Source organism: Melozone crissalis, unplaced genomic scaffold (genome assembly GCF_028551555.1).
Source record: "Melozone crissalis strain CALT ecotype California unplaced genomic scaffold, PUWL_Pcris_2 ptg000006l_1, whole genome shotgun sequence".
Classification (NCBI taxonomy): Eukaryota; Metazoa; Chordata; class Aves; order Passeriformes; family Passerellidae; genus Melozone; species Melozone crissalis.
In genome coordinates, this window is record NW_026535784.1 from 15,921,003 (window position 1) to 15,993,091 (window position 72,089).

Sequence of the window (72,089 nt, forward strand, 5' to 3'; positions counted from 1 at the left end):
TTATACTACAAAAAGGCTATAGACATTGCAATCTGGACAATTATAAACCCATCACCCCTAAAAATGCTATTGAATATCATACCCTTACCTTTCTGAGTATGAACGTGCTTGGCATTTTTTGTCTTCTGTGAAAATAATTGAATTTTCCTAGCCACAGATTAGGTAAGAGGTGACAATTCCATTTACTTCAAGTTGTAAATTCGCTTCTCCTATTAAACTCATAGTGACAGCATTAAATTCTCAAAAAGATTATCCAGTTAAGGTTTTCTTAATAGTGGATTTTTTTTTATAGTAAATGAAATGGAATTAAATGAAAAGTAATTGCTGCCCTATTCAACTTCATGTGGTAAGAGGCAACAAAAATGCAAAAAATGAAATAATTGGAACATTTGTAATGCATCTGTATATTAAATAAGAGTCTGTATTGTGACACAAATCAGAGTCAAGATGCTTTTGAAAAAACCCAGGATGTATCAAGAGTTTCTCCAGATATGTCAATGCCTGTGCTGTGTAGCATGACTTGCCATGTGACCAGGATATTCACAAATTTTCCAGATTTCAAAGTCCCAGTCCCTCTTCTTGCCTGTTTGCTCCATGGAAAGCAGACTTCCAGTAAGCACTTAGTACATGTCACACAGGAAGTTATGAGCACCACATATTTACTTTGTGGAACATTTAACAGACACCACTTTTCACCCTAAAGGTAAATTAACTGGTAAGAGCAAGAGAAGAATAAAATTAGTGTAAATCAAGACTAAAATAATCTGTTATATTTTGTGATTTTCTTTTAATTAAACCCCCACTCCAAAAAAAAACCCAGATAAACAAAAAAAACCAAAAACCCCCAAACCAAACCAACAAACCACCCATTAAAAAAATCTCCAAACGAATTCACAGCAACCATAAATATATATCATAGCAGTGTATGTGAAATAAGATATTCACAAACTAACGCAGAGCTGCTCTTGCCTTTCACTGTAAACTCAATGTGGCTCACTTAATTTCCTAGAAAATTTCTTCACTCATGTGAATATTTCCAAACACAAATGTACTCATTTTCCAGGGAAAGTTAAAGGATGTGTAATAAAACCCAGACATATTTCTGAAAGGAAACTGGCTTGTTTATAGACTGAAAATATGCCTTGCATTAGGGAAGTGTGATCACTCTCAAGTTTGTGACTTCCACAAAAACTCCAAACTCCCAAATCTTATTTGTGAAATGGAAAGAATGGGACATTCCATACTGGATGAAACCAGAATCCTGGGTAGCTCAATATCCTGTTTGTCAATATCCAAGAGAGCAGCCTCAAAAGACAGCAGGAGAACTCCCCCAGGGAGCGCATTTCACACAGTCTATCCACTCTCAGTTAATTTCTAAGGGTAGTTCTAACTTCTAAAGTTGAAACTTGAAAATAAGCTCCTAAATTAAGACCTTTTTTTAAGACAGAATTTTTTTACTGCATTTGCAAGACTTATACTGAAGGTGGTTTTTTTATACCTCTGCTACCATAAGGTTGTAAGTCACCTTTGCTTAATTTGTTAGTTGTGAAGTGTGTGAAGACACATACATTATTTTAAGTTTTGCAAGGAAAAGTTGCCACAAATTACTCTGATCATCTCAATATCTGCAACCAATCAAAGCATTTCACTCATTTTTACTGATGGCTCTGAAATACCCAGAGAGGGCAAAAGGATAAAAAAAGAAAATTTTTAAAAGGGCAGAAAAATGTTACCTGGTCAGCAGTTAAGCAATTAAAACAACGACCATGTGGTGGGGTTGCAGCTTTGTGATGCACAAATGTGTGGGGCTGGGGAGCTGTGCTGCAGGGCAGGCACCAAGTGCTGCCTGGCGGGACAGGAGATGGTTTGTCACTGCCACAGCGACTGAGAGCTGAAAAACATCCCTGACTGCCAGTGAAGCATTAAGAGCCACAGCCTACCTGCAAGTGGCCTGAAGCTAATGTGAAATGGCAGCTGAGAGCAGCTCCATACAACTTTCTCAGCCTCCCTAAGTAATTGGTAACCTCTGAACCCCGCTCACATGAGCAGCTGGGGGGAGCTGCTCCCAGATAGGCAGAGAGGTCAAGCCAAAGCCTGATTGTCTGGACCTTCAAACATGTGACCTTCTTCCTCAAAACTTTTTTTCTCACACCTCAAGATCATGGCACTGGCCTCCAGAAGTGCACTTTGATCGGGGCTCAGAGGGCTTTGTTTACCTTATGTATTGAGCCCAATCAAACGTCCTTGAACTGTACAGTATCAACTTTTCCCAGGTCCTTTTCATTTGGGCAAAGAGAAACTAGCCCGTCTTAGCAAACTTCTACTTTACTTAGTGCTGATCTTGGACTTTTGCAAAACTGACAGTATCACTAATCTAATCCTGATGTCTGCAATGAGGTTTAACACTTGAAACATCCAAGTGAAGTTTAACCAGAGCTATTTGCTGAGCTTTTAGGTCCAACATTTTTCTGGGGCATATCCAGCTTTTAAATTGAATATGACAGAATGTCCTGATTAGCTCAGTGTTGTGAAAAGTGGAATCAAAGCCTCATTTCAGGCTGCTACCAGGTACTACAGCATTCCTAATCACACACAGCATTTGATCATGCATGCACTAAAAGTTTTCCAGGCCTTTTGAGACACCAAACCAATTTTTTGTTTTTTTAAAAACAAAAGTGAAAGAGTAGATGTCAATAGCCACTTATTTTAGATCTTTTATTTGGACAAATATGCAAATACTCTAGTTGCAGAAAATATTGGCTATTTGTTCTATGTTTTCACTACCAGCATTTTCTGGAAATACACCTCACTGTCTGATCATGGTCCTATTTTCTAGATAAGCCTTTGTTACTTGTTTTTCCCTGCTAGAAACTCGATTGTTGCCAAACATTCCTGACTCTGGATCGTGTTAAATATCTCATTTCCTCTTAATAAATAAGATGGTGGCTTGGAGGCAATTATTCCTCCAATAATAGAATCACCTATTCATCTACTCTACTATCAGTTTCTTTTACTGCATTTTGATTTTTGTTTTGGTGGAAATAATTTTCAGAGCAGGCTGCTAATAAACTGTAAGAGGGCCTGCTCATAGTGGTATTAAGAATAACTATTCTAACATTCTCTGATATTGAATTTCACACAGCAATCACTGGCAAGCCCTAAAATTGTTGCAAGTTTGACCAGTACAAAAGGACATCCCAGTACTCCAAAAATTTGGTACTCACTTAACCTAGTCAAATTCTTTTACAGTTTAGAAAGCCAGCTGCCTTGCAGTGACCGTCAATTTTATTGTACAAATCAATTTGTCTCCACTGACGGAAAATAATTGCAAAGCAAACAAATTATCCATGCTACATTGAACCCTATTCACTCTGGGGACGCTGAGCTTACAGCTTGAGAAGATTTTCCTCTGCCTGTCTCAGAAGTAGAGCTTGCTATTAAAAAAATCCCAACAAAACATTAAAAAATTGTACTGCTTTTACTCTTAACTGCTGCCAGAGATTTCCAGTATATTAATTTTGCATTTGTCTAGGCATTAAGATGCCATTATGTGGAACTTTTCTGAGTGTATTTAAACCCCAGTATATGATATGGCTTTATATACTAAATTTTCAGTACAAAGAGTACTGTTGTTGAAAGTGGAGGATTTGGAAGTGCTCGAAGGCTTACAAAGTCACTTAGGATCTTATGTAAAAGCACAGTCCAGCAGCTCTCTATATAGGCCAATATCCACAGAGGGATTTAAATCCCTGAATAGACTGCAGGGTTGGAGTGCATTTGCTCAAATTTCACTCTTCAAAACTACCACTCTCTTTTCATCTGCCACTGGCAACATTTACATTCTGTCAGCATGTCTAATGCCCCACGAGTTCTGCTCCTGCCAACCCCCAGAGCCCTTCTCTTCAGGGTGGGGGCCTGGCAGTCCTGCTGGGAGGATGGAGAACACGAGCCTGGGCTCTGCAGGTGCCATTTCCCAGCAAACACCTACCAGGAGCTGGGCTTCCCCAGTCTAGGTGGACAGCCCCTGGAGCAGACTCCAACTTGAGCAATGCCATGTTCCTTATTTCTTCTGGCATAAGAGATATTTAAGTACTTCCATGAAAAGTAGATCAAGCTGAACCCTAGCTCAAGAAGACTCTCACACAAAAGTTTCACTCACTCCTTCATATCTCTGGAATATCCCTTCATATCCCTATGAAGCTTCCCTGGGGACAGGGTGGTGCTCAATGCAGTGGCTTCATTCAGCTCCAGGAGGGGTTTAGGTAAAGCCAACACCAAATCCCAGTAAAACTGGAAAAAGAGGGATTGACCTGTAAGGAAAGGGCTGCTTGTTAGACATAGGGAAAGAGAGGAACTTCATCCAGCTGGGAAAATCATGGAGCTACGGGAAGAAACATCTTGTGCCTTGGTCACTCCCAAAGGAGTTGGAAAAGTCCATGATTGAAACTTCTTTACTTTTGGCAATTGAGGTCATAGAATGTACAGATCATGAATGCCAGGCCATAGTCCATGTCCAGCTTCAGACAACAGAGCCTTTGCAGGCTCTTGACCTAAATTCACTGGATAGAGAGCTCAGTGCCAGGCCTTGCAGAGCCATCAAATATCCACTGCATAAAAAAAATGTAGTAACCTCCCCCCCCCCCCCTTTTTTATATATATACTCATACTTTTTTTTTTCTTCCACCTCTTTGATTTCAAGTGCCAAATGTAAATATCCCCCTAATTTGAAATACTTCCTCATTTTCTGTTCCATCTCTGTGGGCTATTTATTTATATACAATAATCATTGGTATGGCATAAAAAATCGCTAGATACCTACATTGTGTTGTGATGTCAGTAAATTTTGAAAGGACAATAGGATCACCTCGCCTACTTTTAGATAAAAATGAGCTCTGTATAAGCAAGACTTATATTTCTGATTATTCCAGTCTGTACCAAGGATCACCTGGGCAGTAACTTTTTGTCCTAGTAAACCAGCCTTTGAGGTTGCATTTCATTTCAAAGGTAACTATTTCATTTCACCACCTCAGCATTTCAAAAAGAAGAGATGCAGTACTTAAGTTGCACTTTTTCACAAAGATGACATTGAATGCAGTATTTGATGAAATATATCCCATAATGCTTCTCTTTTTAAAGGTGATATTTCTAAGAAATGGGTCATGCAATTCTAAGTGAATATTACAGCCTATTGTACTTTCTATTGTTCTTTATCATTTCTTGGAAGATTTAAGCAAAATGTGTCCACTTGTATTCATGTAAATTTGTCAGAGGAAGGTTGGAAGATATCTCAAATTTTATAAATTCTGGGAATAGGCACTCATTGTTAGAAAGAAAAAAACCATGAATTTACCTCCACTGAGGAATTAGTTATGGTAAAACCCCTACTTCTTTTTGACTCTACAAAACCTACATGAAAGACAAGCTTAGGAAAGATCTAAGTGCACAAAATGAGGCATGGACTGGGTTAGAGCTTCCTCCTTCTTATGTGTCAAAGCCAAAAAACCTTTAGACAAACAGCAGTGAGAAGCCAGACTTCCTCAGTTCCAATGTTCATCAACCACCTCAAGCTACTTACCAGACATGAAAGAAATAAAGAGGCCAAGAAGTCAGTGAAGGGAGTCACAAAATACTTGGTAACACACAGCCTAAACTCTTTAATGACACTTTTAGTAAATGTTCTTTCTGTCAAATGTAGTTTTCTTCATCATCAGATCTGTCTCCATTAATAATGTATAATGGCACTTCAAAATTATTCTTGTAAAGAACTTTCCTAATAGGAGACATCAGCTTTGTTCATTGCTACAGAAGTCTGCAGAACATTTGTGAATGTATGGGGTTCTTTACCTGAATATTTGCAGTTTAAAACATCACTAATATGAGAATTCCCACCAGAGATCCATCCCAAGAGGCTAAAGTCAAATCACAGGGGACACATTTCTATGATCCTGACCTAGGAAGAACATTGTCTAATATAGTCTGTGATGAGAAAATACTTGAAACAGGGACAAATTTCTCATTGACCTCCTTTTCCCCCACTAAGCTCACATTCTTCACCTCCACTTCATAATTTTTCATGGACCCAGAAGAACAAGAAGTATTTTCTCCATATGTTTCTGCTCAAACTCTAGTTCCATTTGTGGAGAGGTTAACTTTCCAAATAAGAAGAGGCAAGAGTATAAACTTCACATTTTTATAAGAAAAAATGGGCAAGAGTATAAGCATTCACATGCTTGCAGGAGTAGAAGGTCTGAAAAAAAACCCAGATATACTTTCTAGAACACACATTTAAGGCAATTTTCAGGAGATTCTTCAGCTCCCAAAAGAAAGTGAAATATTTTTGACTATATCGAAGTGTGTCACTTTATTGTACTTCTGGATGAAATTTTGGAAAGTCTTGGCAAGTAACATCTGGGAAGTAAAAACAATGTGGGAGGGAAAAAAAAGCCAAAAATGTTTGTCTTACTCATGCACTAACATCCCATTAAAAGTTCATAAACAAACTTTACTATAACTTCAAGCTAATTCTAAATATTATAAATGACAAATTATAGATTAAATATACTAGAATAAATCTGGGCTTCTACTGAGCACTTGAGAAGAATTTCTAAGCATCAGATATTTCTCTCTTTTTTCATCTCATTTATCTGCTAAATACTGAAAACATTAATTATGTGGTTATCATAACATGATTATGTAAAAGGAACCAAGATGAGCACTACACTCAATCATGTATAAAATAAACAAACCACAGCCTGGCAGATGGCACATTTGGGACCTGACAGAGCCCTGTGAAGTCGTTTGCTGTTTTGAAACTGAAAGAGCAATGTCTGCATGGTCTTTGTCACCAGTTTAGCACAAACATTTCAAAACTACCTTTTCACTCAAACAGGTACAAGCCTGTTTGTTATGGCCATGCTTCCCAGGCTCTCTACATAAATTTATGAAGCACAGCTTTCAGATCTGCACTGATTTAACATTCAGGTAACTTCTTCACCTTTAATGTGTTTTCTCCCAGTTCCCACCCACTGCTCTGAGGGATAAGGAATTCCATTCCACTCATTTAATATTTCATTGATTGCACTTTAAATCTGCAGCATAGCTGTGCACTGCTACTGGGAGGACAAATGGAAACACTGTATTAAGATAATATTGATTCAGTTAACTAGAATAAAATGAAGAAAAGGTCAAATTGGGGCAAAGCTAGTGCAAGGAAATGCATCCCTGGCAGTTAAAATGTTATGATTCAGCTTCCCACAGCTGCAGAAAGGGCATGGAAAGAGACTCCAGTGTTCACTAAATGTGCCATTACTGTGGAGTCATCAAACTGCCTTGAGTTGGGTTTTGTCCCCTAGGCAGTCATCACAATTAATTGGGCACGCAATTTATCATAGACTAATTAAGTGGCTTCTACTGCATTTTTCACTGCTTGTAAAGTGAAGGAGCTCATTTTGACTTTTTATTTGTAACACTGGCAATGCAGTTTGAAACAAATGATTCATCACTTCTAGATGGATTTTAGATTCCCAGCAACTGAGCACTCTTGTGCCCAGGAGGGAGCAGCACTCCATCCCAGTATTCTGGGCAGATGTGTTTGCATTTCCAAGAGTATTAGGCTGGTTTCTGCAGTAAAAGTCTTTGATACACATGAATTTGTGGGAGTTTGCGTGTGCATATGTACTCATGCAATTATCTCTGCTTGCCACTTGACTTTCGGTTAATTGCAATCAAAATCTGAGAGATGAAGAAAGATCTCAAAAGGAAGAAATCCTGCTAAGGTTCCTACTGAGAAGGTGACTTCACAGTAAGTTTATCCCTGCTGGACATGGGGGATCTTCTTGGGAATTCTACCTTGAGTCACAAACCAATAGGACACCAGGCATCCTTGGTTCCACTGCTCACAGATTTATGTGTGCTCACCACTGCTCCTCTGTGCTGCCACAACTTTCTGCTGCCACCAGGATATTTGCTTTGCTCATACTGATCTGGGAGACCTTTTACATTTTTCATTTACATTTATTTAAAGAAGATAGCAATTCCAAAGGAAACCCCATTTGAACCAGACTTCATATTTAGAGCTATGTCACTTTTAAAGACAGGGCAGATCAGGGGTACCTGTGTAGTCACGGTGGCGTATAGTTCTTTCTGAAAAGTGTTTTTCCATACAAATCTTTTGAGTAGACTCTCTCCTGGCTTACTCCTACTGATGTTCTTAGTTAAGATGAGAGCATTCATATTTGTATGTTTTTGTGGTGTAACACATCCAACAACATTGAGTCAGGGTAGGCATCCCAGTCTTACCACCACTGCCTAAGGAAATAGGAACTGAGCCAATATCTCGGTGCACCATTCCAAGGCCAGTGTTGATGTAGACAGTAAGATACTTGAAAAGCTCCAGGAATGTGTACAATATCTTTTAGTATTCCAGAGTTTATCTGGGTGGAATTGTCTACAGAGAAATAAAATGCATAAAGTGATGAAAGGTGGAGGAATTTTAATTCAAATGATTACAATAAAAAATCTGTTCAGCGTGGTTTTTGTAAATGGCATAAGAAACCAATCTATTCTCCAGCAAGACAAGGCAGCTTAGCTACTTCATTTGATTATTAGGGCATCTTAGCAAATACTCCTGAGTCCACATAATGACTACTCCCGTATGCTCCTAAGGGTTGTGTGGTCTCTTCTCTCAGTCTGCACACTCCAAGGTTAGCTTTACACAGAGAAAATCAAGATTGCAAAAGCATTCCTCAACAGGAGACATTTCCCTTTTGGTCCTCAGTTCCTCATTGTATTTCCCACCCACTTAACCACAACATTCATTTTTATAAACCAAACTGTCAAAAGCATGCCTGCACCACCCTTTTGCATTTTTAACATGCATTAAATAGAAGAAAACTGTCCTATGCTATTCCAGCTTCAAATCTCTGCATTTACATCCCTATTCAAATAAATTATCATCATGGTTAAGGGTGGAGGATGTATTTAATGGCTACTGTGCCAAGTGGTCATGAGTTACCCAAATTACCTTTAAGCCCAAGTGCATGTGGACACTGGAAATTGTCTAGCAAAGCTGCACTGTGTTCTTCAAAGTTTTCGTTCCCCTTCACTTTTTGACATGCCATAAGTTTCTCAATTTTGCAGCAGCAGAAGAGCTGAATGGATATTAGCAGCAGCAGGAGGAAAGCAGAGGAGTCCTTGACCTTTACTCAGGATGCATCTTCATAAAAATGTAAGACTTAGAGCTATCACATAGTTTAGTATAGCCTGAAAGCTTTCTCACAGTCTTGGGGCCAAAATGCCATACCTGCTTCATGTCCACCTTTTGCCAAAATCCAGGAGCCCATCTCTACCCAGGAAAGCATTCAAACTGACATTCACTGACGGGCAAATGGCCACTTCCCACTGGAGAGATTTCTGCATCACAGTTTCTGAAAGCTGTCCCTAGACTCAGCAGTGGGGCTTAGCTTCATTTAGGTAATAAATTACATCATCTTTAGAAAGCCAACATTAAAATATTTGCAAAATATGAAAATCACTCTCTCAAGGTAGAATTGGAGCAAAGTACTTGACAAGAGTTTAACATGACATTAAATAACTCATGAAGGGGTTATTTTAAAGGAGACACTGTTTTTTGTGCATCAGAACCATATGCCTCTACATAAGATCACAAGTCAAGATTTCCACCATTATGCTTAAACTGCATTTCTTGCATAATAGAGAATTTCTGAGACATCCCTGAGCAGACTGGTCTTTCAGAGGAATGAATATGTGGTATTATGCTGCTGTTGTTTCCCATCAATGAACTGGGCAGAATCTGAATAAAAGGAGAGTGGAGAGAGAAGAAGCAGTGTTGACCTGCCTGGCAAAATGTGAGGGTGGCATTACTGTACAGCAACCTTTGGGGAAGGCTCTCCTCTTCCTTTAACCGTATTCAAGCAGTAGTAAGATACACTGGAGATTGGACTGCTGGGTTATGTAGAAAGTTACACTGGTATTCATGATTGTTCCCAAAAACTTAAAGGCTAAAATCTACAGAGCCGATATTTTAGGTCAGATTATTGTCCCTGTATCTAACAGATTCACTTAGCTGTTTTTTTCAGTCTACAATGATCACATTTCTGTGAAGAAAGCAAAGCATCTTCAGGATTCTGTCAAAGAAGAGCTGCAAAACCAGCAACCACTGTATCTCTGCTAAAAGAAAACATAGTTTTGCAAACACTAGCAATGCAATGGAAAGATTGTTTTTTTACAGCTCCTTCCCTGTGTCCTTGGAACATTTCTACCTGTCAAATGCTTTTCCAAACAGTTCTTTAGGACCTTCATGAGACATTTGAAGACATACTTCTGAATTTGTAAAATTTACAGGATTCAGACTAAGTGCCAGTCAAAAATTATCATTGTAAATCACAGAGACTTAGGTCCATTCTCTTATTTCTTTTTTTGATTGAACAGAAACCAGATGGAGCTCTGTTCTCTTACATGTTCCTGCAAGCTTCATACTGGCAACAGGGTTTTGGCAGAAGTTTTATAAATAAACATATATTTCTACATGATAATGTGATAGGAAAAGGACTTGAAATGGTCCTTGGTAGAATTTGCTAGTACCTTTAAAGGATGAAATCCTCAAAATTCACCTCAATGTGAGGTGATTTATCTATTTTGTCAGTGAATTTCTCCAATTAGCTACACTCATGTTTCTGTGTGTGCCAAGTATTGCACCAGAAACGGCCACTATTTTGGAAACTTGGGGCCTGGGTAGAGTTGTTATGAAAGTGTTTGCATCTAAGGTTTGCATTATTATCTGCATTAACTACAAACTGATCTTAGAGCTAATATCTTGGTTGTGTATATTTACATGAAAGTCTAGTGAGTTGATACCTTCCACAGGTCTCTTCACATGTCCAGTCTGATAAATGTATTTAAGACACTTTAGTAGTGGTGAGAAACCTTTGAAAACAGGGAGAATAGCTATGGCATATTTTTTTTTTTTAATTTATTTTAACTTTAGAAATGGAAGTGTTCAAGGCCAGGTTGGTTGGGGTTTTGAGGAACCTGTTCTAGTGGAAGGTGTCTTTGCCCTTGACAGGTGGCTGGAACAAGATGAAGTTTAAGGTCCGGTCCAACTCAAACCATTCTAGGATTCTCTGATACTACGATTTATTTAAAAAATATCAACTTAAGAAATATCAAGTGGCTTACCCAGAAGGGCCTAATCACTAGAAAATAGCCCAGTAAGAGAGAATACACGGTTCCAAAGCACTTTTTATGGAGGAAAGAGCTGAGGATGTATCAGCTATACTTTAAACAGAGGGATATTGAAGGCTCTGCCTTCTCTAGCTGGGTTTTAAATGCAAGTTGACACAGATACTGCAGTCTTTCAGATGAGCAACATGAGTGCTGACTGGACCAAGCCTTTCAGGGGAGGTAGTCAGAGGAAAATTCAATTTGTGAATCCCAGCAGAGAATGAAATAGGAGCCGTACCCCTGAGCGAGCCATGACTGATGATTTTGAGCAAGTTGACAAGTAGACATTTAAGTGAGTGTTATTAACATCAGAAGAAAGGTATCCTGCATTCTTTTGGTGAACAAATTGGAGTAGCTGAGCAGGGGCTCTGAGATTTTAAAACTTGGACTTGTCCAATTCTTTTGACTAAAATTAAATGGTCGCCTGATGAAAAATGGGTTTTCACGAGTCCTCTACACAAATGGGACAAATGTTTGTTAATGATTTCAACTGACTGCAGTGATTTATTTCCTATAGACAGATGGATCTGCATTCAGTTTTCAAAGTTAGTTTCTCTGTTCTACATTCATATTTTAACACTAGTGAAAAAAATAAAAATTTTGTCAAAACAAACTTCTCATTTCTTGATTACCTACAGGAGGGCAGAAGAGTTGCCTTAAGCACTGCATTAGTGACAAAACAATGCAGTTTTTTAAAGGTGTTTTAGCTGCCATGTTTCTCCTTTTGTTTGATTCCTGGTAGTCCTAACTACTAAGCCTTACTGCTGCTTTAACTTGATCAGATTTTGTCTTTTATTTCATTAATAATTCTTTTACTGAAGGCTTTCACCTTGTGAACTGCCTAAGTTTGGTATTTAATAAAAACAGAAGAACTAACTAAATCACTTGCATTAATGCACTAGTGCTAATTTTTGGCGGAAAAATTACATATTCATATTTTTGGCAGCATCAGTGTTTCATTCAGTTTACCTGATAAAAAAATTAATGAAGAAAAATACCTTAGGTTTTGTGACTCTGCTTTTGAAGATGAATTTTGAAGATATTATTTGATTTGAAACAATTTATTAAGTCTTCAGAAATAATAACCAAATTAAATAAAGACAATATTATTTTTTTATTCCTAATGGTTTGAATATCTTTCTGACTGCAATGCAAAATAATAACTGGTATATGGCATAACTTATAATCCATAATTGCTTATAGGCTCACTCTATAAAAATATGCCTCCATGTATGTGGACGTGCATGTGTGTTTGTGTAGATGAATGCACAAGTGTGCATGTATAAATTGAGAGATGTTCCAAATGATCATTCTAAGTTTTGGAATCCTGGTTGGTGACATTTCAAATTTAATAAATATAAAAACACTTTTCCAATATAGACTTCATTTAGAGGATTGTCTGCATGAATGAGAAATAGAGTAAACTGTGTTGAGGGTTAATGAAGACTCATGGCATTTCTTAAAGACCCAGGAGAACTTGCATCATGGGCATGGGCTGCAGAGACACGTGGGGACCTCCCTCAGTGCTACCCTAGCCCTGGTACAGGACATGATGACATCCCAGAACTAAGCCCTGGCAAGAGGTTGTTATATTTCTTGACAGACACTACCACTGGCTTTATTCTACTTCTCAAAAAGAGCTTGTGATGTACCAGCACTACATGGAGGTGGCCACTGGTCTGCTCCAGACCAGAATTTCCTGCATTCCTCTCTGCTGCTCTGACTGTCTCAGCCAAAGGAACAATCTGCAGTTAGTCCAGTAAGAATTTACCTGTGAACACAGTCATATCACCTCAGAAGAGCATTTTTTTCCTCTTTCTCCAGAGAAATAGAGATGTAAGAACTTGGGCTGGTTTGTTTACTTCCTCTGGGTGGCAGCTGTGCCAGTAAATCCTCAGCACCTTCCTGCCCTCAAAAGACCCCCATGTCCCTGATCTCCTGATGACCTGCCCAGACTTCTTATGGTCAATGTGAGCAGGCCTGGGTAACAAGTCTGTGCCAACGTGGTTCTTGTAAGAAAGGCTGATGAGAAGGGATAATAAAACCATAATACAACTATTCATGTCTGATCATCCTCATTAGATGGATTTACTTCATAAAGTTATATCATCAGCTCCCTGCAAAACAATCTCTTATCTTTTTCAGCAGCTTTTGCTGATAGGACTGCCACCAGCTCATTAGGAGATATCTCACACCTGCTTATGAAATCGGCAAAAAAATTTTGTCCTCATCATTATACAGTATCTTTTTATTGAAAACTCTGACGCTTAGAGAAATTCAAACCCTAAGTCTGGTTTGCCTATTGTTGAAGGCAAAGCAGACTTGACTTGGCGAAAATGTTACTGTTAATCAAAAACTGAGTAGCATAGTGAGAAAGAAAACCAAACTAAAAACACCCTCCCCACTCCTTTTTCCAGGCTCTCACACTCTGATGCAAGCAGACCTGCACCCAGGATCAAAAAGATTACTAAAGAGCCACGACAGAAAAACCCTTCTAGTGTCACCTAAGCATGAGGGATGGCTGGAGCCTCCTCATGGAGGTCTGGCTGCCCCACCAAGCAGGTCAATGACAAGCCCTTTGCCTGCACAATTTGAGTCTGCATGATGTCAGAAAAGACAAATGTCAAAGGGAATCTCTCTTCCAAGATGCTGTGAAGACAAAGACAGCAGGGGAAGTATAGTGCAACCTCCCCATCCACTCCTTTTACACTGTGGAAGCTTCAAAAGGTGCATCTTACAGTGAAGGAAAACAGCATGAGAGTACCTCTGACAGGAGCTTGTAAAGAGGAGGATCAGCTTCAGCTCACATTTCCATCCAAGACACTCAAACAGCTCCAGTCCCTGTTATTCCTCCCCTCCCAAAGGCTGAATCTGCAGTGCTTCACTGCTGTGGGGTGAATGCCCATCCATGACAGAGATCTCCCAGCCTGTCTGCAAGCATCACCTCAGAGACACACCGGCCTGTCTCATTTTGATGGATGCTTTTGTAACCACTAAAGACATCTCTGGCTTGTTTTTGAATTGCAGAGCAATACCAGAGTGATGGACACAGAGAAATGGCACTGGCTTGGCAAACTCTGATCGACAGCTGGTTCACAGTACTTCAGAACAGACTGCAATATTGTTTTGGAGTGCTTCCCTTTAGCTGCTAAACCGAGGCATGAAAGGGAGAAAAACTGCATGAACACTGTGAAAAATGATAGCAGGAAGAGCTTCTAATACTCAGTGGTTTTGACACTTACAGTTCTGTTTTCAGCAGTTTGCTTAAGACACCTTTCTCTACTTTCTTGTCTTTAGGAAAACAAAGATGTGGGAGGCCCAAGACTGGAATACAATTTTCTTACAGGAGATGAAGATGTAAACAGCTGCAAATTTTTTGCTTTTGTTTATTATTGCTATTTTTGATCTCAAAAGTTTTTATGAATGGAACAAAGAGACCCAAATCTTCTTTTGTATAATTCATGAACACAGCTTGTGATTTAACTGCTGATATTTTTTTAATGTGTTCTTGGCTTTTTTCTGGCATGTGAGTGAAAGAGAAATTGCACATATGACATAAGCAGAGCTTTCTCTTTGCTCTTTATGCTTGTAATGCTGTTAGCTAGATTTGCAGGCTTTGACTTGGGAAGATTCATTGCTGGCAGAGCAGTGAGGTCTGGACAGTTGGCAGGTCAAAACATTTATTAGTGCGATTGTGCAGAAAAGTTTGGCTCCATGGTAGAGAAGATCCCTCTGAAATAAATATGGAGCCTGGGAAATTAATTATTAAGGAGGATGTTGCAAAAACATACATCAATACTGTTCAATATGTGGTTGGAAGGTAATTGAAAAAAATTATGTAGACTCTGACTTAAAAGGAGAGGGAGTCTGATGAACACACACTATAATTTCTGACAGCACCGTCTGTCTGCTGAACCTGTCAGAGTCCAAAGCAGCACTGGAAAAAGGCCAAGCCCAGTCTCCAAGGCAGGGCTCAAGCATGAAGGAGACTGCCAGAGAGCTTTGGTTATTTCTCACTTCTTTCCTATGTTACTTTCACTTCACTTGTAGGAGGGCATGTTTCATTGAAGCATTTTAATCCCTCTTTCTATTTAAAAAGTATTTAATATTCTCCTAAATTTATGTTCCATTAAACTCTGTATATGAGCCTTTCACAGAGGTGCATGAGGGAGCTGATCACTGTGTTCATTTCCACATATTAGTTACAGAGCTGCCTACAGCTGCTTAAATTTCACCACCACTTAAAAATCCTTTGAACCATATTATAGTCATGGAGTGGGTTATGTCTTTTTTTCTTCTTTTTTTTTTTAACAAAACTGTCTGATACTAAACACACATTGCTTGATTTAAATTAACATTAGAGAAGATTTATGTAATCCAGTTCAGGATACACATACACATCCAAGCCAATATTTTCTCTCACATATATATATAGAACTAAGTCTGTATTAATCTCAAATTAAAATAGAATGGTGATACTAATTTTGATTGCATTGTTACTTGGCTGGCTTTGACCATTTCTTTCTTTCTTTCTCTTAACTCTCCTTCTTTCCTTTTCTTTCTTTTCTTCTTTCTTTCTTTCTTTTTCTTCCTCTTTCTTTTCTTTACTTCTTTTCTTTTCTTTCTGAAAGCACCAACAAATAAGTCCTAAATCTCCTCTATAGTAAAATGGTTTTTTTGGAGCTACTTAGTCATTCTACCAGTCTTTTCCACCTCCAAGGGAACTGAAAACAGAATTCCTCTTATGAAAAAGATTAAATAGCTCCAGAAGACAAAGCACACCTTTTCCCAGGAGCCTCACAGTTACTTCAATGCAGTTTAATACATCCCTTCTATAAAGGCTGTTAAATGTGAACCTGCAGAATGTTCTGATCTTAACTTTTTCTCTGCTGGACACTTCTTTTTATGACTGAGGTGGGGAGAGAGGCTATTCTTGCTCTCTCTCTTTTCACTAATATACCATAAGTGGTATAGTAGTACAGCAAACTACTTTTTTAAACTTAAGGTGTCTTTGCAATCTACTCAGAAATCATATTTCCCAAGTCTTGACTTTCATCTACTTTTTCAACTCTGGACTGCAGGAAAAAAGTGAATTTTTTGCACAGTCATTCTGTTTGGCATTTCAGCAGGCTTGGGTTTACTGTGATCACTTAAAAAAATTTCTAAATAGGTCTGTGAGAATCTAGGAAGTACTCAGAGAAAGCATCTTTCTAAGCATGCAACAAATTATGTGTTTAATGAGTGCAGCTAATACTTAGCAATTTAGCATATTGTTCTGATTTTGTTAGCTTCACCACTGTTTTCACAGGAAGCTGGCTTTGAAAAAAAATGACCAAAAAAAAGAGTAGTAATACCTATTACTGGAAATAAAGTCTGGAGGTGTATCTCCTGCTCAATTTTCTTTGGCATATTTAGGGTTCAGAGTTCCTTTAACTTGGCAAGCCTGGGCAAGGAACACTTACCCATGTGCATGCAGTACATTCACTCCCATATAATTACTTTTTGTTAATGCTCTGAAATTATTTTCTTTCATTTTAACATAGTCTCCAGTCCTGCAGACATCCAAGCACATGAATAACAGACTCCTAACTTCAATCAGATTACAACTGGGAATAAAGTACTTAGCCATGTGCAGCATCTGGTTGCAGAATTAAAATCATTCATCTCTTCGGTCTTCCTAGGAAGCTACAGAATGAGATATGTGCATGTGGACTATGGGGCTCATGCAATGGGGCTGCTTTATCTAAGATGAGCAAAAAAAGTTTTTGGAACTCATAAGGCAATCCACACAGCTAATCCAGCAGCTCCTGCAGAAAGTAAATCAGCTCCAACAATCACACCATTCAAGCACTGTGGCATTTAGAGGAGGAAATACAGTCTGTATAGGGAGTTCATTAACAGTCCAGGCTAAAAGGAGGTGTGAGCCTATGTGTTTCATCAAAATCAAGGACTTTTCTTTAATATCACCTTAAAAAATCCATTGCATCTGATATTTGAGAGAGGACAGCATCTTGCAAGACCACTATTCATTGAACTTTACTCAAGTATCTTGAAAAGAACTTTGATTCCTTTGATGTCTACAAGTTTCATTAACGTATACATAGGCTCAGAACAGTGCATGATGTTAAAAACTTCAGTGTAATATGTCACACTTGAACCTAAATTCCTCATGAATTATCTCAAGTATTTTTCTACGTCTACACACATTTATAGTATGTATTTTCAGCAGTAAAGGAATTTTCCAGTATTTTGCTAAATACATTAAAAGCTTATTTTTAAATTTGTAAAAACATTTAAAAATTTTAAAAAAGAACCTATATTTGAGCTGTTATTAGAAGAGGTAATGAACTTAATATGCTATAAAATAAAGGAAAATAAAGGAGTTTTCTGAGTGGTTCTGAATGTTGTTTTTAGTGTGTTATCATTAATGTATTAAAACATGTACAAAAATGCATTAAAGGATCAGGAATATTTTCCTGCAGGTACTTAGAACCTAATAAATAATGAATGTGATGATTAACTACATGGGCAGAAGTACAGAGCATTACCAAGAAAAACCTGCATAAAATCTGCCCTTTGAATGGATGTGCACCGTTGTTTTTAATACTTAAAAGCCCACTTGAATATACTCAGTTGTGTGTGAAGAGAAAACAAAAGAAGCAAGCGTGCTTGAATTAATATTATATTTTCAAATGAAACATTTAAATATTGCCAAGAGCAGCGCGGGTGTCTGGAAGGGCAGCGGAGCGAGCCGTGCGGAGCGCGGCGCCATCCGTCCCTCAGCGCTGCTTGAGCAGCCACAGAGGTTTGTGCAGGTCCAGGGAGCTGAAGTACGACCACCACCACGGCTTCTCCCTGCCTGCCGCGGACCCTCCGCGAGCCTCGGCCTGCCTGTGCTGGGCGTGAGGGTCAAAAAGTTCCAGCGGGTCCTGAGGGTCGTAGGCGTCCTCCATGGAGCGCCGGAGCAGCTTGCTGGGCCAGGCCTCAGCAGGCCGCAGCACGAAATCCACACGGCCGGCCTGCTTCATCCTGGTGGGGATGGTGACCCTCTTCATCACCCGGCTGTAGCCCGGCGCCTGGGCGCTGATGATGAACGTCCCTGGAGGCAGGAGCCGCCAGTAGTCGCCATCAGCAGCTTGGGAAAGGGACAGGCACAACAAAACCAAGATCAGTTTTTCACCTCACAGCCCCTGTAGCTGCACGCACTACCTCAGATGGTAGCTAAGGGGTGGGCCATGGAAGCAGCTCAGATTTTGGAAACTGTTTGAAGGCAAATACTGGATAACATAAAAGAGACTTTGCCTGTGAAAAGTTGGCCCTTGGCAGTTAATGGAGTAAAATTCACATACAAAATGTCACTACCTGCTGTTTCTGTATCACAGGGAAGAGATGCTTTCCTTCATGCTGCTTTTCTCAAGGGTACAAGGAATAACTCCCATAGAAATCAATTTAAAACTAAGTGAAACTTAAGAAAACTTGGCCCTTGGGAAGTAATGGAGTAAAAATCACATACAAAATGTCCCTACCTGCTGTTTCTGTATCACAGCGAAAAGACACTTTCCTTCATGCTGCTTTTCCCAAGGGAACAATGAATAACTCCCAAAGAAATCAATTTAAAACTAAGTGAAACTTAAGAAAGCAAAATCAGAGTCCAGGCTGCAATATATACACATATATATATTTAGAATGTCTGAGGAGCTAAGAAATCCCTCTTTTAATTAAATTACATTCAATTCCTTTGCAGACATTCTTGCATGTAAGACTATGTATGGACTTGGAGCTGCAGCTGGTATAAATTGCCATTAGTGTAAAACAGGTGTAAATTTCCTCCAGCTGAAGGTTAGACACTGCAGGCAAAAGCAGGGAACTTTAAAACTGAAAAATTTATTCCTCATTTTATATTTCCTTTATTTTGAATGGCAAGTCTCTTAGCTCAGTTAGTGTTGCATTTAATACTAGTTTCTCATGGAATTTCTTAGTTCTTTTTAACACTAAAATCAAAAAATTTTTTAACCATATGACATTTTTAACCCCACCTAACTCAGAGCAAATACCCTCTTTCCTACAGTGTAAACATATTTTTCTTTAATTCTTAATCTTTTAAAGGTCCACTGCCAATGGGAAGCCATTGTCTGGGAAGAAGTTTGAAAAAGACTCTAATTCATGCCAGAGTCTCCCACCAGCCTCAATAATCTTCATCATCTCCACTATTGTATCCCCTCTAGTACTGGTTTTTTTGAAAGCTGGAAAACATCCACTACATTATAAGCCATTCTGGCTTTCCAAATTGATTCAACAACGATCATTAGACCAAAATGTAACCATTCATATCTTCTATTTTGCACTTCTATGGCCTACCCTGTTCTCACTGAAATCAATAATAAAAAGAAAGCATTGATTTCAGTGACAGCCTAAGAGCTCAGAACTTTATGACTGTGAAAAATAACAGTTGTATATGCCCCAATATATGTTTATCAGCTGGTGACAAGTATAAAGTGGACATAATGCAATGTTCTAATAATAATAGTTCCAAAAATTGCACATATTTATGTGTTTCCACATGAACAGGAGAAGTTGTGGACCCTTCAATTTCTGCAATTATTCTAGTTGTGAAAATCAGAGGGGATTCTACTGCACTACCCACAACATGTTCACAATATCTCAACTAACTTATTCCATCAAGGTTCCATATCTCCACATGCTGAGTTACAACCCCTGAGCAGAGCTGTTGCCATATTCTCCTAAATTATCTTGGGTGGACAGCAGACTGTTCCAGGTGGAATTTTTCATATGATGAGCTCCATCATCCCAGAGACAGGACAGACTTAGCAGTCAGCTTAACATGTCTTCTCTCTTGTTATTCCAGAACAGAACCCCCATCTGAGCCTTCAGTTTTCCATTAAGGTGTCATTTCTACCAAACATGGGAAGTTCTCAGTACTTTCAACTTGCCCCAGGAAAAATCTTAAACCAAAAATATTACCTGTGGTGACATCATGCTGAATGCCCCTGACTGAAATACGAGCATTTTTTATTGGGTTGCCAAACTTATCAGACACGATTCCTTTTATCCCCCGATGAACCTGGCAAAGCAAAGCAGAGTTAGATTGGAGTCACTGCAATACCACCTCCTCATCACAAGTAAACCTTTGTAGAGAGGAAGCAATTGTCAAAAAATTCACCCCATTCAGAGGCTCTCAGGAGATAATGCCCCTTCAGATCACATGGCCTATTTAGGGAGGTCCAAGGGGACTGAGGGAAAGGGAAAATGGAACCAGAGCTTTTTTAGGACAGGTATGTGGCTCTGCTTGGAGAGACCCTTCTCTGCACAAATCACTGGCACCTTGTGATGTGACCACAGTATTTAAGGACTGTTCTGAATGTCTGCCCTAGACACAGAACCACAAAGAAATGAAAAGTTAAGGCTTTCAAAACCAATCTGGTGCCCTGAACACAATGTGAAGGCATCACTTCAGGTACTTGTGACTCATCATCACTCTGCTGCCTACACTTCACTGCCTGTCAGAATGTCATGACAGCAATGTGTATGACAGCCATTTCCCCTTCTCTACAAGCACAGAACTGAGCTGCTTGAGCTGTTGAGAAATGTGCTTGGTGACAAATTAAAGAGCAATGTGATTTTTTTCATACAAGGAGGTGCACTAACAGCTATACTGGAAGTTCAATAAAATAAAACAAAACAAAAAATGTTCAAAGTATTGAAACATTAGGCCTCTTAAGGTTCTCTTTTTACAGCGTTCCAAATTTAAAATATTTTATATCTGGAAATGTATATGACCTTTTTTAAGTGAAAAATAATTCCATTTTGATTTTTTCTATAAACAGCTATGACCAACTTGGCTTCTTTACTTCCCCAATTCCTCTTTTCTCTTCTACTCACTTTCCCTTTCTCAGTATCCTTGTCACAAGAGAAGAATAGAAAAAAAGCACAAAGTATCAAAACAATGGGAAAAGCACATTTGCTTTTCTGTTGGAATATAGAGATGTTTAAAAATAATAATTAAAGTATCCAACTTTACAGTAGTTGATAATACAAAGTTTAAAAAAATAAGTCTAGTCTAGTGAGAGCAGTTTTTAATTTAAGGTGAGACTGTGTTGTCACTGCTCTTGTTAAGCAGCTGTTCCATGTACTGAATTAAGCTACTCACTGGAAAGTTTAGGAGCAACTCAATATAAGGATTTGAAAACTATCCCTTATAATGAAGCACTGAAGTTTGCTTTGCAGTACAAACTTGGGGATTTATCATATGGATAGAAAGTAAATATGGTCAGAAGAGTCATCTCGGACTCAAATTCAATTTACAGTGCAGACATACTCAAAGTTGTATGACCTCATCTAGCTTCAATACTAATTTTGCTATTATAACATGACAGGATAAAAATTACAAAACTGAAATTTCTTTCTCAATCTTGCTTTGGTTTGCTTTATTAAATGTACTATTTTTCATTTTTCCCTCAAATTGGTGTCACGTGAGTTTGGCAGGGTGTTTTGATATTGCTTTGGATGGGGAGAAGAGATCAGTGTTTAGGAAAATGAATTCTACTTCTGTGTGTTGAGCCAAGTATATTTGTACACACACCAAATAGCCTGGTATGTATCAGAATAAGAAAAGTTTGAATTGGTTATGGCAGACTTAATCCTTATCGTGGGTAATTCAGTCATCCTTATCTGCAAAGTTGTTTTGCTTACTGTCCTGCATTTACTCAAAAAGCTTTTCCAGCACAGACTTCTACAGTATCTCACACTATAAAATCTTTACATCTTGAAGACTTCAATTGTAATATATATGGATTTAACCCAGCTCCATTTGGATTCACTAAAACTCATTTTCATCAGACAGCTGTAAAACGAAATGAGTTTGGTGGTCTGTACTGCAGACTTTATTGAATGATAATACTTACCACAAGTAGCAAGAGGTTGCTTAGAAAGGCCATAAAAACACTCCTAACAATTTTAAATTACTGCATACTCCATCAAAATAAGGCATGACAGAAAGCTAATCTGCTAATGGCTGAGAGAAAGAGCAACTTCTGTTTCTGTGCTCACTTACTTATTGTCAGTGAGGTATTTGTTTTTGCTGAGCTTAAACTTATTATTAAAAATGACATTTAAGTGGCACACTTTAATGCTCAGAGACACACAGTTCTTCCTTTAGAAGATTTGGCTTTAGGTTTTTAAAAACTACTTTCATAAAAAAATCAAGATCAAACGTGTGTAAATGGCATTTCTAGCAAGATTTTAGCTGAATCTAAATTTCTTGCTGTGGGACAGTAGAGTTTGGGACACAAACATGGAATATGGAAAGGAAAATTTCAGGAAGCTCTCTGGAGAGCAGATCTTCTTGCTTTAGTCTTCAAAAGGAAAGTTGATTCATACTTTTCTGAATGTTAAGGTTTTCTCTAGTGCTAAAATTTTGCACAGTTGATGAATAATGCTCCCCAAAGCATTTGCAGATAATTCCCTTTCTCACTATTTTCAAGGCCTTTACAGTCCTCAGTCTCAAGCCCTTCTGCAGCATAGACAAAATACCACCTGTGTGTCCTGCCAGATAAACTGAGGCACTGGGGACCCTGGAGGAGTGTGGTTTTGATTCAGCATCATCTCGAGAGATAACCAGGAAAACAGCAAAGAAATTAATTTTGACAAAGAATGAAAAAGAAAAACAGAAAGCAAAAAGGTCTGTAAAAGCAGAGCAGTACCATTTCCATGTAATTCAGAAGGGCAGCTTTATTTTCATGCCATATTGTAAACAGTTCTTCCTCCAAAGGAAACTTTTCACATCCTACCTCCACGGTAACTTCAAAGCAATTTGTGTGAAGGTAATTAAAATCTGCCATACCTACAGGTTTAAAAAGAAAGAAGACAGCTTATGAACAGCCATGTAGCTTTTAGCTGGAGCTTTGCTGCTGCACCCAGCTGAATGCTGTCCCAATGGATGTCGGTTATTACACTGTAAAAAGCACTTGCAAATATATAAAAAGTGTTCAACAAATTCAGAATTCTATAGCTTGTTTCAACCATAAAAACTAATGACAATGACACTCCTTTCAGGCAAAAAAGTATAATTTTACATTATTATTCACCTGGCCAAGAAGTAGCAATACAGCAATAAAGATTGGTTAATTACAGTAACTGTATAATTGGCTGTATCAGAGGTGATTGCCAAGGGTCACCAGAACAGAAATGACCTTTTGCCATTATTATGTTCAAAACTCTTTTGGTACAAAAGACATTGGATATAATTTTGGGAAGAAAGTAAGCCAAAGAGATCTAAACCTAATTCTCACACATGCCCTAAAGCATTCCAAATGTCTAGTTTCAACATAATTATTTGGGGATCCAGCTGGGTCCTATTGGAAAACACAAGTGAAGCGCAGCTGAAAATTTATGAACACTGATATTTTATCCATGCCAGTATTGAAGGAATTCTAAAGAAAACAAAATACTATTATTGGGGAAATCAAATTAACAGCGGAAGCACAAATGATTTGGACGTTTGTCTCTGTTGTAGTTTTCCCTGAAAAAATTTATTTAAACAGATGAGGAAGCAGCACATGCATTGCCTACAAGATGGATTCAGACTCAGGAAGCTAAGGAATGAGAGCATAGCATTAAGAATTTATTTCTACATGTCAGATTTAAAAATAAAAATATTATAATATATGGTATGACAAATGTGACCCTTGCATAACTTGTTAATTTTCCTCAAGTCCCATTGGGGTTGAACGCATCCCATGTTAACGGCATAAAAACATTACCAACATAGACTTACTACTTAAATCCCCTAAAAATTATGTTTTACATGGGCAGGACCTTAGCCAAACTGAAATTAATAAAATCATTTTGTTCAAACCCTGGTGTCTTATAAAGGTCACATAGAGGTTTTACCTCACTTGATATGATGGTAAAGTGGTTTTACCTCCAGTGAAGCTGTACCACTCAGCACCATTTATAATACCTCCACGTTTCACAAAATTCCCACCACAGCGAAGCTCAGACCGGTCTGAGATGACGGGGTGTGCATCTGCATAGGCTTTAGCCAGCATCTTGAACACCTGTTACAGACATGATTGGAATATGTTTGCTTTTACAAACTGAACACTTTGCCATTGCTATTGTTAACTATTGCTGTTGTCAGTCCAGACAACAAGCCACCCTGTGTCCTCGAGACTGAAGGAGGGGATGAACTGCTCTATAAGGAAGTTTTGCTTGTTGCTAAGAAATTTTGATTTGTCTTCTTCTCTGGAGTTTCTTCTCTTCACTCCAATATATTTACCCAGGGACAACATATTAAATAACAATGGATTTTTTGATACTTGGTTTCAATCTGCCACCTGGGTCAGGAGTAAAGGACATTTTTGGTTGTACTTCAGGTCCCAGGTTTTAAAATTTAAATTCAAGCTTCTTTTATGTTTTGTTTTAGTTTTTGCTATTTTTTACCCTTCGGCCCAATTAAATCTTCACACTGAATGCTGCTGTTTAAAATAGTCAGTGTCAATTTGCTTTGCATTTATCACTCACACAGGAAAACCTGTCAGTTTAATCTCAGAGAGCTCCTTCTGTGTGGGGCAGAAACCATTCCAAAAAGTGAAGGATAGGATGTGATGATGCAGGATGTCACCACTGACTTCCAAAGAGTGTTGACACTGATGAAGAGCAGAGCAGTCACCACGCAGAAAGGAACAGTGGCAGAACATGTAGTGAAGACAGAAGAAAGAGCAGTTATCTGAAGAAACCATTTATTTGAATCATGTTCCTGCCCTTCTTCTCCAATGGTTATTCCAACTTTGTATAAAAACCCTCCTTCTCCTTTTTGTCTATTTGGACCTTATCTTGCTAAGGCAAGACTCAGATTTCGACACTGAAATTACAGCAGTTATCAGGTGCTACTTGATACTACTTTTCATCATCATGAGTTTCATTCCATATTGCTTAAGACAGTGTGTGCAAGAAGTTTGGTGTCTAAAATCTAGTTTTAGAAGTGATCTTAAAGCTTTATCCTAGTGTTGTCATCAAGGATAAAGACCCAAAAGATTAGGCACACAACATTGATTGATATTTGTGATTGTTTCTAATAATCACATGGCTGAGCCAATTATGAGATCAGGTAGGTGAGCAAGGAAAGGTGGAAAGACAGTTTAATGTAAGCGTAAAGACACATTGCTGACATACTTCTGATGACCAGAAACAAAAATTCAGACTTAATATAAAATGCTTTTGCAACTCCCTTAAGTTTCTATGTGTCTCAATATTGCTCAGGCCAGCAAATTGTGTCCTTCAAAGTTTTGCTGAAAAGAAATAGAAATTAATTAAATATGTTAAGAAGAAATTTCACTGACAATAGTTCATTGCCAGGCACAATATCTTCAATTTCTACAGGAATTTGGGTTCCATTTCTGAACGTTCCATGGAAGATATTTGATATGAAGTTTAGAAGGTGACTATGTGAGTTAGGAGTATGATTCTCACCTTTTACAAAGACATCTGCAGATGTCCTATTTCCAGTGACCAAGCCTCCTCTTGTTTCACACTAAGAGGCATAAGGCTTTTGCCTGGCCAATAGTTCAAGTAAAAGAAAGCCAGTGGTAGTGAGAAGAGGAAGAAAAAAGTTCCTGGACAACAATACATTTGTTATCACTTAGAAGCTAATGTAGTAGTAAGTCATGGACCTCAAGGAAACTTAGATTTTTAGGTATAATATAGAGTAACAAAAAGGGGAAAACCAGAGGAATCCTTGTGACTTTGGCAGTGTGAGGCTTCACTCAGCAAAGTGAGGTCAGTGCTGTTACCTCAGCCAGCACTTTTACCCCACTGACCATCACAGGTTGGGTTTTTCAGAGGGAGGGGAGTGTTTCAGTTCACCAAAGGGAGTGAACTTGACTTGGTGTTGACCTTTCTGCTCTGGTGAGCAGAGTCATCAATTCAGTTTCTTGTTAAAAAAAAAAAGTATTAAAACATCCATCTCCACAAATCCCAAAATATGGGAAAGTTTTGAGGTGGGCTGAACCAGATGCAAGAATGTGAGTGTAAGGACATGGTCCAGTTTTGAGACTCCTTGCTCTCAGTCAGTACAGTCCCAGGTTGTGGTGCAGGCCAAAAAAAGACTTGAAATCTGCAGCGTCGTGGAACAGAGGAGAGGATCCTTGTGCTTCCATGCATGCACCATGATGGACATGCGGAGGTGGAAGCACAGATGCATTTTCAAATGGGGAAACGTGCTTTGAATATATTTCTCAAAATTTGATTTTTTAATATCTGGCTATCATCTGCTCTGCAGCATTTCACCCTGGTCTGCAAGTTTCCCCTTGCAGAGAAAATGTAGGAAGTCAGCATTCAGAACAATGGTTTTGGCCAATGTATGGCAGATAACCAAACTGCTGTATTTTGGGATGCAGGTTCCCTGACAGCAGCAGCTGTAGAACATTTTAATGCATTTAAATGCAGGCCACTTCATTGGTACAGGTTTTATATATTTCTGGGAAAAATTTCAAGTGATACTAACAGGGCTGTTAAGGTTTCTTGTGCTGTCATTTGAAAAATCAGTTTTTCACTGAAGACATCCCCAGCCCTCCCCTGCATGTTCTAAGCTTCCAGATTTGCAGCCAAATTCCCAGATTTTGCAGTCACTGACTATGCAGCAGTCACCTGTATAGGGTTCCGTGTCCCTGTGCTGCAAGCCAGGAGAGCCATTAGGGTTTGTCCAGCTGTGCACTTACACTGGGATAAAGACCTTTGTCTGTGTGGCTGTATACTTCCACTCGAAATACACGTGCTGTCCCTGAGTGGAAATGATGGAAGTACTGCTGTACTTCCATTCCAGGGGTGAACTGCTTGATGAAGCACACATGGCAATATTCCTTCACCACCTATGCATAGGATAGCCCTAGCCCAGGCAGTGGGATGTAAAAGCACAATTTTATTATTTCCCCCAGTCCTCAGCAAGAGGTTCTGCAGCTTGCATTAGCACCCAACAGATATTTCTTACACAGGCTTGTTGCTGTGCAGTGCCTGGTTAATTTTACTGCTAAATCATTTTCATACATACATAGTCACTAGGCATTGTGCAGCTCAGAAGAAATGGATTGATACAGAAAATGTTTAACAGTCATACATCTTTAAATATTTAATATGTGTTAGTGAGAACTGCCATTTCAGAAGAAGTCAGCCTAGAGATATGCTCAAAGATAAAGGATGCTTCAAGTCAAAGATCAACTTCTGACTATTTTCAACTGTTCTTTGTTTATATAAAGAACCACTTTTCTTAAGAGGCCACAGACATTTTTAGCTCAGCTAGCAGGCTGAAAAGCTAGCTGTTCTCCTGGTGGGCATGTCAGCAATGAATACTAGATTGAGGAAGCCGAAGGGAAATAGGAAAGATGGCAAAAAATTTCACAGAAGATTTACAGTGAGTCCCAAATGAGGAACTTTTCAGGGACAAGAGGGAGAACCAATCCCATTCATCTGACCTGGAATAAATGTTACAAGGCTGCCACCATATGGCAACAAGTCTTTTTTCCTTTCACTCCTTATGGATTCCAAAGGAAAATAACACTCCTGGTCAGGCTTGTTCCTTTTCTTCTGGAAACCACTGGTAAAAATATCACAGCCTTTAAAAATTAAAGGCTCCCTTTAAAAATTAAAATGTGGATTTTCCTAATCTGTGCTTTATGAAACCTTATCTGACCTCACAAAAGATAGGTAAATCTTTCCAGACCAAGCTGATAGAGAGTTAACAATCCTATTTTTTAAAGTACATTAAGTAAGTGTATAAATTAGAGTCATGCAATATTTTGAGTTGGAAGGAATCCACAAGGATCATCAAGTCCAAGTCTTAAGTGAAAGGCCTCTGTGGGGATTGAGCACTTGACCTTGGCATTATTAGAATCAGCTCTATCCAAATGAGCTGATATCATGTTGAATACATATATATACATACATATATATATATATCTGGATTATGTCTATAAATATGTTATTTATACATATTTAATACATAAAGGCATACATATACCCACATATGTACATGATATAAATGAATTAAAGTTTGTTACTTATTAAAATAAAATATTTCCGTAGTTCCACAAATGGAACCAACATCCTAACCCCGCAAAAGCAACATTACCTTCTCATCAGGTGTAGGGGAGAACATTTTTTCCTCCATAGGATGCCTTGAATAGTCATAAGGATAGGTCACAACTAGCTCACCCCCATGCAGGCTGGCAGACAGCACAAATGGGATAGACCTCAACCACTTCATGACTGCTTTTGTCTCAGGGGCCACCTGAAATCCAGGAGAAAAAAAAAAAAAAGCTATGACTAGCCATGTAATTCCAAAGGGATTTGATCTTGTGCAGGATTAAGCCCAATGGAGAAGAGAATGTGTCAAAAGGAGAATGTTGAAGCTCTTTGGCTCTTCCAGCCCAAAAGTTACTGGGGGAAGAAAATCAGTTTTCTCCAGGGAATGGATGATACACATTGTTCACTGTGGAAAAAATGGAACAAAAAAGGAAAGAGAGCATTTGACAGAGGAAGAAACTTTTCATTACAGTGACATTTTCAGATTATGATACTTTAGGCTGGAAAATTTGTGGCATTTCATCATTACTTACCTAATTCCCTATCTAATTTCATTTCTGAATCAACAGGATTAACTTTGAATGGATCATCTGGAATAGGGGGATAAATTTGCAATTCTCAACCCTTGTTGAAAATGCATTTGCTATCCTTAGGTGCAGGATAATCCGTAAATAAATGAAAACTGATACGTATAAAGCACAGCAATGCCTGCAATTAGCTTGCAGTGAACTGTGGCAGATAAGTCACCAAATCTAGATGTTTTTGACAGTCCCCCCTCAGTAACAGCGGCCAAAGGAGAGGGCAGCAGACTCTAAGAGATGTTCAGGCACCCGGCATGCAGGAGGCTCCTTCACTCCGTTTCTGAGGAGTGATGAGCGGGACCTGCTCCGGTGTTGGTTCATTCTTAGGGATAACAGTGGCATCTGGTGGCCGGTCCCTGCAAGCCCAGACTCACGCCAGTGCCCCCGGAGAGCTGAGGTTCCTTTCCTGGCAGCTGGGGGAAGTTACCTGGGGAAAACCTGAGGAGGACAGAGGCTGCTTATCTGGACCTTGCACCACTGCAGGTATGCAGGTTTCATAAAAATGAGAAATACCTGTTATAATGAAGTTAATCCAGCATCTATTTAGGGCTGCTTTAGGGATTGTTTGTCACCCTTTGCTTTGACACAGCACTGAGAAAACCAGGCAGCCAGGGCTCCAGAGCACTGGTGACTAACAGCATGCAGGGAAAAAACATCCAGAACAAACAAGAAAAAAACTACACAATCAACTCAATAAAGCCCCTAAAGATCTATATACTTGCGTTTCAACAATAGTAATTCCTGTTTTCTTTGGATCAGTCCCTAATCTACTATTAAAAAAAACCTTTGGGGATCCACAAACCCAGGGGTAGAGCACAGAAAAACACTGTGAAGATGCACAATACATGTATTATAGCTCCATCAATGAGGCAGAAAACCAAGGAAAAAGCCACATCTAAACATAGTTTTACCTGGAATGATTTAAGAAGATATTTCCCTGTCTGCTCCTGACCATGCAGGAGACTACCTCCCTATAGATGGCATCGTTTTTAAATTAGTCTTTCTAGTGTTTGGGTTTCCTTAAAATGCCCTTCTGCAGCTGAGATAAATGCTACTCTGTAACTTTCAACTTCCGCATTTTAAAGAGGCGACTTAAAAAATGGGATGTAACAGGTAAAGTCTGATCAACTGAGGAACACAGAATGCACTTTGCACACCAGAAGCCTAATCAAAGTTTTTTACATAATAGGGAAGATTAAACACAGACTTTCCAGGAAGGGCATGACATGGAAAAAATTATTAAAAAATGCAGATAAAGGGCATTCCAAAAGGAAAGGACGTTTAGCAGTCTCACACAATCCAGAAGTGGGAGAAGAAAGTAGACCCCAGGCTTCCTAAGAAGAAATATGGCACTGTCCAAAGAATGCTATCTGCACCAAAGGCTTTGTTTTTCTGGCCTTTGTACAGTGCCCTGGGATGAGCTGATCATGACCTTTATCCCAGCAGTGCTTTGGACTGAACCAGCCACTTCCACCGGCACCCTGGAAGCTCATCCTCTGAGCCCCTCTCTTCTGAAGAGAAGACCCCTGAGGGCTTGTAAGGGACTGTAAGTGTCACTGCCTGCCCCGTGGATTGGACACTTTGGGAGTTTCTCAGGGTGGTTGAGCACCTGGAACAAGCTCACACCTTCCAAGTCCATAGCACCAGCCCTTCTGAGGAGGTTGCTGCCCCAAAATCTCATCAGCTCCCGGCCCTGCTGCAGCTGCCCCAGCTCCTGCTGCCCGGCCAGAGAGGCCCTGCCTGACACAGCATCAGCCCTGCTTTCAAACATCAGCCTTGGGCCTTGATATGATTTTTAAGTTGCTTCTGCAATTCAGTGAACAAGGGTAAAATACACAGTTTTATTTGAGAGTTCCTGGTTTCAGTCCTTCATCCTGATCAGACAACTGGCTAAGCAGATACTTGCATAAGCCCCATGACAGTGCTGTCTCACAGAGCCAGTGTCCTACTGAAGTCAATGTTGTGAAAAAACAGGAGTTTCAATGTCACTATTTTTACCCTAATACCATTTCAGTAAATGAGCATATTTGGTTCAGCTCCACTGGATGATAGCAGGTGTTATCTATGCCACTCTGGCCTTTGACTTCTCCTTTAATGCGGGTTTTGTGGAGTCAATTTTTTTTTTTTTTCACGAGGGCTTTTGCTTTTAAGTTAGATGAGATCAATTTTAAAGTATCCATCTCACAAGAACAATTCAGAGCACAACTAGAAAACAGGGAAATTATTTCTGCATGAGGACAGAGAGGGCTACTACCCTTTCTAAACCTGAATCTCATTTCTTCAATTATACTGCAATTAGTCACTGTCTCCATGGCTTTCAAAGATTTTTTTTCTCCCTTTAAAAAGCAGCCAGACTAATTTTCTTAAAGAGTATGCCAGCCTCCACGGGCATAGACTTCCGAATTCTGTTTGAACCAAGACAATTGAGCTATATTTGAGATGTAGCCTGAGGTTTGTCTGAGCCCTCAGACCACTTATTACAATAATTCATAAAAGAGGGGAACAAAACACTCTGAATGAAGCCAGGCTTTTGGGGAGCAGGAGCTCTGGCTGAGAGCTCACTTTCTGCTTCCTGATCTTTGTACAATGCCCTGCAGCACTCAGGTAATTACTTTAATAAGGCAGGTAACAAACACTGTTAAGTAAATGAAAGGGGAGAGGCTGATGTTGAAACATTCAACCTAATGCTCCTGCATACACAAAGCACCACTGTAAGAGCCATGGGCTCATCTGCCTGACAGAACTGAAGGTCATTGAGGGACAGCTGATTTGGCAGTCCTGTGATACCATCAGCACAGGAGACACAGGGCTGGGAGAGCACTTACTGCCAGGTTTGTGAACCATAGGAAATTGCAGTTGGCAAGGAGATTTTGTGGTGCCACTAAGGCCACAGGCCTGGTTCCCTCAGGTGCTCTGTAAGGCATATGGATTTGGAGATGTTTGAGGGTTTTTTATGTGAGGACCAGCTTTGGGGCCAGGAGAGCACCTAGCAGTTCCCTGAGTTTCAGTGCTCTGAGGATGGATGGCCATCTTATTTCTTCTTTAAAACAAGAAAAGGTTTGCAGGAGAAGTGCTGTATTTGTAGCCCCAGGTCCACACCCACTGAGGTACAGCTCAGGTGGGATGGGGTGGTTGTGTGCCAAGGTTCTCTGCCCCTTGTCTGTGACAGATAACCCAGGGAGATGCTGCAGCTGGGGCAGAGCTGTGGTAGTAACTGTGAGAGCAATGTTGGGCTGCCTCCACCCTTCCCTCTGTAAGCTGCTGTGATGTTACACAGTGTTTATGGAAGATAAATACATGGTTGTAAAGATGGCTTCTGCAAGTGGCTGCCTGCCACTACCATCTCTCTCACAGGTCAGCAGAAGAACCAGGGCAGAAGCAGGACTTGGAGAGAGAGGAGGTTAGAGCCAGGAAATCCAGAGTTACAGGGACAAGCTCACAGTTTGCACCAGGCACTGGCAAAAAAATGGGGGTCAAAGATACATTTGTCCTTCCTCAGTGTTGCCTGGGTCCTCAACCCTGCATCTCTGGACACACAGAGAGAGGGAGCACATGGCTGAAGGAAGATCTCCATCCTTTCCTTCCCATGTTGGAACAGGGGAAGGGTCTCAGGAGCCCTTCCTCTCAGGTGGAAGGAGTACCATAGATAATGAGGGATGAACTGACCACAGCCCCTATTTCCAGTTCCTCTGCACCACAGTGGGGAAGCAGGTATGGAATTTAGCTGCAAAATTAAGCCTGGGAAGAAAGCAGAGGTGGGGGAAAAGTGTTTTTAAGATTTCTCATTAGTCTACTCTGATTCGATTCATAATAAATAAAATAGATATAAATAATTTTCCTCAAGTTCAATCTTTTTTGCATCTGATGTTAATTAGTGAGCAATTTCTCCCTGTCTTTATCTTGACCCATGAGCTTTTAGTTATATTTTCTGTCCCCTGTCCAGCTGAGGAGGAGAGTGATAGAGTGGCTTTGGTGGGCACCTGGCATCCCACTAGGGAAACTCAGCACAGAGGTGAATCAGAATCTCTCTGACTTTTCCCCTAATATCCTCTCTTTTTCTCTACCTGTTATTTCCATTTGGCCTTAGGCTCTGCTCCACAGCTCTCAACCTTTCTTTGCCATCTGAGGCTCTGATCTCCACTTGCATTTACATAGCTTGCTGTTATCTGTTATTATTCAGTCAAAAGTTGAAAACAACTAAGCTTGTGACCTTATAACCATGCATAAATTCAGTGCCACAATCTGGGATCTATGATTACATGCAAAAATAGAATAAACTACTTGAGCTTAATTATGGCAGAAATTAGTGGTCTAATACACTGTGCATTACTGAGCCTCTTACAGCCTTGGATCTGTATCTGCACATTATCCTGAGGAAATGAGGTGCTTTTATCTAGATTTTACTACTGTGAAATGGGGTACCAGAACACTGGGGTAGCATCAGGGATGCCTTTGGGATTCAGACCTGGCTTTACATAAGACCACCTGCAGCAGAGTAGGAACCTGGAGCATGATCTCTCAAATCTTCTGCTGACACCAGATGAAACAATCCTGTTCCCCACCTGTCTGAGGCTTTGTGGCAACAATAAATATTGAATCAGAATACAATTAGTTTAAAAGTAGGAGAAAAGCAGAGCTCCCAATATGTGAACTACTGATTTGGCTTCCTGTGATTCCTCCTTCAAGGGCAGCTAAGGTCCAGTTAGAGTTGTGCTGGGGGCTGCTGGTCTGCCAGCAACTCAGGTAGGGCTGAGCTTTGCATTCCTGACATCACACAGAGCTTAGTGATGATGAGTGTGAGGCCCTGTAGTGCTGCCTCCATCCTGCTCTGACCTCTGCAGCAGCAACTTTCCCTCCCAGCACCTCTGCAGCTCGACTGGCTGTTTCCACTGCTCCATATGGTTACAGTCATTTATAAACATCCACTCTTAATGGAAGATGACACCATACAGCTTTGCATGCAGCCTTTGTACGTTTTCCATGGCAGAAACTCCTATTGCATCAGACCTGTGCAGGACTTGGTGCAATGACAACCAAATCCACAAAAGGCTTTAACAGGCATCACAGTTTAAAGCACTAATGATGAATTATTACGCACTTGTGACCCCCTCATAACAGTCATTATTCTTAATCTAAACCGGCAAAGTTCAAATTGTCCACAAATTTTCCAAACTATTTGTGACACCTGCCTCTTTGGCCAGACCTACACCATGATTTTCATGCCAATTCTGAGCCTGTCCACTTCAGTCCTACTTATAAAATCTAATTACAAGTAAATAACTTGAGAACAAGCAATCTCAGTCTCTTAACTCCTGAGCTGCTCTGCAGTAGAAATGATTTATAAAATGTGTAATTCATACCTTACCCCACCAGTAGGACTGTGGAATGGGGATGTGGTCCAGACGGGCCCCACGAATCCCAGCTCTTCTGTAAGCCTCAGATGTCAAATCTGGGAAATTTCTGTTCAGGTCCAAGTTCTGAGCTGTTTGTCGTCCGATGACCCATCCATTGTAACCAGCCCCCTATTTTGTCGCACAGAAGCCAATTTCAGAATAGCTCCCTGTCTCAAAATAACACTTAGTGGAAATTGATTAATCAAAGGGAAGTTTTAAAAGAAGTAAACTGAAAATGTCTGTACTGTTAAAAAACCCACGCTTATTAATTAATCACATTTTGTCCCCATGAATATTAATGCACTAACTAGCACTCAGGAAGTGTTTCACTCACCAGTGATGTGACTCATGAGAGGAACACAGGAGCCTCTTGCTCAGAGCAGCATGCAGAGTGGGTTAGAGGAGAAAAAGAAAATACAGCTGATGCCCCAAGACAGGATGAGGCAGAGTGCAATAACCCCAGACTCATACAATGGACAGAGCTCACCACATGAGCAAAAATAGAGAAAAAAGGTCTAATTTCATGCTAGTGGTGGTAGAGAAAAGAGAGAGGGGGAAATAAGAATGTCAGGTAACAAATAATAGAATCTTAGTTTTCACAGGTCTCCATCAGACATGAGCTGATCTCTGAAAACTGCCATCCATTATGAAACTTTGACAATACAGAAAATATTCACATTTCATTATGCCTACAGATTTAAAAGAGGGAGAACATGAGCATGTTATTAGACTGGATTGCCTTATAAAACAATGTAAGTCATTATAGTGAGTCAGGCATTTTGTTCTAGAACTGATAGCAGAGAGTGCTAAGTGTGTGAAAAAGTAACACAGTCATTCCTACATCATCACATGCAGGCAGCAAAACTGACAAATATGGCTCTGATTTCCTCCTAGTTTTGTTCACATCATCTTTGAAAAGCAATGCACCACCAAACCTACCTGGGATTCTGGCAGTCAATTATTAGTGTTCCCACCTTTACATGACATCCCCTCTCCGTTTGTTCTTTCCCATGAAGAATTATAGAAACACAAAGGCCTGAACATCTCCTTATAATAAAACTTTTACCTCTTCTGCAGCCAGTTCATACCCATCAGGATTGAGTGAGGGCAGGAGATGAATTCTGGTGTTGTTGATCAAGGCCTGGACGCGAGGGTTCCCGAGAAGATATTCTGAGCACAGATACTGAGCGAGGTATATCAGCAGCTCCTTCCCCACAACTTCATTTCCGTGCATGTTGCCAATGTACTTAAATTCTGGCTTGACTGTGGAATGTCAAATAATGAGATGCATTAATTTCATTATACATGAGTGGCTTCCAAAATCAGACTGATCCAAGTTGCTTACTCATGAGTCAAAGTTTTATTTACACTAAATACACGCACACGTTCCTGCAAATAGCACAGCAGTTCTAGGTGAACTTCTCTCCATTAAACACCAGTTCAGCAACAGTTTAAATAGTGTAAAATAAAGTTAACTCCAAACTATTAGGATTCCATACCATAAGAGGTGATCGTTGCTCTGAGCTTTTGCTACAGTCATCATTAATTGTGAGCAAAGGATGCTGAAAACAAAAACATCAAGCCATGGCTGCAGAGGAACAAAACACAACCCTGGCACTCTGAGCTACCTTGGGGGGCTTCAATGCCTTATTTTGTCACAGATCCTAGAAACCACTTGCAGATATGTAATATATTACCCTTTATTTAGGAAAGAAGTTGGGTTATGCATAAAAAGGGGGCTTTCAGGCTAAATAGCCCTGGAATAAGCCTATTAGAAACACATAACTTTGCAATTCTCTGTAGTTATTATCTCAGTTTCCATCCTTCCTTACAGACTAATGGAAAGTAGAAAATAAGTGCACTTTGGAGACACCTTTTCCTGCCTATCCCTTCATCTTTGCCTTTGATCCTGGCCAGCCTTGAGCACTAGACACTGGAGGGAGCCTGGCACAGAGCTATTATGCCACTTGCTCAGGCTGGTAAAATCTGCAGCTCTAGACCTATTTCTACCTCCTTTTATGGTGTCCGAGCAGCATGAAGCAATAGATTTAGAGAAAAATGCTAGGAAATGTGTTAAACTACCATCTTTTATCATGCCATATCACAGTTCTCATTTAAAAGCCTGATTCATAGGCTTTGTGTTTTCCTGGCAAATGGAGTAAACGCTCAAAAAGACACCTGCAACTTATTATCTTTGAAAAAGAGACAAAGGGTGATAGGCCAGGAGAATGTAACGTAGATCTTTGCTCTGTTAATGACATCTGCTGGGACCTGATTAAGTTTAAAGGCACCTCAAAATACCTCTAGACCACACAGGGCAGCACAGCTGAGAGTAAACAAAGTGACCAGTCTCTGCTGTCCTCTCTGAGTCCCCTCTGTGGGCAGCACAGCACATAGAGGACACAGTAGCCTGACCTGAGACCATAATCTCAATAAAGTATTAGGTCAGATGTAGTTCAGTTCTGCCACACTGCTGAGGCTGTGCCGATGCTGGAGTTCTTCTCATGAGAAGCAATCTGAGGCTCTCAGCAATGGCCATAGCAATCCACCAAATCTAGACAAGTATAATTTTTGACCTGGGAGCCAGTAATTGGAAAACAGTACCGAATTCTGCCCTAGAAAGTTATCTGCTTTGTGAAGAATTTAAAACACTTAAAAGTCTGGCCCTTGCTCTCTTAGTAATGAAACTACAAAACAGAGATTTGTAGTGTTTCCCTCTGCAGAAAATTTGTGAGGAGTCATGTCCTAATGTACATATTAGCACCTATAAATGGTATAATAAAATCTGTTCAGGAGCTATGATAACGTAAATTCCTGTTATCACCAACTGACAGGTATAGTACTGACTGAATCTCTGTTCAGGAGGATTGTTTTCTGTGCTGACTCATCCCTTTTCAATGTCAATGTCCTTCTCTACCTGAGACCTTCTCAGAAGACTTGTGTATTTTAGGATGTGAAGGACAGTGAGGAAGTGGTAGATGATAGGGAGGGCAAGTCAGTAACAGAGTATCTCAAATTTGTGCATTGGGCACAAATAAATAACAGTGATATCACTGCAGCCAAATACACAGTGATACAAGGAACAGCATTACCAAGCATGGTCATGCACAGAGCTCAAAACAGTAAGAAATTGCTGCTGGGTATTCCTTGTAATTGCTACAAGGAATCATCATCAGTGCAACTCAGGAACCCAAGGGAGGAGAAATGTTTTGGAGTCAAGGCCTTTTAGAGTTTAGGAGATGTCCCAGTAACAGGGCCTGTTTTCACTTGAACAATCTGCTCTCCCTGCAGCAGCACTGATCAAACTCACGCAGTTCATGGTGTCCAGGCTTGGTTGAAAACTCAATCACAAAAAGATCCTTCCCCTCAAAGCTGCGGCCGATGCTGTAAGTGGTGGCAATGTGGGAGCACCTCGAGGCAGTCTTCTTCAGAGTGCTCACCATTTGGGAATAGGAGTGGTGTTTGAACTGAATAAAAGTTGCTGGCAAGTCTGAAGGCAAATCTTCCTCAGCATCTACTTCTCCTGCAATGAAAAATCATAACAGTGTTTAAAACCATAATGCTCAGAGGATTGTATGAAACCCTGAACTTTTTTTCAAATTATCTTTATAAGTAAAAGAATTATAGAAAATAAAGCTGCAATCAAAACCTTAAATGTATGTAGTACATCCTACACTTTATTGTGACTTTTTTTTTTTTTTTTGATCCTACTAATGCATATGCATACTAACAAATATTTGTTCAATCTCCAGTTAAATTTGACCTTTGGTATGCTAGCTCATTTCAGTAACAAATTGTGCAGATTTTTCCCTTTAAATTTGGTGAATCTTTATTTTTTATGATTCATCTGTCTTCAGCTATCTGTACCTTCATCCAAACAAAAATCTGAGACAATCATTAATGAGAATATTTTAATGAGCTGTTAAGCTTGACAGGTAGTCATAGATTTATAAGTGCACTAAAGTTTCAGTTTTTAAATAAAATAGTTCAAATATATAGACAGCTATCACACAGGACAGGGATTATCTAAATGCATGCAAATCTTGCTCTGAGCTGCCTGTCTTGATGCTCTTTTTAAATGAGGGGGAGAAATAGATACTTCTTCAGCACAGTTTAATTAAGTCTTTTAAAGAGGTTGAACAAAATTAATGACACAAAATTACAGGTCTCTACAAAGCACACTGAGATGACAAATGAAGAGGTTGTGTGCCATGGATAAGTCAAGCTGAGTGAGACGTGACCCTCCCCATGCAGACAAGGTGTGCCAGCAGAGCTTCCTTCCTTCCTTCCTTCCTTCCTTCCTTCCTTCCTTCCTTCCTTCCTTCCTTCCTTCCTTCCTGCCTTCCTTCCTTCCTTCCTGCCTTCCTTCCTGCCTTCCTGCCTTCCTGCCTTCCTGCCTTCCTGCCTTCCCTCCCTCCCTCCCTCCTCACCTCTCAGCTTGGCCAGCGGGTCGAAGCACCCCTCTTCCTCCCCAGCGAAGAAGCGGTCACAGTCTAAGAAGTAGGGCCAGGCCATGTCTATTGCATCAAAGGCAGGGAGGCAATTCTTCTTGAGGTTCTCACAGACATGCCTGCAAGGCTTTATGACATTGTCCTTTTCACACTGTGGGGCCAGCACTGAGCAGCCCAGGAGCCTCAGGTCGGGGTTGCATTCCCCCTGGAGCAGGTTGTGCAGCACGCTGATGAGCAGGTACTCAGAGCTGTACTCAATCACTTCTCGAGACTTCTGATCCAGAAAGTTGGGATACACCATTTGAGTGTAGGCAACATCAGTACAAGAACTCAGGGCAATATCCACGCATTTTGCTGTGAAAAGGAGATGAACTCAGGAAAAATAATTTTCTTCACTCATATTCTGAGTAGACAAAGAGAACGTAACAAATACTATGTCAAACAAACTTATTTCTTTAGCTGTCAAGTAGGCTGGGAATAGTTTGCAAACTGAATTGCATGTTTGAAACCACATATAGAAAGATGATGGGAAGCATGCTTGCTTCTGGAGATATAAATTGAGTTTAGGGATTTGACCAGAGAATTACTAAGAGAAAGGTAGGAATTTGCTGATTTAATTTTTTCAGTTTTTGCTGAGAAAAACTCAGATTCCTGAATAAAAGTGTATTTGTGATATCACTCTCTCACCTGTCCTTGAATAATCATATGGATTCCCTGAGTAGATGTGAGATCCTATAGGTTTTCCTCTTTAGTGGGGAATGCTAAGTTACCTCTTTCCCCTGCTTGGCCCACAAAATTTGTAGAATTTAATACCTCTGAAACTGCAGACCCTCCACGAAGTTTGATTGAAATTGCCCAGACATGAAAAGTTCTTCTGGCGCTTAACTCACAGGCAAGCAAACCCATAATATGATTACATGTATATTCTCATAAACCCAATACATTTTAATGAATCAGGTTAGGAGGTCTTAGGAAAGATAAGTGTTGATAACACTCTCAATCCACTTAGAAGTGGAAAAGAGTAATAGAAAGACATCTCTTCATAAAATTACTGGCTGTTAAAGTAATGGGCCTACATTTGAGTGTCCTTCTCTTGGTAATGATTCTGGCTGGTAAGAAACACTGTTATCACAGCAGCAAAATACTGCACTGCATGAAAAAGCACATTTCTCTTGTGAGAAAGCCCACTGTAGCACCAAAATGAGTACACTTGTCAGGAAATTATGAAGGAATACTTATGGTTTTGAGGTTCTCCAAGAACAGCAAGGAAAGACACTTCATACCTTTCTGTACAGTTTGACATTGACCTGTAAATAAAGAGAAAAAGAAAAATCATTACAGGGTGGGTACACATGGTTCCTCCTTTGTGTTAGGAGTTGTCTGATCTGGTATCTGCTGCAGCTCAGACTGAGCCATACCAGGAACAAGCATATATTCCCAGCAGGCACATATCACAGAATCACAGAATAGGCTCAGCTGAGAAACCCCATTGCCCCTCATCCACACACAGTTAGGTGCCTAGGAAATTTCACTTATCAAAACCTAGGTGTTTTTTAATCTGGTTAGTCTAAAAGTCCATATGAGTCCTGTACATATCAAGGTGTTTTATCAATCTCCTCTAAAAGATATTTTTGTCCCTTATAATGTTGTGGATACCTTTCATGTTAAAGCAATCCAGCCTTTGGTAGATATGAGGGGACTTTATTCCTTCCTCATCCTACTTAATTGTATCTCTAGCAGTTGGGTTTTATCACAATAATATCTTAAAGCTAATTATTTCCCTGCCCAACTACTCTCACAGGAAAGCTTTTCCAAAAGATCACTCTTCTAACGGCCAGAAATTGCGTTTTAATTTCCTGCTTAAAAGTATTTGTGGCCAGTTTATATCCATTGTTGTTGTGCCAGCATTGTCCTTTAGCTTAAGTAGCTCTCATTCCCTGGTGCATTCCTTCACACTGTGTTAGAAAAGAGCCAACAGATCTCCTCTGCTTTTTGTTTATTAGGTCAAATAAATGATGCTCTCTTGATTTTGAAGGAGCATGGTGTGGTGACCATCAATTGGTCATCAATTGCTTCTTTTGCTCCTGTAGCCAACAATTCTGTCCTGTCCTTCTCCAATACTGGCAGCTAAAGAAACATATTTGTGCCAAGATATTGGAGCTGGTTTCACCAGTGCCTCACAGGAGCTAAATCTCTCTGTGCCAGCCTGAACACCCCCAGGTTCACCTTTCTTGTGGCGTACTGCGGATCTCTTCTATTGCTATTTCTTCTTGCTCTCACTGGGGGGACAGGCATCCCAGCTTCTTGCTCAGTAAATTGAGCATTTATCCTCACAAGACCAAATTCATTATGTTTTCCTTTTTTCCTGCTGAAGAGTTTAAACTTCTACTCCTGGCATATTTGTTTAAATGTAATCATCTGCATATGTGTTGCTAATGAGTTGATCATTCTTTAGCCAAAATAAAGTCATTGTAATGAGAACAAAATTAACCCTGGGATTTTATATTGGAGGGAGACATTTAATTGGAAATCAGTCTGGTTCTATATTATGGATTGTAATTGAGCCATATTACCTCATAAAATAAATGAGGCATCAGAACTAGCAGAAGTAGCCCATCCTCAACACTAACAAGTTCTGGTAAGCAGAAAGCTAGAAAAAATTATATCCATACAAACTCCTTTCCAGGCTCAGTACATTATGATAATTGCATTAAATAATACCTGGTTCATCAACAGTGATGAATCCATTATAGGGTTTCATTGTTTCCCCTAGCTAGGCACAATCCCCTCTGTGAGTTAGTTATTAAGGTCAAGGCATTTCTAAAAAAGCTTCATCTCAGCCAGATACTGTATACAGTGCTACATCTGGGGATAATCAAGGAATAGCATTTTGTACAATGCCAGTTGGGAGAGAGAAAGAAATGATCTCTTGTTAGTAAGAGCTCCAGCAATTAATCCTGCTGATAAAATTGGATGTTACTGCCCATTGAATCTGGACAGTCTTATATACTAACATCATCACGTTCACATTTGAGAGACCTTGGACATAAGTCTAGAGTCAGCCAAACATTCCTTACAGAAGGGAAAATATAGTGGGGGGAGGACTGGCTTGAGTTTAGCCGCGTCCCAACGAGGAGAGTAGGAGAGTGACACTATCTCCATTTATCACCAGAGTTATTAGCAATGAATCCCCTTTGTTATCTTGAGGGGTGGATGAGAAATATTTGACACCTTTTTTTTTTCCTCTCCTGAGCAGAAATTAATGTATTGTAGCTATTATTTTAGACTAGAGGGTTGAATGTGCTGGGCACAGTTCTTTGTGAGGTATTTGGGGAGTGTGAATGGTCTTTCTACAACTGCTCACATTTCCCCAAAGAGGCATTTCCCCCTCTGCTGGCTCCAAGACCAACCTACAAATGTCCTGTTAGTTTCTGTCTCTGACCTGCAATGATCAAATAATGAACCTGAGGCACACACAGTCTCCCCAAACACTTTTGCTGTGCAGGACTGCTATTAGCCAACAGTCAGTTTGAGATGTGGCACAGCCCTGTTCTCAATGGCATCTCAGAATTCTGCTTATTCAGCTGGAGCAAAACGGAGTTCTGGCAACACACTGGAGCAAGCAGAGGAAACCAAAGGGAAAATGCAGCAGGCAGGGTCTGGATGTGGTGCTGCCTCTCCCTGCCCCAGCTCCCTGAGCAGCAGCAGACTTGCTGCCTTTAGCTGATGCCTCTTTCTGCCCAGCTGGCCAGGAGAGGCATCAGGAAGCAATGGACAGCTGATGGAAGAGATGTGAAATTCCACTGATATGATGTCCAGGGGTTCACCTGAGGACGGGCTCCTTTTGTGAGCAGGAGGAGATGGAAAGACAGCTCTGGTCTCAGACTGTGCTACATGTCATCCACGCTTTGATATTTTTACCATATCTATATAGGGAGAGGAAATCTATTAAGCAACACGGCCAGTGCTCATTAACAAATATGCTGACTGAAGAAGATAAATCTATTTTTTAGATGAGGCACCAAATCCATATAAATCTTTTCCATTGCAACTGAAATCATTCATCTCAGTATGTAATAAGCAGAGGTAATTATGCAACAGCCCTGCTTAGTGGGTAAAGCTTTTCCACTCCCTGTGATCCAGGATGCCCCTCACAAACCCAAAGCTACCAAGACTCACTCACTGATTAGCAAAAGCAGCTCCTTACTGCTGGGTCCTAAACCTGGATCTGTCACCCTGTTCTTCTAAGTTCTTCTAAGTTCTTCTAAGCCTTCTGATGTTTACATTCATGTAACGAACTTTCTCACGTGCTTTTCTCTAAATAATTATTGTTTTGCATTCTTTTCTGTAGAAGGGGAAATTTGATGGACTGATGGTTTGTCCAGTGTCATTGGAGAGGTGGCACTGCCATCCTCCAAGCCACTGTCACTTTTGAAAATCTATAAATGCTGGAGTCAGAAATTAAACATCCTTCTTTTTACTTTGGAGGTTCCAGTGTCCCATAGTTTTGTTTGTAGTCCTGTAGTAGTAATGGATCTAAAGCTAAATCTAGATCTAAGCTAAAATTAGATTTAAGCCTCACACTGTTGCAGCACACTGTGGCATTTTCTCTCTGTCTCTCCTTATTAAAGACATCCATGTGACTTCTTCTGGCCACTTCTCCCCATCATGCAAGCTGCTGTATGACCCATGTATCAGCCACAGCTCTGTTGTAAACACCCAGGACTGAAACAGCTTGAGATTTCAGGTCATCAGGAGTCAGTATACATAAATCAAGAGAGAAAAGGTCTGGTTTATACCAAACCTTGCTTTATAGCCAGCCTTAAATATGTGTGCTGATGTGGTGTTTGGACTTTCCCAGTGTTTCCTAACACTAATGCTTACATATGTTTTGGAGGGTGCAGCTCTGCAGGGGCCAAGGATAATTCTGCAGGATGTGTGCTTACATAAATAAGTGTGGATACACGTAGCTGGGCCAGAGCCTGCCTGCCTGGAGAGCCAGCAGCAGGAAGCTCTCCAAGGCCAGCTCCCAGGCTGCAGCTGTACAGTCTGTTCCTGCAACCTTGCACCCACTGGCCTGGGTCTCTGCACAGAGAAATCACCAGAAAATCCCCATCCCTGCCCATGACAGCTCGTTTTCTCTAAGCTCTGGCAATGCCAGAAGAGTTCAGCCACTCCCTGCCTCATTTTCATAAGAGAAATGACAGGGGCTGATATACAAAGACTTTCTCAGGTCTCCCAATTCACTTGGCAGACTTCAATTGCTGCTTCTTCTGTGCTTGAAAGAATCTAAAATTTTTCAATTTTTGTGTAAAGGCTTCCCTGGGCTCAAAGGAAGACACTGTCACCTCCTCTCAAAGTCCCATCCACCGACAGGTTGGTACAGAGGGACCTTTTTCTTCCTGACCCAGAACAGCCTTTTCAATTTTTTATGTTTATTTTTGTACTCTAACTATTCCACTAGAGCTACAAAAGTCCTTTCAGTAGCACAGCTTCTATTTAAGATTATGGATAAAATAACTTATTGAAGAGGAGAAAAGCCATTTCAAGCTTTCTGAGCTCTCTATAAAATACGCTTCTGGTTTTAATTTGCAAAGGCAAGCTTGAAAATCTACAATGTAGCACATACATATTTTACTGCCAAGCTTACATTTTTTCCCCTTGATGATTCAGCACCAAAGGAAGCAAGCTGCTGTGATTAACCCTAACCCAGGCAACAGAGCTCAACAACTACTTCTAGTACCATGGGCTGGCCAGTTGCCTTTTCAAGAGCAAAGCCAACAGGAGACTTGTGCAATTGATGATCTGGATTAAGCCCAAGGGTAAATTTTAAATCTGAAATATCTAAGTCATTCAGTGAGGCAGATTGGTAGGGGGGTGTGTTGGTCAGTGCAGATCAAAATAGATGAGATAATTTATATTGTAAAGACCAGCATACACCCTCACAGCTTTCTGGGCTTCTTACAAATCTTTTTTAAACTAGAAGAACATATGTATTCATTTTAGTCTGTTTATAGTGAAAGCCTCCACTTTCCACTTCCAAACAAAGCAGTTCAGTTCCTTATCACATTACTATTACTCTCCTGGCTGTTTCACATGGTTCATCAAGTCAGTCTTTCAGTGATATTCTGCCTTTTTCACTAAAGAGACAAAACTTAGTACCAGTAGCAAGATACAAGCACTGGAAAAGCACCCTCACATGGCAAAGCATAACCTCCCAGAGCAGCTCCTAGCTACAGCAAAAAGACAAGAGCAGGACAAGATCCATTATATAACACTTAAATGGATCAGAATCATCAGGAAAAGGGTGTGGAAGGAGTGGAGATGTAAGGGGACTAGGGGCAGAGTAACGAGAGAGCTGAGCAGCTCAGGCAGGGGGAGAATGATTGAGCAGAAAGCCCTGAAGAGAAGGCAGCCACACACCCAAGGCACACATGCAGAGGCAGAAGTGGGGAAGGTTCCCAGCCACAGAGAAGAAATTCCAGGAAAGCTAGAGGAGAGAGGAGTGCTTGTAAAAAGCAGCCACGTGGTTAACTCCATTTTCTGGATACATCAAATGTTTTGTGAGAAGAGGACTGAATAGATGTTATTAACCCTCCAGCAATTTCAGTAACTGCCTGGGGGAGGGATGTGTTTGAAACAGACAGAAGCAGTGCCCAGGAGCTCTGTGCAGCCCCCCTTTAACCCTGCTCCCTCACTTGAAGAAGCCTGAAAGCACCTGAAAGAGATTAATGCCTCCTCTGCCTTTATTTTGCAGAGCAAGATCACAGCAGGAAGATCCAAGCCAGTGTTCATTGCCTATCACCCTTCTTTCTAACCCACCTGCTGCCTGGCATTCGGTTAAACATCCATTTTTATTGAAATACTGAAGGTGTGCCCACAGCAATGACACTGCAATCAGCTCTTTCAGGATTGTTTCTCTCTCAGGACTGCTCTGAAGCCAGTGAGAAGGTGCTGCAGCTTTTCCATGGGTGATGTAAGGTCACAGCCTGCAGACCACAGGTCAAAATCTGTGCAGATGCACACCAAGGCCTGTCACATGGCAAGGGCACAAAGCCTTAGTGGGCACCTGTAATCCTCCCTTGTTTCTGGTTCAGATGCAATTTAAACATGTCTGCAGTTGTAGGTGGTGCCTAAAAGAACTGATGAAGAGTATTTCTATCTGTCTGTCCCCACCACTGCCTTGGTGCCTCTAGTGACTCTGGTGTCACTCAGCTGTGTCTCTGGCTGGTAAGTGCTGCTCCAAGGAGTCCTTCAGGAGTTGAAAATCCTGAATACAAACATAATTCCCTAAACAAAACCTACTAAATGCCTTTTTCTGGCCTCAGTTGAGATCTTTTTTCAAGTTGCAAGGGAAAAATTACCCATAGAGAAAACAAAATGCAACAAAGATGATGACAACAAAGTGGGCCAGCAGTTGCCAAATTGGCTGAAGGCTTAGTGAGCTTCACATGTGACAGGGCTGCTGCTGAACAAGTATTTCCTGTGCACCAGGATGATCTGGAGACATATGGAAATCATCTCTCAGGATCTGGTCAATGAAGGAAGAGGAAAAAAGCTCAAATCTGGGGGATGATGGCATTAAAAAACAGCTGGAGTAAGAAGGTGGAATAGGTCAGGAAATCTCTACAACTACCATCTAAAGGATCAAATTTTTTGCCAGGTTGCCTGGTGAAGGATGAAAGCACTTATTAATGAGGTAATCTGGGTCTGTGATGCCCCCATAGCTTTACTTTATGACCATGCACTCCTTACAGCTCAGTTCCCATGGTTTAAGGATGTAGTACTCTCCAAATGCTTTGGCCAACAACCTACCACAGTTAGAAGCTTTCCTTTAAGCAAACTCAACTCTGTTCTGTTGAATGCCATGGGACAAAGGATCATGTCTGAAAAATTGAGGGCTTTATCTTTTCTGCCACAAACCTTCCAAAACATTTGCCAAAATATCATCCCATCCTCTTTAAACAGTGAATCCATCCCTCTAGATCAACTGTCTTTTCTTTAGTTTAGAAGTATGAGGACTATTATAATTAACACCCCATCTGATTCTTCTGTAAGTAGAGTTTTAACCAAATGTGGTGCTTTTATGTTACAAAAGATTGACAGCTGATTTAACAACCTTGACTTAAATCTGTGCCTTAACCTCATATTGTCTCCTAGATAAATGTATCCTATTATAACCCTAAAAATTGGGTGTCAATTATATCAGTGGAGTTACAAGAGTATAAATTAAGGGATTGAAATTTCAGCTTTATTTTTTAAGTGGACAAAGTAAACCCCAAGTCCTAAACTCCACTGATCTGTGATGGCTGCATCCAGCTGGGAGGATTCAGCAGTGATAAAAACCCTGGGTCATAAAAGCCCTGCAAAGACACCAGGACATGGCCCACCAGCCTCATACACCACACTCACAACATGATAGGTGACTTCTGATGGTACCTCCATGCCCAGCCCTGCATCAGGCAATAACACATGACTTTCATCCAGCATTTGGCCCAGGCTTCCAAAGGGGTTGGCTCTCACAAGACACCAGCAGCCCAAAGGGCACCATGGCAGCTGTCAGCCAGCCAGCATCCTCAAACACTGGGACTGTGTGAAGGGAGAGGTAGTGTCTAGAAATGTTATAGGGGATCAACCATTAGTGTTATTAAGTCTTGCTAAAAGCCTAGCTGTGACTAAGAGCAGTGGGATTTTGTTCAAGTTTTGACTATGTATGCACACCCCCGCACTTTAAAGATGTCTGTACAAGTATTCTGAAGAAAACTTTGCCTTCACATTAAAATCATGTATAAATCATTTCAGCAGTATAAGGAGATACCTGTGTATTTTATTTTCAATATAAACTTTTCCCTCATATGTGTCTGTTTCTGACCCCATTTCCCATGTTAAAAGGAGCTGAAGGCCAGTGTTGCTAAAATAATAATTGTGTAGAAATCCTAGAGCCACTGGCAGGAATTCAGCAGAGCTCACATGATTCAGTGATGACAACTGGCTTCACAAAGAGCAGGAATTTCTCATCTTGTGAGTGAGCATGATGTAGATGCTAGTTGTGCATTTTTTTGTTTTGACATAACTTGGACACATCCATCTAAGGTCCAGCCAGTGAGATTCCTGCAGCCTGGGCCAGTGAGATTTCCTGCACCGTGGCAGCACAGTCCCGTAGCCATGCTCCACGTCAGCACCTGTTAGTGCCAGCCACAGCAGGATGAGGGACCACCCCACTGGGGTGGGGAGAAGACCCCAGCCCACTGCCAGGTCAGTGCAAGCACAGGAGCAGCAGCAGCTGGAGAGGCTCTGCCTCTGTGTGTGCACAGGTTTCACCAAGAAACCAGCATGAGAAACATCCACAGCAGGTGAACAAATTTGCTCAGGTCCCATGGACCAGGACCAGTGTGAAGGTCATAGGAGGAAACAATTTTTCCCTTTTTTTGCCTTTTATTTAGCAAAAACTGTGGCACATTGTGGAGTTTGGAGCTGCAAAGAAGAGGGGAAAGGTATAACATCTCTATGTGAACACACTTTTTCTGTCAGTCTTATTCAATGTTATAGCTCAAAGAAGAGCCAGTGCCACAAAATCTGTTCTGGGCTCCAGAATATATACAGTAATTGTCCCCTGCCCCCTGCCTTGGTGATTTCTCACTCCTCATCTCCCTTCCTTGTACCTCCCCATTCTCTCATCTCCACTGGCTAGAGGGGGCCAGAGATCCTCAGTATGGGACAGTGTCTGTCTCAGGAGAAAGAAAAAATGATGAAAACAACAAAGTGCTTGGAAAAGGAGGAGACTCGCAACGGACAAGTGTGCCAACCATCACTCTGGCTGCTCTCCTACCTCCACAGCTTCAGGTTAAACAGCCCCACTCCTCTGGACAGGAGAGTAGGAGGCTCAGGGGGACCTTCTCCTTCTCTACAGCTGCCTGAAGAGGGGTTGTAGTGAGGCTGGGGTCAGTCTCCTCCCAGGTATCAAATAAAAGGATGAGAGGAAACAGCCTCAGGTTGCTCTAGGGCAGGTTTAGGTTGGATATTAGGAAAGGTTTCTTCACAGAAAGAAGAATGTCAATCCTTGTAGCATGCTACCCAGGGGACTGGTTGAGTCAGCATCCCTGGAAGGATTTAAAAGATGTGTAGATGTGCTGCTTCGGGACCTGGTTTGGCGCTGAACCCGGCGGTGGCTGGGTTCATGGTTTAACTCGAAGATCACAGTGGTCGTTTCCAGTAGCAATTCCACGGCTCCATCTGCCAGACTGTGCCCCGGCCCGAATAGCCCTTCATGCGCTGGGACAGAGCTCAGGCGGGAGGCAGAACGCTCGGGAGGGCGGCAAAAGGCTCAGGAGGAGAGCAGAAGGCCCAGAAGGGCGGCAGAAGGCTCGGGCAGGGCGGCAGAAGGCTCGGGCAGCCCCCTGGCTCTGACGGTGCCTCCTCAGCCGTGCGGCCGGGCCGAGCAGGGGCCGCACGGGGGCACCACAGGCGGCGGCGGCGGCGGCGGCGGGGCCAGCCCGGGGCCGGGGCCGAGCCGGGTTGGGCAGCCCGCGCTCCCTGTGAGGGCCGGGGGTTCGCAACCCCACTGCAACACCCCTGTACCCCTGGAATTCCGCAGAAAAGCGCTCCCTGAATACAAGTAACGGGAAAGGAAAAGCTTTGCTGCTTTTAGCATCACTATGGATAAAGGATTTTTCTCTGTTATGCCCCATTCTGGAAGTGTTCAAGGCCAGGCTGGATGGGGGCTGGAGCAATCTGATCTAGTGGGAGGTGTCTCTGTACAAGGCAGGGGAGTTGGAACGAGATGTCCTTTAAGGTTCCGTCCAACCTAAGCCATTCTGTGATTCTGTTTTGCAGCCTCAGCCTGACCCCGGTGGCATCACAATTGTAGAGTTGTCCCCAGCTGCAAGGAAAGTCACCTAAATCAAGACGTATCTCTTCAATCTGCCTTTGTGGGTTTTTAGTTTTGTAGTCAATATTTATAAAGCACTTCACTTAACTAATTACCACTGGACTACATCCGTCAGCAGCAGAGATGCCCAACTTGGATAAAGAGGAACCTCTTTTATTAGCTCCCTCTGAAAATGTTTGGCCATTTCCATGCTAAACTGTATTTTTCTCACCCAAACTATAGGCCAAGAGGCCGGTTAAACTCATAAGGGTCTGACAATGGGACCTCGTAGCATCTCATCTGAGAGAGACAGAGCTCACTGACTGCCCAGGAGTACAGGACACAGCCACAGAGAAGGCATCTGGCCTCTCTCAGTGCCACAGCTCCCAGCTGCTGCCCAAAAAGCTCTCCACACAGTGTATGATGCCTCTGTCATATTGTGGAGCTGGATGACAGTAACCATTTCCTTATTTTTCTTAACAGAAAAGCACAAAGCATTTTCAAAGGATCTTGGTATTGTAAATCATGTTTCATTTTGTCTGCTTATAAAAATGAAAAAAAGCAAAATGAGTCACTGCAGAACAAATACCACCAGGAAGCCTGCAGAAAGCAGCTCCAGCCTTGCTGGGAGTCAGACAGTTGTACTGGCTCCTGCTGTTCTTTCCTGCAAGAGCAGCTTCAGGCTGGTCTCCTTTTAGAGGGCACTACAGGTCTGGCCACTGGGGTACAGCAAGACCTACACAATGGAGCCCAAAACAGGAGAGAAAACCCCACTGCTACAGCTGAAGGTACAGCCTATGACCTGAACGCTGAGAGGAGACCCCTGCAAGGTCCATTTGTGAACATGTGCATCACTGCAGGCCCCTTTATTTTCATGTATCCTGACATGATCTTATCCCCCCTTTAGAAAGGAAAGACCCTGGAGAAATCTGGCAGGTCTCTCAATGTCCAAGCTGCCTCTTTATTGTCTGACCCAGCAGCCCTGCAGTGGGCAGTGTGATGCAGAGGATGGCAGCCCTCCATGGCACACAGTGTGGTGTCATTGACAACTCCATTTCCCTTGCTCTAGCCATCCCTCCAGCAGCATGTTCAGCTGCCTTTCTGCAAGCCCTGCCCTAAAGGCACCACAGCTGCCAACACACACAGAACACTGTCAGAGTCACCCCTCAATGATCCATACATTTGTGGTTGCTGGGATTAATATCCCATGGCAAGACCCTGATCAGCTGGAACTGGAGCAGAATCATACCTCACAGAGAAAGGTCATGCTGCAAACCACATAGCCTCTTCCTGTAATTGGCTGTAAATAGTCTACAACTCTTCTCTTTGTGCAGCTTTATCCAAAAATAAAATCCCTTTAGGCTGTGGTAGACCTCACTTTGATGTTCATGGGAACAGCACTCTCAAATTATATGCAGTACATGGCTCATGGACTGCACTGTGTAGCAGTTCAATGCCAGTGACAGTCTATGGCTTATATTTAAGCACTGAAATATAGTTGAATTTCCTTGGGTAGCACTAAGGTCAGTTTCAGGTTAACTTATCTCTTCCTGTAATCCCATAAAATAAATATTTTTCTGACTCATTTTAGGTTTAAAGTCTCTAAAAATAGTTTTCCTGGAATAGACCTTGTCACTACACTGAAATTCATGTCTCCACTGTCCCCACATAATTAAGCACACTTGATAAAAAACATGTATTTTTAAAAGACGCTGTTAATATATTTTATTAGCCAAGTTGTTACTGAATCAAAACTTTCAATTAATTTAGCAGCACGTTCATGTTTAACCTTTATTCTAAAGGGTAAATCTTCTTTTCCAGCCTATCAACTCAAAAAAATTCCATATTGCTTATAGCAAGCTAAAACACACCCTACAGCTGTCAGATCCTAATAAATCTCATACTTTGGACTTGAAATAAATGACCTAAAGCTAAATGTAAGGAAAAGCTTTTTTTTTTTTCTTAAGCAGAAACGCATACAGGAGGTCAAAAGGTCACCTTCTTGCAATCTGGCTACCACATTCCTAGAAGGCAAGGCCAGAGATGAGGTGAACCTTCTACATTCCCCATAAGAGTGAGGGGGGTCCTTACAACTGGGAGCTGCACAGATTGACAGAAAGACTCCTCTGTGACAGCCTAAAGACAGTGATGAGGAATCTTTATCAGCCTTGACATCACAGCCTTGTTTTTCTGTTGCACAGCCACACACCTCCCACCTTCCCATCCATGCTTCCCAGTTTCACCACCAGCAGTATGCAGATTTCCAAAGAGTTGATCCCCCTCATCTCTAGGGGGATGTGACAGCTCCTATCTCCCTCCCCTTGGAGCTGGAACTCTTTACTTATCTCCAGGAGAAGACAGAAGAGAAGAAGGAGGACTTTAGGGGTGGTTAGCCTTACCTAGGGTCTCCTGGCCGGTTTCACAGCGGGGTGCTGGCTTGGTGGCCCTAAGCAGCCCAGCGAGGAGGAGCAGGAGCCTCAGGACCATGCTGGAGCCCCTTGCACAGCAGCACAGTGATGTGGCACTCAGTGCCTGATGGAGTGACTCCTCTGCCGAGCCCCAGCGCGGCTCTGGCTCTCCGAGCTGCAGAGGAAATCAGTGCACTGAAAGGGCATGCCCACGTCTCACAGTGTGTGCAGTCCAGGCGTCAGATTTCAGCTGCATTTCAGCTTGGAAACCAAAAGGCTTTGAGAGAGACAGAGAGGGAGGAGGAATGAGCTCCCCCTCCCCTCTGCCTCCAGACTGTCTCCCTTCTGCAGCCTGGTTTACAATTCCATAAACAGTTTGAGCAAAGGGGGGATCCTGCAGGGTTGTGCCGCCCCCCCGGGTCCCTTTGGTCTTCGTGCAACACTTTTCCTAAGGGACAAGGGACATTCATGAATGTGTGTCTCTCTGAAGCCAAGAGAGCTGTCTGGAGAGAGCAGAGGGAAGAGACAGAGCAGCAAACAACTGAAAGCAACTTTCAAACTGTGGTATTTCATCACATACTTAACTGCAAGTTTAGAACATAACATGACAGTGAAAGCACTCTGAGCTGCATCCCTCCGGCACACAGAGAATGGGAACACACAGAATAGCCACCAGGATCCCCCTCTGCAGGCTCCTCCTGGGCATTTTACTTAAGATAAGATCGAGTTGTCTGGAGGGATTCCAGTGTTTTCTGTCTATTCTTAAAAAAATAATAACTTCACAAATGACTAGATAAGATTCCAGGACAGCATTATAAGGTTTAAACTGGACTTAATGTAAATCTACATTAGGTTGATAGTAAATTGATCTTTTAATTTTATTGTTTGGTTGGTTTGGTGGGGTTTTTTCAGTATACATATTAAAAGAATATACATATTAAAGAAATATGTATTGTATGTTTTAATTTCTGTGCAACAGGTATGGTGGAGAAGTGTACCTAAATTAAGATGCAAATTCCTCATTTCTTACCTACACATCAGAAAACGTCTCATATCACAGAAAAAGGGGAATTTTCCCTTTAAAATCTAGACCAAAACAGACCAAAGCATCCTATCTTTTTCAGGCAGTGCATGTTCCTTTGAGAACAGATACCTGCTTACATGGGAGAGCAGAGAATCTGTCCTTGCAGGCAGAGCATGCTGGCTCCTGCTGCTCAATATTTGAGATCAGTAGGGAGTTATGGTGCTGTATGATAATGTAATCAAATGAACCCCCCATAGGGAAGCCACTAAAGAGTCTGACAGGGCAGGAGAATGCTGTGTGTGTCTCAAAAAGTAATTGATGTCTCATCTCATTTGAAAGGGATGCATTGAGAAGCTCAGCAGTCAAGTATGTCCTCTGCTTCCAGGCTCTGCAAAGCAGGTTGGCTTTTTATCTTCAGGATTTCCCTCTAGATCTGGAGACTGCAGTCTGCCTTGTCTAAACTGACTAAACAGTACCAAAGCCTATCAGGGTTTAAAGAACAAATTTCCAAGGACAAGAATACTATTTACCTGCCTTATTTTTTATCCTGATCACACAGCAGCATGGCTGCACCCTCAAGAACAAAAGCAAAAAACAACAAAGCACTGGAAGTGTGGCCTCCAAGGGAAGGAATACTTCACCTTCTGCCTAATTCCCCAACAACTGGCTGCTCTGAGTACCAATCTGCCACACTTGTACCTGATGTGCTCAGGAACAGCTGAGGGTGTGTCAAAGCCTGAGGCTTTGACAGCCTGTGCATTTTGTGTTAAAAGAAAAAAAGAAGCTGCTCAGAACTAAACAAAGTGATGTGGCTCAATTTTTTAGAACAACAAAAGGCAGAAGAGGTTATACCTACAGACAGAAGCCAAGCCTCAGCCCTTGGAAATGATCATGTCTGTACTGCAGTTTTCTGCAGCCCTTGAGAGTGTGAGGGGAGATCCTGTCACATACATCCCAATGCTTGTGGTGGTGAACTCTGCTGCAGAACTAATCCTGTACTATCTATAGTCCTGTCAGCTTTTCACTTCTTTTTTGTTGGCATGTTTTCCTGCCTATTTTTTCTCTGTTCGCTACCCTCCAGCCTAGGCACTATGTCCTTTTGAGTGATTTCTCACCTCCACTGCACTTCAGTCACCATTGCCAATGTAGATGCCACATACTTTGGGACCATGTGTTTTAAAATGTGGTCAATGTCATTATTATTGAATATAAGAAGTGAATTCAGACCATGTAAAACTTATGATGGGAAGGAGTAAAGGGTGGATGAGGTAGGCCAAGAGCAGGAAAATCAGAGGAGGAGATTAAAAGGCATGGCTGCATGCAGGTAGGCTGTGGGGCTGTATACTTGTCTGAGTCCTATGCCTGATCACTGAAATCCACTCTATTTTCATATTCAATCCTTAACTTTTTTTTTTTTCTCCTACTATGCAATCTCCCTCTCTGTCCTATTTATGAGAGCTGAAAAGTCAAAATGCCAGCAAGCTGAGAAACTGAGGTGTAAGCTGCAAGATCTAGGTGTCAGCCTCTGGAGAGACCAGGAGGGTTTATATTTCCCAAGTGAATACAATCCTGTGTCCATGTGTATGTTGCTAGCAAACGTCAGTCTGGATTAGCAGGCAAGTAGGAAAGGACTTATCTGAAAGGACTCGAGGTGTGTTCAGTGGCTGGGTAAAGGGCCCAGGGTGCAGACATGACCTGAGAGCTTGTGCTGATGTTTGAGGAGTCTGTGAGGGTGAGCCCACCTGTGAACCCAGAGTGGGAGCATTTGTGCTTTCACCAGTGAGCCTCCAAACTGAGCAGCCACAGAGGGACAGCAGGACTGGGCTCTGTGCACTTATGTGCGTGCTGGTGGCAAACCAGCTTGTCTGGAGTCATGAGTGTGCTTGCCACTGTGGGACCCTGTGCTTGCCACCCTCATTTCTGTATGGACTTGCACATGTCCCCATTGCCACCCTCATTTCTGTATGGACTTGCACATGTCCCCATTGCCTGGATGATACCACAAACATCACATCATTCACAAGCTCCACTGCATCAACTAAATAAAGCTGTCAGTAGCTGGCAGGCTCCAAGCTTCTTTGTTCCTCAAAGACTATTGACATTTAATCAGGGTGTCTATTTGATACCAGGATAAAAAATTTAAAGCATAAGTAGGATAGATGGGGGCCTAAGAATGACATTCAGGTAATTAAAAACAAAGGTAAATTTATCAGTTTGTCACCACCATCTATAAATCTTTTCATGCTTTCATGCCCTAAGGTACAGAAAACAGAAGGTCTGGAAGGGTAATTTCACTTTTAGCTTAGATTGCCTGTTCTTTTCTTCCTTTCCAAGGGACTTGATCCCAGGATTTACAGTGTGTCTTTCTGTGAAGGTTTGTCACCTCTGGGTTCCCCTGTAGACCTACACCTTTCTGAGGGGAGCAGTAGTTCAGGTACTGCTCTTACCACTTATACAATATTTCCAGCCTCCCAGCATTTCTAACTTGTGTGGGGTTTTTTCAGCCCATTGTAAGCAGTTTGTGCATATCACTTGCCCTTCTCATATTTTTGTTGTGTGCTTACACTAACTATATCAGATGGGACTTGCAGGAATTTCACAGCTGCATGACCAAACCTAAAAGCATTAAAAGCACCTAGGACAGAGATGGTTGGGAATAGAGGGATTTCTTAACCTCTCTATTTTCATTGCTGTGTTTAGTAAATCTTCAAATCTTAGGAAGTTGAAAACAAGTTCTGGTTTAGGGTTAAATATACAGTTTTCACCCCAATTCTAAAAGAATCTTAAAAATGAACCAGTGACTCCCAGACTGTTAAGCAGATCACCTGGCTTCCATCATTTGCATTTGAATCACTGCAATCAATAAAGGTAGATAATTTCACTAGCTGCCATTGCTGACTGTGTTTTCCTGATCTGACCTTTCTTTTAGCCTACAGTCCACAGTACAGCAGCAATCCAGAAATCCTCAGACTGGACTAAATACCAAAAGTGATTTATGTCCTTGGCAGGTACTCAAAGTGGGATTAAATACAGTACATTTAACTTGGTTGCATTCTCATGATTCTTACTATTGTAAGAGAAATTTAGCAGAGGAATATCTTAGATTTAGACAGGGTTTCATTACCTGGTTCTTTTTTATTTTGACTCTGCTGAGAGGAGTTTGAACATTAAACAGAAGCAGTGTTGTCTAGATAACTTTTCAGAAGGACAAACAGACAGAGACCAGATGAAAATGCTACTTCATGGCTTGTTATTCTCTCCCTGACTAGGTGCTAGTGAAGCTGGCAGAAAGTGTTTGGCAGCATATCACATCTGCTCCAGCACAAAGTCAGCAGCTGTGGTTTCAGGACTTTACATCGGTTTAAACTAATCCAGGAGATATTTTAATTGCAGAGAGGCAACCAATTGCATTCTATGGGTTTTGTTTATTTTTGGTTTTTTTCCTCCCTGTTTCAGTTTCTGAAAAACAGGGCAGAGAAGAGGAACTGGTCTCAGGACAGACAGGGACTAAATCAGCAACTTCCTGCAAAGCAATAGCAATATTTCAAAAAATCCAATCCTGTTCTACCTGTCTTTGCAAGACCTTATCTCCCTATAAATGGATTGAGCTTCATGTAACAGCAGAGAACTGGAAAAGGCCCACAAGGGCTTCTCTTTCAGCTTCTAGATGCTAAGTTAAAAAAGGAAAACAAATTTGTTCTCCAAACAAAGATTTCTAATTCAAATTAACATGCATCTGGATAAGAGAGATGGCTAATTTCTTCTAAAGATACACAGGCTATTCTGAGCTTTGCACTTAAGCAGATATTTTGGGATGTCTCTCTGTGCCTTCTGGCACCATCTACATTACACTTGGGGAGCTTTTAACTTTCTCACTGAGAGTTTTCTCAGTGGTACCTTGTATCTCAACTTTCAATTTGTTCCCCTTATGACCCACAGGATTAAAAAACTTCGGTTTAGAAACTGCCACACATAAACATTGAGTGCTGGAAATTTGATTGAGAGACTATAAACACAAGACCACAAGAACAAGTTCTCCTGTTTTCCTACACATTATACCCTAAAATTTTAACCTAGAATGGATCATGGACTGCAACTGCCTGCATTTCTCAAATACTTCAAAATTCCCTGTAGACTCTACCAGTTATTTTTTATCATTTTTGATCAAGTACATATTTGTACCAACTCACTAAAGGAGAAAGAATAATGCTCCAGTAAACCTCAGTGTGAACCAGTTTCACCATACTCAAAAAATTAAATTTCCTCCAAAATTGGTCATTTTTTTTTTTATTTTATTTTATTTTGACATGTCTTCCCAATTTCTTTCCCCCAGTTTTTCCCCATAAGCTGGAAACAAAAGCAAGCAATGAGTGGGTGGGTTTACTTCCCTCACTTAATATTATAGTCACAGATACATCTTTCCTTCCTGATTAAATATAATACACATTAAAAAATGCAGCTCTTGAAAAATATTTAAATTATTTAAATTCAATACAAGTACTGTCAGTGATAATTAAATTCTGGTTTTATCTTCTGACTTGTCACAGATTAACTAAGTCACTGACCCACAAAATTAGTTGCTTATACCACATCCAGGTGATTCACTGAGCTGATCCTATCATAATGCAGAAGAACACAATTAAAACTGGAGAAGGCTCTACCATCCCCAAAAGATTCAACTGGCTACATGCCTTTCCTTTAGCCTACCCTTCATGTGGTCTCTGTGCTTGTTTCAGTTAATCAGTAAGAAATGAAGCTGCTCAGAAAGTTTCTTTTGATGACAGGAGAAAATGATATCTAGTTAAAATTCATCCATGATCAAAGGCACCAATGATACAAAAGACTGGAAAGGAACCTGGCACCAGATGGTAGAATGAGACCACAAAGGGACAACAGTAATAAATATGATTCTATATCCAGCAGAACATGTGCAAAATAGCATGCACTGATCATCAGATCCTGCTATAAGCACACAATATTATTTAAATTTAATCATTAAAGAGATAGGGCTGACATAAGGACCTTGTTATCCTCTCAAAGGCTGCCTCTTATTACTCCCACATGTAAAGTAGCAAAGCAGGATTACTGCTGAGGGGTTACTGGTGATGCATTTTGCTGTTTTTGTTCAAGATGAGGCCCAAAGGTGACTCTGCCTGACTCCCATAAAGCAAGAAAAATAATACAAATATGTTCGTGAATCATAGAACTGAATATATAACAGCTACAAGGAAAAATGTGTGCTCAAAAAAGATCTGTGCTGAGAACTAAAGATCTTTCTTTTCTTCTGATCACAGATGGAGTATTAAAAATTAATGTAAGTTCTACCAGAAAAGAACTTGACAGTCCTATTTTGAGACTCATTTCACTTCATCTCTTCTCCCTGTCTCACAGAACATTAATGCCAAAACATTCAAAAGAAGTTCTCTGGAGCTTGCTTTTCACATTCACAGAGGTGCTGGGAAGCATTTTGAAAAAGTGATTTGGAGTGCTGTAGTTTGTAGATACCCGATGGAGGAAATACTTAAGAGACCCTGATGGTTTTAAAGCAGATCCTTGGCATTTTCCAAAGAAAAAAATAAATTCCTCCAAGGCTGGCACTCCCCAGAAAACTGGGAGTTCATCTCAGATAGCAAGAACCAGTAGCCATTTCAGGTGGTACTAGCATGACAGCTCTGAGGATTTTAACTTCACTTTCAGAAATACACTTCTGAGGCACGAGTCTGACTTAACATCAGGAGAAAAATGGTGTTGAATTAGTCAATATAAAATGTTTAAAAATATATTTAAGCACTTTAAAATTACATAGCAGTATACTGAGAATCTATACCATGCTAAATATCTGTGCCATGCTAATAAGTGTCTTAAGTGTCTTTGGTTTTTTTTATATCAAGGTTCCAACTCTTTAGAGTGGCACAGCCTATTAAAAATAAACAGAGAATATATTAAAAGATAAGGGTTTTTAGTTAAAATTTTATTTTCTGCATTTATTCAAAGAATTTGCAAAACATCTGTGTGGGGAGGGCAGGGTGGTGGTGCTGTGTTACTTCCAGGGCTGCTCCTGGCTTGTCCCAGGGTCCACCAGAGAGCTACAGAGTCCTGCAAGCACTGCTATGTGCCATCCTTCAGCAAGGCTATTGTGCATTTAATGAGATGAGAAGCATGAGTATTCCCATTTTGGGAATGAACAAATTGGAAAGGATTTGCAGAGAGGTAAAAAATTGGATGGGGGCTTAAGCATTGATTCATCATGAGAAATAATTTGAGCTGTTGAATTTAGTTTTTTCTTGGCCAAATAATGAATAATTTGATAGTCAGGAGTCTGAAAAAATAACTTGAGTAAAGCAGGCCAAGAACAGTTATGAAGGGTCAAGAGAATCAGCACAAGGCAGTAGGGAGAGTAAAAATCAGCTAGAAGGTCTTAATTACTAGCCACAGGCTGAACTGTGAGAACAATACCATGGGCTAAACTCTGGGATCAGCTCCATCAGTTAGTCAAAAACTCCTCTCTGCTTTTCTCAAAACCCAGCATTCTGGAATAAAACCTCTGCCAGTGTAAAGTAATCCAGTGCTACTGATATCATCATGTTTCCCTGGTTAAAGAGCTGACCCAGAACTGCTAAATTTTGAACAAGTGTGAGAAATGCCTTTTTATCCATAAATCAAACTGAACTCTATGGGAGAGATTTCTTCAGTCTACAAGGCTTCAGGACAAGACCTTTAGCAGCTCCAAGGCTGTCATCGGCCATTCTAGTCACAAACTGAGCTACTGTGACACTGAGATCCCCATAAAAACTGGGAATTTGCATTTTCCTAACTTCCCTCAACCATTCATACCACTAAGTTATCTTTTACTATCATTAGGGAACAAAAAAGAACTAATGTCTCATGAAAAAAATTAACTTTACTGGTCAAAATTTTTACTAGTCAGGACCTTCCTTTAAAGCACTGCTAAGCAGGACAAATTTGGAGAACAGATATCCCCAGAAATTCCTGAGTTTTTCCATTTCCTTGCAGATTATTGTGCTAGACAGAGATTGAATCACAACTTCTTTTTCCCTGGAGTAAACTGCATGGTACCAGAAGGCAAGTCCAACTTCTGTGAGGAAGCCAGGGTGTCAGAGTAAGCTATTTACATTTTCCACCTTATGTCGGTCCTGTTCTGCTTCCAGCTGCCAAACAACAGCCACTCCCAGGGCTCTTCAAATCAATGTCATGGCAGTGGGGGGAAATTATAAAGCTGAAGGTCCTGGGATCCATTTATCTGGGTTTTTGCAGGTTCATATCGTGATATGAAAATCAACTGAAAATCAGAAGGTGGCTGACACTCAAGGGCTGAACCTGAGAGGTTCAGATTTGGACAGAGAGGCTCTGAAGTGCCAGGGCAATTACAGACATTCAGCCATTGCAGAAAGAGCCTGGAGAAACCCACTATGCATCCACATGGGGTAGGTTGCATTCCCATCCAATCTTCCCTTCATTATGCTTATTAGGACAGTAGGTGGGAAGATTTATGGAAGCTCTAACAATAAGAATTTTATTTTTATGAGGAATTCATGCTGAATACCTTGATTCAGCCATAAATGGATATCTGGTAATTTTATCTGAAAGTGAGAATGTGACAGTAGTCATATTATTACTCTATGTACCACTGACTGCAGAAATTGGTAGGCTGTAATCCCAAAGGACAAAGTAGATTCAGTAAGATTCTTGGCTTTATTCCTTTATCAGCTTGCTTTCTTGAGCACAAAAAAATGAAGGCCACAGCTTTCTTCCAAGTTTATTTAATATGCATTTTGCAATCCTGCTCAGCTGTCCAAAATTAAAAACTGAAAGGGCTGTCAGTGGAAAACTGATTACAGACAACAAAAAAACCCCAAAGAAAACCAAAACCACAGGGAAAAAAAAAAAAAAAAAGTGGGAGTACCATCACAATAGCCCAAGGGAATGATGCATCAAGGAAAGAAGGGTCTCAATAGCCTGCCTTTCAGCTGACATGAGAAACCAGAGGGCAGGAAGAAACTTTACAAGCTGATGAAGGTGGAGGAAGCATGGGAATTGACTGAGCTTCCAGCAGTGGATAAGGGAAGACAGGCTGGCAGAGACGCAAAGAGCAAATGCTGTTCATGTCTCTGCTCAGCTCTAAGGCCAGAGATTAGAATAATGGAGTAGGAGGTAATTTATGAATAAGAAGAATAAACAAGGGTTTTAAGAAGGAAGGAACCTACCCTGGGTTTTAATCGCTTTTCAGAACCACTGTCCCTGTGTTCCTCTGGGTCTGGAAGAAAGGAGCTTACAAGGTACTCAGCAGAGAGGGGAAAGCAGGAGTGTGCACAGCAGCCTGAGGAGGCTCAGGGAGAAAAGGGCTCAGGGGTGTAAGAGGCTGTCAGAGCACTGCACTGCAGGCTCCTCCATGGCCACACCATCTGTGTTTTCAGTCTGCTTGACATCTTTTTTGTCACTTTTCGAAAAATGTACACCTTAGATTACATTTCCATTCAGTGCTGTTAAGGTGGTTCACTAGGGTATACAAGAATCAAACTTTTTTTTTTCTTTAATGTGATTCATCCAGTGAGCAAACTTTATAACTGAGGTGATCTTGCATGACCTTCTCAAAAGATTTCTGCAAATTTAGACTTGGAGTCTACTGATGAAAACCTTCAAGAAAAATCTTGGTTTACCTCCACTGGAAGTCTGTAGAGTCAGGACCTTTCCCTGAACTTATTTTCTGATTCAGGAAACTTATTTTCTGCCCACTAAAAAAATGAGTGTGATGTCATACACAGATGGGATATAAGCAGCCCTCAGAAGAGAGGCAGAGGCATCCTCCCTCCTTTGTGATAAATGCCCTTCCCACTGAACTTCACCATCCTCTACATGGAGTCTGCTCTCTCTCATACACAGCAGCTCAAATTTCAACCAGAACTCCAGCCTGGCCAAAGTGGTGTTCTCCAAGAAGAGAGATCCCAGCCTGAGCTGTCACACCCAGAGAAGAACACTGAAACTCCATCCAGAAAAGCTCAAAAGGGAGCTGTAACTTCAACATGCAGCTGTGTTTTATGAGTGAGGGGTGTCTGCCACTCCCCTCTTTGCATGGTGCTGGCACAGTAAGCTCCTCAGGATGAGGGGAGGAGGAACATCTTATTATTGTATCCTAAATATCTTTCTCCCAAAAATTCACCTCCACTGTCAACTCTGAGGTATGCTTACCATTATGACAAGCACTTTTTAAAGAAACTTTCACCAAAAGATCAACAGACAGATTCAGGATGACCTTATTTGTCTTTCATTCCTAGGTATCTTCTAAACCACATTTCATGCAATTTGATCCTTTCCAGGCTGTGTGGTCTTTCATCTGTCTGTGCCTCAGGTGTCCTGAGATTAGCAGTTCTAATACTTATCTGGCTTCCAGCAAGGTATTAAGAATAAAAGGATAATGAAGTATTCAGACTTCTGGGTGAGAAGCCCAAAAGATACTTTAAATGCCTAAAGCAGGTTTCATTAACAATGATAACAATAAGGGCCTGATTAGCTGAAAAGCCAGATTTCAGGCTGAAAACCAGTCTGAGCTAAGAACTGCAAGGAGTGATCAGCAGCCTTTTGTAACACAAAGGCCACATGTCACCAATCAACATTTTGTTTTCCCATGATAAAAGACAAATATGAAACATAATACCTAAAACATGTTTAAATATTTCCGTGGATGCACACACACAAACCACACAAACCAAATCTCCAGTTCCATGCCATGGAGCAAGGGCACTGAGCAGTTAAATGGATTTCAGAGAACATTCTGAAAATGTGCATCAGGGCTGGCAGCTGCAAGCAAAGAGAAGAGAGAGGTTGGATATGTAATGACAGGAATTATAAGAGTGAAAAGAAGGTGGTAATGAGTCTGCCACTTTTGGTCAGGCTTCATTGAAGCACAATTTGAGTGCTACGCCTTGGCTGGAAAAAAAATCAAATTGGGAAAGTGGGTTAAGTAGAAGCACTGTAGTGTTAGGCATGAGAAGCTTTCTTGGAAAGTGTTTGAAGATTTCAATCCATTTGGTAAAGGAAAGGAAATTTGGAATCTTAAAGATGTATTGGATAGTTTGCTCCAAATTTGCTGGATATAAACCTGTGTGTGACACAGAAAGATGCTGTGAAATGGATGAAACATGCACTACAAAACTTAGATTCTATCCCAAAGGAAATGTTTTTGGGTTTTTTTTTGGCATCTCTATTGTCAGCAGTGGACTGCTCAACAATTTGCAGTCTTGTGATAATGGATTGGACCCTGAAATTAAGGTGCTTCACTTACGGCTAAAGGCATCTAGTTAAAAAGTGATGTCAGTGGACTGGAATGGTTTGTAGTTCTCAACACTCAAAACTACCTTTAAAACCATATGGACCCTATGACATCCAACATACCTGCTTTGCAATATGTTTCATTTGCATAGAGAATGTATGAGAAGCCTGGCTGGGAGCAGCTCGTAGTTCATGCATTGCTCACTTACAGAAAAGAGCAGAAGCACCAAGTTTGCATCACGCATCCTCTGTCCTGGCAAGGAAAATCTGACATTAAAGGGAGAAGAATCGGTGATATGCAGAAATGGGACCAGTCATTTGGCCTGTTTCCCATTCATAAGCCACAGGGAAAAGCAGCTCCAACTCAGAGAAGGAGCTGGCTGCATATACTGTGCCAGGTGACATTTTGCTCCCCCAGGCTTCTGCTACTGCAAGATATTCATATATTTACAACCTTTCTTAAGGTCATCTCTGCTGTGTCTCCAGCTGAGCCATTAAATATTAATTGGACTACTTTCCAAAAATAAAAACCAGAATCTCTGATTTACTTGTGTAATTAACACTTCCCACAAACCAGGTGTCTTCCTGAACCAGACTGAACAAGCCATTTGCTCTTCACAATACTGAAATAAGCTATGTGCTTTTCAGACAGACACACAGTTGCTTGTTCATTCCATCTGCACAAGGGCAGGTAATTATTTGGGGGGAAAAGCACCTCAAATACAACTGAAAATATGCCCTCTAAATGATGTAATAAAACTTTCCCACTCACACTAGATAGTTCTCTTCAGTTTGTGTTTGATTTTTTTTTTTTTTTAAGCATTTCACATAGACGGGCTTGAATATCTTGTTATAGTTTTGTTGGTTTTTTTTTTTTTTTTCAGTAAGGCTCAATGCTGCTAAATTTATCAAAGAGCTCAGATTTTAACCTGCAGTTGTAAAAGAGCATGATCTCTGATCATATCCATCCATAGTCTTTGGTCATATCCAAGTCCTTGCACTAAGAAACTTGGATTGTCACTTAAAATCATGGAGCCATTTAAGTTGGAAATTACTTTTGAGCTCATGGACTCCAGCTGTAAACAGATTTAACCATGTAACAAGCCTAACATTGCAATTAGCTCTGAAATTTAAGTTCAATAAGTTCAATAGCAGCATTACTCACATTAAGACAATGTAAATATGTATTCAGTAATCACTGAGCTTCACAGATTATTTGCAGAAGTTTATTAGATGCTGATTTTCCCAGATGAGTTACATGTCTGCTCTTCAGTGAGGCTAAGGAATTTGTGGAGAGAAAATTCACAGAATTCAAGGTCCTCAATGCTCAGCTGCCATCTAAGCTCAGAGACACTAAAGTTCTCATCCAAGAAAACTACTTTTGTAGTGAAGCACATCCATTCTGTCAGTATTTAGCAGACTGGGAGCCAGCTCATACCTAAACCTTTTGGGAATCTGTAGTCTAAGCAATACTTTGACTTTATTGCCTCTGAAACTCAGTCTGTCAGTCTCAGAGCTTATGTGGAAAAAAAAAAAAAGCTTTATTTTCTTTTTGAAGAGGTGACCCTCTTTTTCATAAATGAATATCAGCACACTCACCTATTAAAATGAGGCACACAGACTCCATTTCCTTCTCTGAAAAGGCAGATTCAAAATGCCATCCTGGATCTTGCCTGAGAGTATCCAAATCAGCAGGCTTGGAAATATTTTGGTGAGCATGTGTTAAAAATTAAAGTTTAGTGTCTCCTCATTTGCATGAACTAAGTAAAGGTTTGTTGTGCTGCAGAGTTTATACCCTGCCTGCCATTAGGTGGAGGATGTCATTCAGGGGAGGTTCAGTTCTCAGCTCCAGTCTTTGCAGACAAAATACAGGTTTGGAGAAGAGGAGAGGACTTTGTGAATTTGAATTGCAGCCAGGAACTGAAAACCCACAGCCCAGGAAATTTCTGGGGGCCCTACTGCTTTGAGAAATTTTCTTGTACACTCTTTTAAGAGCTTGCCATCCTTTCTCCTCAGCCACAGGTAGGTGAGATACCTCCTGCTATGGAAATCACAGTTTCAGGCAGTTCCTGCTCACCTCTGTGGCATTTCCACCTCCCTAACACACCTGCTCAGTATTTGCCAATCTCTTGTCTCTTAGCAAGGGTGCCCCAGGCCCTTGGGCAGGAAATCCAGATGAAGTTTCCTAGAGCACCACCTTTGAGTTGGCAAGAGTGTGTCAATGGCAAGAGGTCATTTTGGATATCACACTTCAGCTTTGTTGGAAATCTGATCCAAACAAAACCCTGCTGTCAGGACTGTGTTTTACCTAAAATGTCAGTGTGTCAGTAAGAGGGAATCTACAACCTCTGCTGAATGTTCCCATCATGTCAATATATGTAGCACTAAATCCTTGGATACCTTTTGTGGCATTCCAGAACCACAATGGGGGCAGAGTGTGGCTTCCCCCAGCTCCTCCTGCCCCTGAATAACCTACAGCATGGAGAATGGAGCACAAACCTGATGAGTTCTGCTTGTGTCAGGAAGCCAAGGGAATGAAAGTGAGACCTCTCACTGAATGTTTCCAGCTTTATTAGAAAAGTAGAGCAAGATCTTTTCTGGTGGGAGTGGGTGGTGAGAAGAAGAGAGAAAGGACAAATTTACCTGTATACTGAGCAGGGGGAGATGCCTTTTGGTAGTGCTAAACAAAGCTGTTGAACTTCATTGCAAATCAGGACTGAGGTCTCCTTGCCCTTGCTCAGTTTCTGGTCTGCAGCACTGCAGATCTTGGCTGCCTAATTCCATGTGGAAATTAAATCTAAAAGATGTTCTGTAACACCTAGTGCAGGCTCAAATATTTTTTTCCCCACGTAGACCTGAGCATCTCCAGAAATACTCAATGTTTAGTTAAATAGAGAAGTATTGTAAAGTGTACACCTTCAACTGGCATATGTAAGCATCATTAATTAACCTAATAGCAGAGGTAGCATTTTAACTAGGTTCTGTATTGTACCTTTAAAATGTGGCTTTTAGCTTATTAGCTTTAGAAGTTTATTACTCTAATAGCTTTAAAGTTTATGATTTTTTTCTCCTTTACCATTTTCTCTAATAATAATGCTTTATTTCATTTGTATGTCTTAACTGTATGTAACATATTCTTTTCCCAAAGTGAGGACCATTTTGTTTAGGAAGCCAAGGGTAAGCTAACAACTGTAGGTATCATGCTCATGTTTATTCATGGACAGCTACTGTAGGCTATTAAAACTTTTTGGCACAAAACTGACTAAAAAATTACTGAAAATTTAGCATCACTCCCACTCCCCACAGAGTTATCAGGTCCTTATGTTGCAGCTGAAATGAGAGACTGAAACATCAGGTTTTTCTAGCAGCATGGAAGAGGGGGAGGCATGGGGAGACAGGAAGACATTTTAAACTAAAAAGATTCCACTGGCAACTTTTTTTTTCTGAAATACTGTATTTACACAAAATTGAAGAGAGTACAAATACTTTACTAAGAAGACAAAACCATTATAGTACATTCAATTTAAACACAGGCAGAACTATAGATGCAAAGCACAGAGGCCTAAGGTACTTGCGTGGGGGAAAGAAAAAAAAGAGCATCGTAAAGGCCCCAGAGATTAAAAGCAGGAGGTAAGAGAACATTGTATTTGTTAGGCAACATCATCTTTCCTTGACTTCAGTGGGATTGAACAAGACACTCTCCTTCCTCACTGTGGATGGTGGGAAAAACCCTCTCAATGTGCTGACAGCTCAACCCTGATTTTGAAAAACAGTTGAGTGTGTACTTAATTCTCAGCATAGAAATAGAACTGTTAGCTTCAAAGAAAATTATAATTGTGCCTAATCACATGCCTATATGCTTAGTTTGACCAGAAATAGCCTTCTCAATGCTTTATAGGGTCAAGTGCATTGTTACATAAAAAATAAGAGTACTTTACTGTCGTCTTTCTTTCTATTTTTCTTAAAATATACTTTAGAATTGCTTTACTTTTTCCTTTATGTACTCAATTATAAAATAGTAGTTTATTGAATGCCATAGAATTCTTAAATTTTAATAAATGTTTACATAATCAAAAGAATATTGTTCAAAAATAATTCCCACATTTTTCCAAAACCTTTTAAATTTAAAAAGAAATGAAAGAGAAAAATACATATGAAAGCAAAGCAGCTTTATGTTTCTGGGCATTTGGCAGCAGGTCTTTTATAATATTTCTGACATCTCTTGTTTTCAGTTAAAATCACCAGATTAATTGATCATTATTAAAGAAAAGATTGTACAGTATTATGACAATCCACCATATATAGCCAATGCATGAAATATTTTACACATTATATAGCCTTTAAAAAGAATTAATATATTTTAGTTTTTCCTTTGAAAACAGATAGCTTCTGAAGTAATATATCTTAAACACAATGGTATCTGTCACTTCTACTGATTTTTTTTTTCTGAATAAAAAGCTTGCTTGAATAGGACTACTAGCTCAGTGGTGGAACTACAGTGCTATTTAACTAAATTCCATACATGTCTTTGTTACTGTTGCTGCAATTATTGTAATCACATACCACTGAAGTGCTAAATATTAGTAACTCAGATATGTGGACTTTGGTTATGCTTGATAGAATACTGGCATATCAAATATATATATATGTACCACTTCCTAAAGGCTATGTTACAATCATGATGCCTAGTAATAAATAATAATAATAACAATCTCAGATTCAAAGTGCTGACTCACTTGAGGCACCAATACAATAAATCAATCAATTAAAATATCTGGTTTTGATATTCGAAACCAACAGCACATCCTGGGCTGCACTTGCAGCACGGAGGACTCTGAACCTGTCCTTCCAGCGTGGGGATTCCTGTGCTCTCAGAGGAGGACTCTGAACCAGTCCTTCCAATGTGGGGATTCCTGTGCTCCCAGAAGACACTGGAATGTCATGTTTGATATGGAACCCTCCAAGACATACCAAGTCTTCACACATGAAACATTAAGAGCTGTCTAAGCTCCTTGAAAGCCTCGAAAGGCTCTCTCAAAACCCCTCAAGCCAATTCTGTTCACTGAGGACAAGGCTTTGCCATGAATTGTGCTTGGCTGCAGACCAGGGAAGAGCCTTTTTATGAAAGTCCATGATGCAATTTGTCACATTAATGCAGCCTTCACACCCTGGAGACACTGTCACACTGTCAGCAGGAGAGGAGAAAGGCAGTTTTCCAGCAGCAGCAAACACCCGTCTCCCTGGAAGGGCAGTGCTTTCCTGTTGTCAGTTTGTTCTGTGCAAGCAGTAATCATTTTCAGTGTCGAGAGAACTGTTGTACCCTGATGAGGGATACAGGTCCCTCTTCAGTATCCTGTTGACGATGTTGATCAGAACTTTTTTGTACTGTTGACGTAAAAGTGAGTAAACAAACGGATCTGATGCAGCCTTACTGTAGGTGAGGCACTTGCTTATAATTCCCCAGTAGTAATTTATGGTAACAAAAGGAATGAGCTCTATCAACCTGTTAAACATTAAAGAGAAATGGAAACACTTGAGTGTTATATTCACACTGAGCCCAGTGCTCAACTCATGCTTCATGAAACATTCAAGTACCATTTATTTTCTTCCAGTACACAGTCCCTGCAGGAGAAGTGTCTTGTACATCTCACATTCAATAGGGGCAAAGAGAACTTTCCCAGCAAGGCCACTGGGAGACAAAATCAATTCCTACTATGGAAAGAGGGAAAAACTGTTTTCAGTGGTAATGCTTCTGTGCAGAGGAGATAAGAGAGTTCTGCAGTTTACTGCTCACTTTCTGAATTTACTGAGCTGTGCTGGTAAGTGGTCAAAACTGTGGTGCCATAATTGACTGCCTCTCTCCCACAGCAAGTGTGAGATAGGCACATGTGACTCGGGGCACCCAGACTCAGTGACCCGAGTTTCCTGAGCAGAGCTGTCTAGTGACACTTGAGACATTTGGACATGTCTCAAGTGTCACTAACACTGGCATCAGGCTGCTGCTCCTGGAAGGTCCTGTGGCATGTCTGCCAGCCTAGGTAAAGGACTTGGATGCCATGCAGCGTCTCAAATGACACCAGAAATGTGGTCTAGGTCACTGAATCCATCCCCTCAGACCAGACCAGAGCACTTTCATTACCCCACTGAGGTGAATTAACACAGATGCAAAGTGGATTCATGTCAGCCCATTGCAGTATGAAAAACAACCTGGCAGTATCCCAGGGAGGTCTGGCTGGCACCTTCAATCCCACAGTATGCTGAGCAGCACACCCACAATGGCTTAGCCATGGAAGTTTTTGTGTGCATTTGTCTGACTTCTAGATTGGCCAAAGAAAACAAGGAGACAACGCTTTTATCATCATTATATGACCAGTCAGCTCCATCCAGGCCTGTGTCTCCTGGTCTGTGCTTCACGGATGATTAGTGGCCTCAGCACCTCAGCTGAGAGGGAGGCATTTATCATGGGGGCAGAAACCACAACTAAGTTAAACAATTTTTCCACAGAAGAGAGGGCAATCCTTCAGATTATTCCAGCAAATGTGTCACCCAACTCATCTGCAAATCCTCCAGGAAGGGGGAAAGAACAGGGTGAGGGACTTTTATTTTGTGTATGTCTTTTGTAAAACCTTTTGCAGGAGCAGGAGTATTCTGCTTTGCTCTATTCATCCCAGAAGAAAAGAAAATGTCCTGGGAGATAAAATAGCCCTTTTCTGTACTCTAAGTCATCACTGTTTGAAGATGTAAGATGAGAAGCTTTCTCAAGGCTTGAAGAACCTTCTGTCCTCTTTCCAAAATGCAGAGCTCCTGACTTTCAGGGTGTTGACTTTTGAAGCTGTTCCAGTCCCTCCTCATAGAAAAGCTGACTTACCATCATTTGGACTGAACATTGCTACAAATGACAGGAAAATTCCTTATTTATATGACTAAAAGTAAAATCATTTTCATGGCAAGTGCATTTAAAAAAAACAAATTACTTCTGTTTGAAGTTGCTCAGAAAAAAATTTCCAGTGAATTCAAAATAAGTAGAAGAGGAAGATACAAAATATGAGAAAAAATGTACAATAAATGACACTTGCTACATGATTGCTTAGGTTTATCCCATCCTGCATATCATCCTAATACAAGAAATATATAATTGATATTTACACAACTGATGTTTTTATAAAGATACTAAATAAGAGGGGTAAGATATCTTTTAGTCTTGAACATAGATGTATTGCTGTGTTCCCATTAATGCATTATGGATCCTAACTTAATTGCACTGAAGCCAACAGAAGAAAAATTACGCAGATTTTAATAAGATAAAGGGTCTGGCCAAAACAAGTCAGAAATATCCATCTGAATGCATCTTAGTACGATTTCCATGTTTTCAGTGCTGTTACAGAAGAGATTAAATTCATCTGTCGCCTCTTCGTGAACAGACGACTATATTGCTAATGAGCCTAATCTCATTCAAATTTCTGAAGTGAGGAGCAAATACTGAGCTCACAATGCAACATGAGTCACCAGGCCAAGAGCAAGATGACAGGGAGGATGGCTTTTGCATTGCCTCCCCAGAGAATGCTTCAGTGCCACCTCCCTAAAAAACAGAATGAGGGAAGGACAGAGAATCAGGCATGGCAGCAAGTCCTCCAATCTCACCTCCTTCACCACCTTTCATGAAGTGCTGTCTTGGCACTCTCTTGTCTTTGAGACAAGCAGCCTTTTAGGATGTCTTCCCCCAAACCTTCCCATTCTGCTGTCACTGAACCAGCTCAGTCCCTGTGACAAACAGAAGCTGGACTTTGACTCACATTTCCATAAACCAGCCCTCAGCCTTCTCTGTAGTGATTCACTGGGTACCAGTTTGTCACACACCATCTCACATTTGCCAAATGCAAGAAGGAAGTAACTTTTATTGTAGAAGTTTATGAGAAATACCTCCACCCTGAAAAACGTGGCCACGTTTGGAATTTGCTGAGCTTCGTAATGGTCAGATGGAAAGAAGATGGCAAAATCCACTTTGCTCAACATAATTACATCCTGATTATGGTAAAAGTGAATAGAACATGACTCAAAATGTACTGAACAACGATGAACTGACCTTTTAACTATGTGATGTAATGTTAATATTTGTAATAATCCTTTCAACTGCAGAAAAAAGATGTAGTTGTCCAGGCAATCAGGAAGGAATCCCTTTCAACACGTAAATGGGAACTGAAATAAATGTCACTTTAAAAATGTTAAAAATATTGTCTGTTTAGTGCACTGGCCATAACCTGCCCCCTACTCCTCTCAGAAAAGGGCAGTGGCTCTGACCATAAATGGCCTGTATGTCTGTGACTGTAAGATCAGAGCACTGAAGCTGGCCAGTTTCCGTGAGCTGCTGTGGCTGCAGACACTGGCAGCTTGGTAGCAACCTTGAAGAAGCCCTCACCAGAGGGTTTTGCACACTAGTGCACCTCCTTCAACACAAGTCAGCACTCTTCAAAATTGTCTGGAACACACTGTGAAAGTGGGAAATATATTTAAAAATCACTTGTGAAAGATGTGGCCCATTGCAGTTTAGAGATGAAAGGTTAAATCTGGCATGCTGCAACTCAATGTAGTTACACTGACTTCCAGCTCACTGGTTTACACAAGGTTTAAAAATAATAATAATCATCTATTGTATGAAGACTACACAAGTAGATAAGGACAATGATGCATGGACACTTCAAAAGGTGCAAACCACCAGAATGGATACTTATAATTCTGCCCA

General features: G+C 40.8%; 2 protein-coding genes across 3 annotated transcripts in view; both read right to left on the reverse strand.

Annotated features, from left to right (window-relative positions):
* Window positions 1–18,020: 18,020 nt before the first annotated feature.
* On the reverse strand, window positions 18,021–52,117 carry CPZ (carboxypeptidase Z). Its single transcript, XM_054295486.1, has 11 exons — window positions 52,030–52,117; window positions 40,047–40,070; window positions 38,743–39,117; window positions 37,623–37,835; window positions 35,379–35,575; window positions 34,280–34,441; window positions 28,385–28,543; window positions 24,182–24,317; window positions 22,962–23,101; window positions 20,224–20,323; window positions 18,021–18,376 (listed from the first exon to the last, which is right to left on the reverse strand). The coding sequence occupies exons 1-11, from the start codon at window positions 52,115–52,117 to the stop codon at window positions 18,021–18,023; spliced, it is 1,950 nt and encodes a 649-aa protein (XP_054151461.1).
* Window positions 52,118–66,798: 14,681 nt separating this feature from the next.
* Window positions 66,799–72,089, reverse strand: part of LOC128950878 (G-protein coupled receptor 26-like) — a 7,648-nt gene continuing 2,357 nt past the window's right edge. The window contains exons 3-4 of one of the 2 annotated variants that reach the window (XR_008484397.1): window positions 68,240–68,852; window positions 66,799–68,189 (exon numbers count right to left, since the gene is read on the reverse strand). Coding sequence is in view for 1 of the 2 variants with exons in the window: in XM_054295884.1 (XP_054151859.1) it covers window positions 68,615–68,852 (238 nt within the window). In the remaining variant the exon portion in view is untranslated. Of the gene's footprint in view, window positions 68,853–72,089 lie in introns of both variants that reach the window. The other variant, XM_054295884.1, reaches the window with a different exon arrangement.

Bases quoted from the DNA above. Each gene is read 5' to 3' on its own strand.
- CPZ (XM_054295486.1), bottom strand. From the start codon at position 52,117: ATGGTCCTGAGGCTCCTGCTCCTCCTCGCTGGGCTGCTTAGGGCCACC. The intron at 28,544-34,279 runs GTATGAATTACA...CCTGGATTTCAG, and splicing joins AGTCCTACTGGTGGGGTAAG to GTGGCCCCTGAGACAAAAGC. The intron at 23,102-24,181 runs GTAAAACCACTT...TTAAACCTGTAG, and splicing joins GTGGTACAGCTTCACTGGAG to GTATGGCAGATTTTAATTAC.